Raw genomic sequence first — 71,197 nt, 5'->3', positions numbered from 1 at the left:
TGTGATTGAGTGTCTGCTCCTGAGAAAGAACAAGAGTTCCGATTAATTTCTCACAGGAGATGAATAAGCAAACAGCTTGAAGATGCTTGACAGCAGAGATGTCGCCTGTCCTTTGCATACTGACAGCACTGGCACTTGCATGTACTAGGGGTCGCCTCCTCAGAGACAGGTCAGGGGTGTTCAGGAGCTCCCAGATGAAGCCACAGTATGGCCTTCACTACCATCCACAGTCTGCTCCCCAACATTTGGGGTCGTTTTACTGTTCAATTGCTAAGTCGTGTCCAACTCTTTACGACCCCATGGACTGCAGCACTACAGGCTTCCCTGTTCTTCACTATGTCCCGGAATTTGTTCAGATTAATGTCCATTGAGTCCGTGATGCCATCCAGCCATTTCATCCTCTGTTGGCCCCTACTCTCCTCTTGCCACCAGTCTTTCCCAGCATCAGGGTCTACTGCATCTGATCTGAGACTATGTGCCACACACGTCCTACCTTCCTGGTTTTGCTCATGCTGCTCTCCCAGCTAGATAAGACCTGTCTCTACCCTTGTGTTTCCATCTATCCAATATGCCCAGAGACCAGTCTTTTCTCCCTGTAGCTTTCCCTGATAACCTGACCCCCACCTCATATTTCTAACATAAGGTCAAGGTATGCAGCATTATAAACCAGCGTCTTGTGTACATTGCAAAGCGATCACCGCCAAAGCTACAGTTAACATACAGGTGGTCCCCTTCACTCTTTTCACCTCCCTTCCAACCTTCCCCTCCAGTAACCACCTGTCTTGCTCTCTGTATCCGTGAGTTTGTTTTTAAGTATAGCTGACTTATATTAAGTGCACAGCATAGTGTTTCAATACTTATAAAGATTATACTCCATTAAAAGTTATTCAAGGGACTTCCCTGGCTGTCCCATTGGTTAAGACCCTGTGCTTCCACTGCAGGGGGTGTAGGTTTGATCCCTGATCAGGGAACTAGATCCCACATGCCTCTCAGGGTGGCCAAAAAGTTAAAAAAAAAATTTTTTTTTTACCCATTTCACAGGATTAAGATTAAGGGAGAATTAAGATAATTGAAAATTCTTTTGTAAACTCAAGAATAATATATAAATGATAATTGGGTAATTATTTTAATTAACTTCACAAAGGGGATGTCTGTGAAGGCAGGTGAGAGTGTCTTACACATTATTGTCCTCTCAGTAAATGTTTGATAATAGAAAGCTGTTCTCTGTGTTCTGTACCAGCGCTTAGCAGCTTTGCTGAGAGTAGATTTTCAATCATTTGACTGCTGAACTGAAATAAAGTAGGGAGTGGGTAGAGAACAGAGCCTAATTTTTATACTGGGGAATTTAGGATACACAGGAAAGGTAGCTGACATTGAGTGATGGTGCTGGAAGAGATGTTCTTGAAGTCCAGGAGGATCCCTGGCAAAGTTTTGTCTAGGGCTGGAAATCAAACTCCTTCCTGTGGTTGGTGAAGGTTAATAGAGTCCGGAGCCTGCTATTTGCGTAGTACCAAATCTACTCTTCACACTTCTAAACACCCACAGATCTGTATATTCATATCTGCGCCTACACACTTCTATTATCTTTTTAAAACCACTTCAGCATGCCTGTGATATGTTGCTTGCACAGCCATATTACATAACTCTGGATACAAAGAAATTCAAATGAAATAGAAGACAAGCACCTACAGTTTAGGCAAGGCTATTTATAATTCTACCGTTCAGGTACACACCTGCATTGAAAGGTCATGGGTGATCTTGTGTGTTTGCAAATGCAAAGAGCTTTCCAAGGAGAATGGAGGAGTAACGTTTCGAGCTCTCTGAGCAAAGGTGCAGTGTAAGTACAGACAGAACATAACGCCACCGGGCAGAGAACAGTTTTAGGGATCTTCCCTATGGGGTGACCTTAACCTACAATGATCGTATATACGTGAGAACGTAAGAAAGTCAGGTGAGGAGACACGCCCACGATTCAGCCAAGAAAGGGCTCTCTTGCCCCTTGTAAATACTACGTTTTAGCCTCAGGAGAGTGAGGGTGTGTGGACAGAGCCCATGACTGCTGCTCAGCACGCGTCCCCTCTTCCACCACTGGGCTCCTAGCATAGTAGTGGTGTGTGTCACCTCCAGGAGGAGCTGACTCGAGCTCGTCCTGGTCTTTTCTGCTGGGCATTGGAAACACTTGTTCCCAGCTTCTCAGTTCTGGCCACTGGGACGTAAGAGAGCCTGCTGGGTTCTGAGAGTTACTTTATTTCATAATAAAAAGAGACAGAGGGTTCCCTCCTTCCCTTCTGGCTTGGATGAGTACTTGATGTTTGGTGAAGCAGGAGCCATTCTGTGCTCAAGAAGCAGAGGCCAAGAGAAACCTGAAAGGCAGAAGCCCAGGTCCCTGTCACTGAACCTGGTGATTTCAAGGTGGTTCTGTAAGTCACCACCATCTCTGTGGGATTTTTCCCCGGTCAGGGAAGGAGGGTCTGGGCTTCACGTCTCTCCGGTCAGACTGAGGCTGCACAGAAAGGGACTGCTTGTGCAAAGCCAAAAGCCAGTTCAGCTGACATAAGGCGATCCCTCTCAGGGTGTTTCTTGGAACACTTTCTCCTGAGAGCAAGTTAATCTCAAAACCAGGGTTTGGGGAACGAGGTTACACATGTGACTTCTGTCTTCTCCAGTTTACACAGTGAAGACCCCATTCATTCAGAAAGTCAGTCAGTGAACTCACATTTATTAACAGCCTCCTAAGATACCACTATGTGCTGGGCATCCAAGACCAAGCTAGAGGCCCTGCATTCCGGGAGACAGACATGAAATAAACACTCTACTAGGCAGTAATGACAGCTGGGGGTCAGTGCTGCCAAGGGTGCCCTGAGAGTGCATCACTGGGTACAAGGCTGAGGATGACAGAGATCAGAGGAAGCGACCCCGGGGGAGGGGGAAGGAAACCAGTCCACTCCCAGATTCTTCAGGCAAGAAGCCAGGCGAGCAGGAGGGAGGGAGCCGAGGAGACCCCAGGAGACTGAGGCAGAAGAAATGAGGGAACTTGGCGATTAACCCATGTGGATGTGAGAGGGGTCAGAGTCAAGGCCTTTAAGGGCGAGAACTGAGAGCCAGGCTGTTTAGCCTGGCCACTGTGAGCTCGGAAACTCAAGACAGGCGCCCTTTTGCTTTTGTGTCCTCTTCCTCCCCCTTCCACGCCCACCCTAAACTCCACTTTACACCTAGAAGTAAGCACTTGTATAACGAAGCAAACGAGTGACTCAGGTCCTAGGACGGGATCTGATGGAGAATTAGTCCGGAGGCAGAGCTCTCAGTGGATGGGATGCTGATTAAGTGTCGCTAAAGAGTCAATTCAGCCGGCGTCAGCAGCCAGGCTGGGTCTGGAGGCTGAGCTGTGAACGACCGCTTCCCCAAGGGGCCTTCACAAATCTGGAGCGAGGTCACACTGACCGCGCCTCCCTTCCACTAACAGTCAGGGCACTTCTCCTTAATAATGCCGCCCCTCAGCATCTTTCAACGATACAAATGGCAACATTGGACAGGAGTTTATCCATCCCATTGATGCGGAAACATCTGGCCGATCGCCTTTTTCCTCTTCCTTTCGTCCCCCAGCTCGTAACTCTGATCTCAGATTCACCCACTGGTCTAGTGACCCAGGGCTCGCCTCTGAGGGATGCAGGGGCCGCCCGGGCAATGCTGGCGCAGTGGAGGCGGGGTCTCCAGGGCCCGGGGGCTGGCGTGGAGCGTCAGGCAGCGACGCTGTGGTGACGGTCGCCCGGGCCCTCCGGCTCCGCCCCCTGCCCGCCGCTGCGGGAAGGGGCGGGAAGAGGAGGCGGCCGCAGCGCCCCCAGCGCGCCCAGCCCTTTAAAAGCCGCGGGCCTGGCCAGCCGCGCCGGCCGCCGTGGTCCCCGCGCACCAGTGTCCCCGCGCTCCGGAGTGCGCTCCGTGCGGCCGCCCACCATGTCCGGGCACTTTCTCCTCGCCCCCATCCCCGAGTCCTCCTCCGACTACCTCTTGCCCAAGGACATCAAACTGGCCGTGCTGGGCGCCGGCCGCGTGGGCAAGAGCGGTGAGTGCTCCGGGGACAAGGCGGGCTCTCCGCGGAGCGGGGGAGGGCAGGGGAGACCCACTCGTGTCCGCGCGCTTGCTGGCCTGCCGCCTGCCCCGCTCACCTGGCTTCCCGCGGCTTCCCCCGGAGCATCCATGCCCGGGCCCTAGCCAGTGGGCACCTGTGTGGTGCCAGGTGCGGCCCACGGCCGCACCCGCCTCAAAACTTGCGGAGGCCACGGCCGCGCCCTGGGCTCTGCGGAGCCTTGAGGATGCGCGCGGTACCAGCGGCTCCGCGGCCGGTCACGCCCTCTTTCCTGAGCCGGTCGGCTTTGGCAGTCTCGTCCTAGTCCTGCAGCTGAATTTTCCTCTTTTCTTTTCAGCGATGATCGTGCGCTTCCTGACCAAGAGATTCATCGGCGATTATGAGCCGAATACAGGTTAGATTCCTCTCGCCCTGTTGGGGCTGCGTGCTCGGATATTTGTTTCTTTTTTTTTTTCTGATGAGAGTATGAGAATTTAAAACCCAAGTCTCCTTAATCCTCCAGGCAAGTTGTACTCGCGGCTTGTGTACGTGGAGGGAGACCAGGTCTCCCTGCAGATCCAGGACACCCCCGGGGGCATCCAGGTAAGGACTGAAGGGAGCCGGCGGCCCACGCGCTTGCGGACGCCGGAGCCAGGTTATGCACTGAGATGCAGGGGCCTTCCCAGGTGGCGCTAGTGGTAAAGAATCCGCCTGCCATGGCAGGAGATGGAGGGGGTGGGCCGTCCCAGGTAGGGCCCAGTCGTTGGAGTGTTAGAAACCGGCCACGATAGGAGGAGGGGACGGGGAGAGGAGGTCGTTAGAGGCCGCCCCCTCCTGTCAGCCACCTCGGAAACTGGGAGTCAGGCTTACCTTCTCTCTGCAGCAGCAGCCCGGGCATCACTGGTTACAGGGATCCCAGGAATTCTGTAAGAGCTCAGCCTTGGAGCCTGAACAAAACTATGGGGTGGGACTCCGGAGAGGGTCTTCTCTCCAGGAAGACCCCCGAAGCGCTCCCGTTTCTAGCTGTTTCTGCAGTACCTGCATTCAGATAACCCCTGGGCAAGCTGTCAGGAATGTAACTTGATTAACAAGTTACTAATTGCTCTCTGTTCTAGGGAGGGAAGATCTGAAAGAAGGAATTTGTTTCTGTAACATTCTCAAGAAGGACATGCTAAAAATATTTTTATGGGTTTGGGAATAGATATTTATCTTGGCTTATGCTCAAAGGTTTGTTTGTTCGAAGTTAGTTCCCTAAAAATTGCGCCATCCTGAGTTGAAAGTTCTCACTGAAGTCCTTCTTCAGTCAGTCCTCCAGGGCTCATCACAGACAACCTGCCAAGCTTAAAAGTGATGCATGGGTAACAGCTCAGAAATAACCCAGGCCGGGACCCTGCCTGAGAATCGGGTCTTTCCATGTTAAAAGCCTCCTGCAGAAGCCGGGTAGCATCTGAAAACTATATTTAGTGATTTCTCTTTCTAACGTTTTTTTCCAAGGGTGGCTTTGATATTCTCTTGGTGCCTTCCCACCGAGGCCTTCCTAGATCCGGGCTCTTTTCGCTCTTTTCAGGTCCAGGACAGCCTCGTGCAGGCGGGTGACCCCTTGTCCAAGTGCGTGCAGTGGGCAGAGGGCTTCCTGTTGGTCTATTCCATCACGGACTACGACAGCTACCTGGCCATCCGCCCCCTGCACCAGCACATCCGAAAGGTCCACCCTGACTCCAGAGCCCCCATCGTCATCGTGGGCAACAAGGGGGACCTGCTGCATGCCCGGCAGGTGCAGACCCGAGAGGGCGTCCAGCTGGCCAACGAGCTGGGCAGCCTGTTCCTGGAAGTTTCCACCAGCGAGAACTACGAAGATGTGTGTGATGCGTTCCGGCATCTGTGCAGAGAAGTAAGCAAGCTGCACAACCTGGGGTCAGAGAGGAGGAGAGCGTCCGTCGTCCCGCGGCCGCGCTCTCCCAACATGCAGGATCTCAAGAGGCGCTTCAAGCAGGCTCTGTCCTCCAAGGCCAAGGCCCCCTCTGCCCCCGCCCTGGGGTAGACACAGCACCACGGCTGCTTGACTCATCTCCTTTTAACCCATGCATTCGTGCTACTGAGAAGACTGCGGGGGGTGGGTCCCCCTTTTTAATCAGACACTCAGAGTTTATTTTTATACAGACTGTTGGTTTTCAAGTGTATATGTATTTCTGAAAATTCAAACGGTGATTGTCTAGAAGTTGTATAAAGATTGTTGTTTTTTTTTTAAATAAAAGGTTTTTAAAAAACTAACGGCTAGCCACTTTTCCATTAAAGGCAAATGGTAACCTTGCTCCTTGTTTTTAAATGTCTTTTTATAGAAATCATACTTGCACCAGAGCCCAGAACTGCTCTGAGCTTGCCCTGGGTCTGAACTCTGATTGGTGGCTTCCGCAGTGAGGGGTTGGTTTAGAAGGAATTTGTGGGAGAAACAAGAGTCTGTGGAGGAGGAATGGGATTTGGATAGCTGCAGGATGGCTCATCTGGGAAAGAACCTGCCTGCCAATGCAGGAGATGCAAAAGACTCGAGTTCAATTCCTGGATCAGGAAGATTCCCTGGAGAAGGAAATGGCATCCCACTCCAGTATTCTTGCCTAGAGAATCCCATGGACAGAGGGGCCTGGAGGGCTGCAGTCCATGGGTTCGAAAAGAGTCGAACTTGACTGAGCCTGCGCTCCCACATGCATCTTTAATTAGGGCACTTTCCCCAGGCATGAAATTGACACCAGGTAATTTTCTAGGGGAGAAGTTCCTTGCACATAGATGCTAAAAAATTATAACATGAATAACATTATCATTTATTGATTCAAATGGAAGTTTATCCTCTCCTTCATATTAGAGAAGCAATCTCCCTTTGAGTATTGCTATTGTCAGTAAGTGCACCCTCCCTGGAGTTGCTTGAAAATTCTCCACCCCTCTCTGTCTCCCTTACCCTCACCAGTGGGGCACTTGGTCTGTCTGTTCTCCTATTTTTCTCTAAAGCATCCCTTTGTCTTAATGTAGGCCTTTGCAGCTCTTGCCTGGATTGGCAGGCAAGCATGTGGACAAGACTCTGGTTTCTTGGCAGAATGGTTTCTTTCTTTGCACCCAAACTTACTAAAAGCAAACCTGATCATCTTATTTCTGTGATTGAAAAAACAGCTAGTTTTCCCCTATCTACTGGATAAAATATTAATGAGGCATAGAATCAGGATTATTTACCACCTCTCAAGATTCATTACTCCCTCCTCCCAAAACCCTTGCCCCCACTACACACACACACACACACACACACACACACAGAGCTGACAATCTATTCCAACAGAACACTCTGCCTTTCTCACTCTTCACCAGGTTCTTTCATGCCTCCCTGCCTTGGCACAAATTACTGCCTTGAATGTTTTGTCCTATTCTCCACCTAAAAGGTCTTTCAAGTCCCATGCTATATTCAACTCCCGGGGCGCTCTCTCGGAGTCTTCCTGTAGCATTTGTGTTATAACCCAACCTGCTTGAGGGCAGTCACGGCGTTTTATGACTTTGCACTCCAGTGCTGCTAGCCCAGTGCTTTCATATAGGCTGGCGGGGGGCGCAGGGTTGCAGTAAATATTTGATGAATGAATGAGTGACGACATTATTTCTGGTGCCCAGGACAATCAAGGCAGATGATGATGAAACAACTTGTCACTTCTGCAGAATGAGGGCAGGAGGTTCAGAGTAGTTGAAGGTTCTTTATTAGCGGTGGCAGGAAATATTGCTGACGATGGTAGAACTCCTGAAACGTTTGGCAGAATGTTGAAAACTTGGGTGGCTGAGGACAGGACAGTCTATGCACATTCGTAAGATTTGCCTTACCTCCAAAGTGTCATCATCAGTCTGGGGGGGCCACCTCCATCCTCACGAGGGAGGAGGAACTAAGCATCCTTGGTCCTTCTTCACCCCTCCCATCATCACTCTGTCTTGAAATTCCTGGCTCTTTCTCTATCCACTAATCATCCTCCTTCTGGTCAAGCTTCAACTTTAATTCTGCCCTTAAACTGCAGAATGATTTAATTAACATGCCTATCAGTGAGGTTCTGGAGGACTGGACAGGGTCCAAATGGCTAAGTGGTACATCCTGCAAACATTCTGTACTTGACATGCGACCTACGAAAAAAGCAAACTTGAAAGATGGGAAGATAAATCAATTAGAACAGAAGAAAATAAATTTGTTTTGCTCGTATTGAGATGAAGAGCACCACAGAAGTTCTGGAGTTTATTAATATCCTTTTCAAGAAAATGGATTAAAGTAAATAGCCATGGAAGGCGGCACTGAACAAAAGAGCAAGTAGGAGAGACCAGATGACTGTTTAGTCAAAAATGTGGGGCTTGAGTAGCTTTTTTCCCTTGTATGTGTTGTAATTTTAACTGCTCATGATGCAAAGTTACCAATTAAAATTTACAATGTGAAGATACTTTGTGTGGTTAATAGTTTATCCTTACCATTCGATCTGTCTCCAAAAGAAGACTTGGAAAGACTTGGCTGAAATTTGTCTCAAGCTACTGTGAAAGATGTGATCTAGGGGGAAAATCCCCAATGATTTTTCAAACACCATTAAGTTAGCTAGGGCTCAAGGCGAGTGAACGGACGAAAGTGATGACTGGGTTGTGAGAGCAGACATTTCAGCAGAGTAGAAATTTGCCGGTCCCAAATGAAACGTAGTCATCTCCTGTTTGAATGAGATGCCTCCACCCCAGTAGAAAATCAGGTGCCTCCACCCCAGTAGAAAATCAGCTTTCTCAGGACTGGACGGGTCATCATCATTGAATTCAGCCCCACAGCACCTATAAGGGTCTCCCGTGCATAACAGCACCGCCCCCCCCAAAAGATATTTTGGGCACCCTCCATCAAACTGTCAGACGTGGCTCTTCTCCTGGTGAATTGGAAAGAAAATGTTCTCCAGAGCAGGTCTGCTGCTAAGTCACTTCAGTCGTGTCCAACTCTGTGCGACCCCATAGACGGCAGCCCACCAGGCTCCCCCGTCCCCAGGATTCTCCAGGCAAGAACACTGGAGTGGGTTGCCATTTCCTTCCAGAGCAGGTCTACTTGGACAAAATAGGTATCATCCCTTTAAAAAAAAGTTTTACTTTTTTTAATTGAAGTATAGTGGATTTACATTGTGTGCTAAGGCTCTTCGGTTGTGTCTGACTCTGTGCAATCCTATGGACTGTAGCCTGCCAGCCTCTTCCGTCCATGGGATTCTCCAGGCAAGAAAACTGGAGTGGGTCTCCATACCCTCCTCCAGGGGATCTTCCTGAGCAAGGAACTGAACCCAGGGCTCCTGCGTTGCAGGCAGATTCTTTACTATCTGAGCCACTAGGGAAGTGTTGTGTTGATTTTTGCTGTACAACAAAGTTATTCTGTTACACACATACATACATTCTTTTTCATGTTCTTTTCCACTATGGTTTATCACAGGATTTATTTTTTTTAAAGATTTCTTTTGATGTGGACCATTTTTAAAGTCTTTTATTGACTTTGTTACAATATTGCTTCTGTTTTTTTGTAGTTTGCTGTTTTGGTCCAGAGGGTGAGGCATGTGGAATCTTTGATCCCTGATTAGGGATCGAACCTGAGGCCCCGGCACTGAAAGACCAAGTCTTACGCACTGGACCACCAGGGAAGTCCCATTATCACAAGATACTGAATATACAGTAGGACCTTGTTGTTCATCTACCCTATATATTGGGTTGGGCAAAAAGTTCATTCAAAAATTCAACTGGCTCCAGTTTTCTTGCCTAGAGAATTCAGTGGACAGAGCAGCCTGGTGGGCTAAAGTCCATGGGGTCACAAAGAGTCGCACACGACTGAGTGACTAACACTTTCATCTTCTATGAGCATCATTTCATGTTCCATGAAGATTAATGCGTAAAGTTGTAAAAACACTTGCTACCATTTCTTACCAGCACTCTCTATTTACATTAGAAGAACGGTGGTAAAAACAGCAGAGATTACTTTGCCTGGGAACACTCACATGGATTTTTAACTCCGGAAAAGTTGGGAAGATTCAGGAGCTCCTGCCAAAGAACAGTTACCAAGCTGCTTAAGGAGGCCGCACAGGTGGGCTCCTGAGTGAGACCAACTTCACACCCTGCCTTGTCGTCAATCCCCTGTGAACTTGGGCAAAGTGAAAAAAAGAAGAGTTTCCTTATCTTAAAATGAAGCTAACACTACCCGTCAAGCAGAATTGTTGTCAGAGTCTGACACACACGAGGTACTCAGTTGTGGTTGTTGTTGTGTTGTTGTTGTTTTAATTTTTAAAAAACATTTATTTTATTTATTTATTTGACCGTGTGGCATGCAGGATCTTTGTTGCATCCTGCCTGATCTTTCATGGCAGCAGTGCTTGGACTCTCTCGAGCTGTGGTCCTCAGGCTCACGCGTTGTGCAGGCTTGGTTGCTCTGTGGCAGGTGGAATCTTAGTTTCCAGACTGGAGATTGAACCTGCATCCTCTGCATTGCAAGATGGATTCTTTTTCTTTTTAAATTTTAATTAATTCAATTTTTCAATTGAAGGATAATTGCTTTACAGAATTTTGTTGCTTTCTGTCAAACCTTCAAAAAGGAGGGGATATATGTATACCTATGGCTGATTCATGTTGAGGTTTGCAAGGTGGATTCTTAACCAGGGCACCACCAGGGAAGTCCCCTGCCACTACTAATATTTTGAAGTTGTTTTAGGAAAGGGCATACTTGAACACTCTACAAGGTACAAGTAGTTGCTTTGAATGATGTGATTTTTCCCACTTCACATCTGGGAAAAAGAAGGTTTGCTGAGGGGCAGTTATTCAATCAATAATAATACCTAACAATTCTTGATCTTTTACCATATGCTAGCACCTTAATTTTCTCCACAATCCTCTGGGTACCGTTACGATCATTCCCATCTTTCAGAAGAGGAAACTGAGGCTCAGAGAAGTCACACAGTGGCCTCAGTTCATTTAAGCCAGGAACCAGGAAGCCTGGCTCCAGGAAGAAGAAAGGATTTCGGAAGCTGCTTCCCTGGCCTTCCGTAGGGCCTGCCATCACCTCTGAGGGAATCCCTGGGACCCTGTTGCTAGTATTTGAGCCCTGGAGGAGGAATCTGCATTTTCACGAGCACCCTGAAGTCCTGAGGCTGTCTCCTGTTTGAAAGCTCTGAATAAGATCCCAGTCCGGACTCCTGGACTCCACCCCAGGCTTCCTGTTTAACCAGGGAAGTCAGACTTGTAGGGGGGAAGGCAGGGGTGTCACACGAGCAAGGGGCCTGGAGTGGCCTGGTGCTGTGGCTGGTGAGGCAGGTGAGGCTGGTGCTGCATCCAGGTGGCTGGGCTGCCCTTCCCTGAGAGCTCCTGCCTTTGAAGGCTATGGGGGTGGGGGTGGGGGTTCGGGCCGTGGGTGGGAGCTGGGGTGATGGGCATGGCCAACATGTGCGGGCCCCAGGGCTGTGTGTTCTCCCCAGACTCTTCTCTGATGGGCACCTGGAGGAGATACCTCCACAGCAGCCCTGGTGATTCATGTGCTTTCTTTTCTCCAGGAGGCGGGAGGTTAGCACCTTGCAGGGGAGGAGGGGGCGAGCTGCAGGTCAGCTTCCAGAGGCTGTGGCAGTGAGCAGGTCACTGCAGAGTGGTTTACTGCTGGAGCAGAGCTTCACAGAGCACAGTGGGGGCTAAGAGTGCCTCCCCGCCCCAGCTCAGGGTGAGTGTACTTGCTGGGGTCAGGGGCAAGAGAGAGGGAAAAGAAAAAGGTTTAAAAAGAAAGGCCAATGAATTTCTCCAGATGGAGAAAATATGAGGCTTCTGCCCCAATGTTTGAGAGGCCATTGGTGATCTGTGTGCTGGTTATATCTTTGTAGCATGATAATAAGATAATAAACAACAATTACCTACCATAACTACTGAATATGCACTGTGTTCCATGTATTACGGTATTAGAGTTCTCCAGAAAAACAGAACCAAGATAAAGATGTATTTGTATTTATTATCATTACTTTAAATATTTATTTATTTGGGTCTTAGTTATGGCACAGGATCTTTATCTGTGGCATGCAAGCTCTGAGTTGCAGCATGTGAGATCTAGTTCCCTGACCAGGGATCCAGCCCAGGCCCCCTGTACCGGAGGCATGGCGTCTTAGCCACTGGACCACCAGGGAAGTCCCTCTTATGACTATTATTACAAGGAACTGACTCATGTAATCACGGAGACTGAGAAGTTCTGCCATCAGCGAGTTGGGACCCCAGCAGTGCTGACGGTGTGTTTCCAGTCTGAAGCAGCCAGTCTCAAGATCCAAGAGCAAGTGTTTCAGTCTGAGTTCAGAGGCAGGAAAAGATGAACGTCCCAGCTCCAGGCAGTCAGGCTGGAAGGAGTTCCCTCTTACTTAAGGAAGGGTCAGCCTTTCTAGTCTATTTAGGCCTTGACTAATTGGATGAGGCCCACCCACACCAGGGAGGGCAATCTGCTTTCCTGAATCACATGTTAATCTCATGTAGGAACACCCTCCCAGACACGCCCAGTATAACGTTGGAGCAAATATTTGGATACCCCATGGCCTGGTCAAGTTGACACATGAGTAATTTAGCCAATCACATATAGTAATTTAGGTGCACTCACTCATTTAATCCTCCCAATGATTCTATTAGAGTAACTCATTGTTTTCATCCCCATTTGACAAATGAGGAAAATGAGGCTCAGAGAGGTTCATTAACTTTCTCATAAGCCTCTCAGCAGGTAGAGTGGCACAGTTGAGAGTCAAGTCCAAGTCTTTCTGATATGAAAACCACTGTACTGTACTTCTTTCCAAGCCAATCATCCCCCTGCAGGCACCCCTGGAAGCTGCTACCATTCTCCTGATGAAGCATTTGACCTTGACTATTGCATGGTACACCTGTCAAGGTTTTCATTTACAAACAATAGAAAAGGCTCTGGCTGATTGAAAAAAACAAAGGTGGCAGGGGTTTATTAAAAGGCTTTTAAGTAAGCCACAGAATCACTGGGTGAGCTAGAGAACAACCGTGGGGGCTGCACAGTTAGACAGAGGCCAAGAAAATATCTGGCATTTTCAGCATCTGCTTTGGCAGGTGGTCCCTGCCTCCCACCCAGAACTTTGAGGTGAAGGCTCACTCCAAACGTTGGTAGGGGTTCTGACACCAAGGTGGCAAAAGCCACTGCACCCACTGAATGGTGACTGAGTGGTGCAGAGGGTTGTTTCCCACCCTAAAGGTAAATGTGACGATGGCCAAGGCCATATTTATTTATTTATTTGGCTGTGCCAGGTCTTACTTGCGGCATGTAGGATCTAGTTGCAGCGTGTGGAATCTAGTTCCTAGACCAGGGATTGAACCCAGGTCCCCTGCATTGGGAGTATGGTGTGTTAGCCATTGGACTGCTAGGAAAGTTCCAGAAATGACTGTCTTAATCCATACTTTCTCTTGCACGTGCCTGCATGGTTGCGGTGACGTCTGCCTTCAAAGCTGCCAGCTTGCCTCCAGAGGAGCCACCTATGGTTAGTGGGACCCTCGCTGACCATGCAGAGTACACTGTGGGAGAGAGGGCACATGAGCTTGTGAGAGCCGATCAGGAGGGTGCAGTTCTGGAGAAGGTCCCCAGGAAGATTTGACTTCTGCTTTGACCTGACAGCTGGCCCCGGGCAACTGGAGGTCCTTCACCCTGCCCCCTGTCCTTGGAATGTGCCCTTTGCTTGTCCTCCCTGCTCCCAGAAGTTGCAGGGAACTTAGCCTTGAGACAGTGATGTGTCCAGACCATCTGGACTGTGCATCTGACTGCACCCAGCTGAGGCCTCTGGGTAAACTTTCAAGATTCTCGAGGGTGGGGCGGAGATCTTGTTGTCTTGCAGCCGCTCCAGATGCCACGTGAGTTCCCTTGCTTATTAAACCTGCTGCCTACCAGTCTGAGGTGTCTGTCTCTTTCTTCCGATTTCACCCAGGAAGCTCCCGAGGAGGCGTGTGAACCGACAGGGCAGAGGCCTCTCACTGCGATACTGACAAGGATGCAGTTAGCGTCCAGTCATGTTCTTTACAGCGTCTTTTCCCTGTGGCAGGAGATCCAGTCGCATCATGTTATTCAGCTGTCATGTCTTGCCCGTCTCCTTTAACCCAGCTCTAATATTTTTAGGTTCTTTTGTCCAAAGCCCAACCTTTATTGGCAAAGTCACTTTTAGAAAATAACATACTTCATTCGCATTTCAGACTCTCAACATGACCACCTGAACAGCATCATTGAATCTTTCTGAAGGCGTGGTTCCTTTGGCACAAAGCAGGCCACTTTTTTTTTTTTTAATTTCATGCTTCAGAAGGTTAAAAAAAATGAACATTTTACAAGATTCCCTTTTCTCTTTCTTGGGTGCGCTGAAAACCCTGAGTGCCACGAACAAGCAAGAAGGAGGCACCTGACCAACGATTTTGGGGTTGCTTGAATGACCGGCTGTATCAGATGATTAGGACCGAGGACAGTTTAACTCATGAGTCTTCATGACACCCCATGGGGTGCAGTCCGGGAGCACCCCTTCCTCAGTCCCCCTCTTCATTGTCCCCATTCCCCAGTGCACTTTAAGAAGCCAGCATGCTCACCTGTGATTGCATTTTAGGAGGAGGAGCCTGTAACAGACGCTCAGGTCTCAGAGGCCCATTACTGGCCCCAGAGTCAGCTTCTCTCTTCTCCCAGCCATCCAGGTATTTGAAAGGAGTATCTGTATGAGTAATATCAATACTCATTCCATGAAGGGATTCCAAGTGAAGTCACTCAACTGCTGACAGATTTAGATGCTCGAAAACAGGCATTCACGTCACTTCCCTCACACTGACACGCACATCCGAACGCCCACTGGAAGGATGGTCAGGATCCGGAGCCATGGAAGACTCCAAGTGGGGGAAAACTTGTGCAGACGGTCGGAGCAGCCCATCAGCATTGTTTTTCCCCCTCGTCCTTCCACCCTCTCCTCTGGAAGGAAGGCCGCTGCGCCTCCCTGCTTGATCTCTGCAGGTCGAATTCAAGCCTGTTGGAGGCGGTGGGGTCCTCCCTTGTCAGTCATGGTCGAGTCTTACCTGCCCGTCTAGAGTGGCAGTATGCGTTTCCCGACACACTCTTCTCTTGGTTCCTACCAGACCTCGTGTATTCATCGACCCTAAACACGGTTTGTCTCTTCTGTCTCCAGGCCCACATTCGTGTACTCCTTCCACATGGAACTCCTGCCCGCCAAGCTCCTAGCCTGCCTGCAAGAGCAGATGCACATTCTCCTTCCTCCATGGAGCCTCCTCTGACCCCTTCATGCCTCTTCCCTGGGCCCCAAGCACATAGTAGGTGCTTGGTTGTTACTCTGAAGTGAGTTAAGTAAATGAAGGGGAAAACCCCGAACTGCTCATTGCCTCTATTACTCTTAATAACGCTGATTAGAGTCACAGAAATTATAGCACAAGTGGGCTAAGGGACTATCCAGGTCACAGGAGAGTGGATGGTTGCCAAGGGTCGGATTCAATTAATTTGAATTTTATGTGTTCTTATTCTGTTTGTGCTGGGAGGCTGGACATAGAGATGAGTGCACGAGGCCACTTGGCCCTGACAAGAATGTGATCTTGCTGATGCTGAGTTTGTCCGGGAACCAGAAGTCTGATGTTTGTAAATATTCCTTTAAATGCAAGCATTAAGGGTAGAGGTTGTTTGTTTAAGTTCTTCCGGAAGAGGGTTGACAATCCCAGTGTTACATGCTTGTGGCAGAGGCCAAACTGACCTGCTCAGATCCCATGAGGCTCTACCTTGCAGGGTCCATGTCACTGGGTCCATGTCACTGGGGCCACTCCACCTCCCACCACTCCCCTACCCCCGCAGCTGGTTGAACGTTCTGTGCCATCCGTGGTCTTGTTTCATCCCTCCTTGCTGACCACGGGGCAGGAGAGGAGGGGAGCAGGAGCCTCAAGACTGACGGAGCTGGGCTCCCGTGTCATTGACCCGCTGCCCACGTGGCAGCTCCTTAGAAGCAAAGGAATTTCTGTTAGTAACTGACCTTTGCTTTGGTGTAGCTTTCTGGAGCCTGCACACATTTTTCATGGCTGCTGCCTCATTCAGCCATCGAGGGAGCCTGTAAATTAGGCAGTGAAGCTATTATTTCCACTTTTCAGAGGAAAGACTACCAGCTTTGACCACATAACTAGAGTGTGGCAGCACGGGAATCAGAGCCTTGTTTTAATGACTGCTCCCACGCGCTCTCCACTCTACACACCACCTCGTGCAAACATTAAGAGTTTTGTGCCGTCCGATGTTCAGTCATTGGCGTTAAGCTGGTTATTGGGTGATATAATGTAATGATAGCGGTGTATCATGCATCTGCATGCTAAATTGCTTCAGGCATGTCTGACTCTTTGCGACCCTATGGGCTGTAATCTGCCAGGCTCCTCTGTCCACGGGATTCTCCAGGAAAGAACACTGGAATGGGTTGCCAGTTCCTCCTCCCGGGGATCTTCCCAACCAGATTGAACCCGTGTCTCTTATGTCTCCTGCATTGGCAAGTGGATTCTTTACCACTATCACTGCATCTGTGTAGATGGCCAGAGTCAAATATACCTGGTGGAGCAGAATTTTCCAGTTTTATTTTTTTGAAACAGGTGTATTATGTAGTTCAGAAAAATGTAAAACTATAAAAAGGCGTAAAGTGGAAATCTGGAAATCTTCACTTCGTTCTGTCCCTATCCACCCCGTTTCACCCACACACCCAAAGGTAGCTCACCACTTGTGCTACTTCACAAGCTGTTTCGAATGTTTTCCTCAGACCAAGGTTGATTTGAGTCTTTTCTCTTCTGGAAGATGGACTCATTGGACAATGTGGAGTCGTTTATTCAGGTGTCTTTGTTTGTGTGGCTGGGTCAGGTCTTAGCTGCAGCAGGCGAGTTCTGGTCCCCTGACCAGGGACTGACACTGGGCCCCTGCGCTGGGAGCACACGGTGTTAGCCACTGGAGCACCGGGGACATCCCAGTGTCACGTGGCTTAGCGCGAAAAACTTACCTATCGAGTCCAGAATCTGACTTTGAGTTCAAACCAAAGGTCTTTAAAAAAAATAACTTTATTTATTTAGTTTTGGTTGTGCTGGGTCTTTGTCGCTGCCCACGGGCTTTCTCTAGCCGCAGTGAGTGGGCTGCTCACCGCAGTGGCTTCTCTTGCTGTGAAGCACGAGCTCCAGGGCGCACGGGCTTCAGCAGTTGCAGCTCCCGGCTCAGTGGTTGGGCACGCGGGCTTAGTTACCCCACGGCATGTGGGATCTTCCTGGATTAGGGATCAAACCTATGTCTCCTGCATTGGCAGGTGGATCCTTTACCACTGAAACCAAAGATCTTATGGTAAACCCAGGAGTAGTATTTGTGTATAGTTACAGAATTGGGTTCTTCTTTTTTACTCAGTTAATTCCAAAATATTCAAGTGTTGGCAGTGTTCAAACAGCCTTTTGAACAAGCTGAATTCACCCAAGAAATAGCCATGCCTTCTGGCTCAGTCCTTTGAGGACTCTGACCCAGTAGACATCTTCCTGTTGTATTGCCAAGGGGTGTTTAGCGGGTCCACATTAGGATTCAGTAAAGTGCATGAAATGTGATGTGGTGTTCAAGTTCCCAGCTGGTTTGAGTCAGGGCGTCACTGTTCTGGTGCAAACTGACAAGGACTATGGTGAAACCAGGGACCCGTGGGCAAAACATCTTCTACAGTCCCAGATCAATGCCTGTAACAGGAGCATCTCAAGTAATTTAATTCTGGCTATTTAGTTTCCCAAAAGAGGAATTTCAATAGTGCTGAAAGTGACTGGGGAGATATCAGCAAACATGTCACATGAAGGAAAGGAATAGCACCCACAATGTACCAAAAACATAGCTAACAATGGGTTATAACCAGTGCTGAGACCTCTTCCTCGCTGTAATGTCCAGCGGAGGGTGTGGGTTGCAGTGGAGTTGAGAACCGTGTGGAGGGGCAGCAGAAGCAGCTGATGGACCCCAAGGCATCAGCATAGCACAGAAGCAGGATCCTCAAAGTGTGTGCACACACGTGCACATGTGTGTGCATGCATATGTGTGCACATGTGCATGCGTGTGCTGCCACCTCCCACTGCAGATGGCAGGGATATGAACAGTCCTCACCCTGGAAGCTGAGGAGCTGACCCTCTGCAGGCTGACATGAGAGAGGGTCAAGGCGGAGAGGGCGTCTGGTCTGTGTCTTTTTAGTATCTTGGAAAGCCCTCCCCCCACCTCTGTTTTGTTCTAGGATAAACAGGATTAGAGGTGACTCCTCGGCCCTCAGTCTGCAATTATGTATAAGTCCTTTGTAGCTAGCTCCTCTCAGTCTGCATGAATGACCAATGGGGGCTGACTGGGGTGCCCCTCACAAAGGAGAAAGCACATATCACATAAAATCCCACTGAGAAGGCAAGGGGAGAGATGGCACAGTCAGAGAAGTCAGTGGAAATGAAGCCTTCAGGACGGAATCACAAGGGGTGGGAAACATTTGTCCTTTTTCAATCATGGAAGCCAGAATGGGTGGGCAGGCAATAGTTAGGAGCAGAGGGACCCTGAAAGTTGGGGGGCCCTGTGCCATCACGTCCTGAACATCATCTGGATGGTTTGACCACTCTGAATCAGGAGGACAGCTGTCTACATTTTCACTGGGGTCTGTAGAAATAGCAATTTGAAATTTTCATTACTGGCAGGTTCCAGAAATTCTCAACTTGGATCCATGGACCCCCAACACCAGACATTCTCATTCATTAGATGTGCTCTTTTTTTTAAGTTAAAAAAGTATTAATTTTAGTTTTTGGCTACGCTGGGTCTGCTGCTGCATGTGGTCTTTCTCTAGTTGGGGTGCACTAGCTTCTCACTGCAGTGGCTCCTATTGCTGAGGAGCACGGATTCCAGAGCACAGGCTCAGGAGTTGTGACACAGGCTTAGTTGCATGTGGGACCCTCCTGGACCAGGGATCAAACCCTTGTTTTTTGCATTGGCAGGCAGATTCTTATCCACTGTGCTCCCAGGGAAGCGCCATTTGATGTGCTTTTGGAGAATCCCATGGACAGAGGAGCCTGGCAGGCTACAGTTGATGGGATCACAAGAGTCGGACATGACTTAGCTATCTTTCTTTTCCTTTCCTTAACAAGCATCCCAGTTGTCTCCTCTGTAGACAGTCTCTGGATACTTGGAGCACAGAGTCGATCAGAGTGAGACTGAGCCAGGAAAGTCCCTGAGTTCCGTGGGCCTCTTGCTGGTTTCAGTCACTCAGCAACTAGCCCACATTCGTATTAGATAAATCTGGGCTGGAATTCCCACTCCACTACTTTATAACTTGATCAAAGAACCCAGCCTCTCCACCCTCAGTTCACGCAATTTGTGTGAGGGGTAAGGGAAGTGATGTGTAAATGCACAGGCATCTGGCACAAAATAGGCGCCCAGGAAATTTGCATTTTTATTGTTGTTGAGATTAACTCTTAAATAATTCCTGTTTCTCTTCATATCTATCATTTATGCTCTACTGTGTTTTACCCCTTGGCTGTCGTGTAGAGCTTAATCAAATAGAATAGGACATTGATAAATGATGGTGAATCCCTTCCAAGAGTGCCTGCTCTCATTTGGCACCCTTTTCCCTCCTTGCTGGGAAAAGTCTTGCAGAGACGTGCCAGTGTTATTTTCCCAAATATTTTACCTGTTGCTCTTCCTTGCCTTGTATAGACACACTGTTGGTTCCAGGATGATATAGGACAATGGTCTGAGGTTCAGGAGGGTTGGGCAGCCAGCATGGAAGCTGGTTGGAGAGGAAAGTGGCCCCAGTTCATGCTGGACTCAACAAGCCAACCTCTGAGATTAAACAGAGGTTGAGATCCAGAGTGTGGCCTGAATCGGTGCAGTCAGGTGTGACAGGTGAGACGAGGACAGGAGGTGGGGCCAGGTAAGCCAGTGGAAGCGAGGCCAGGAGTAAACACTCAAGGGGAGATGGTACCAGTCAGAGCTGGAGAGGTGCCCAGGGTCTGAAGGGTTGGAGGTTATGAGCTGGAGAAGAAATGAGAAGCAACAGCACCTAGAAGTCAGGGAGGTCATCCCTCGGCCAGGTAAGAAGCCAAGGACTCCTCCCTGAACGACAGGAACCATTAGACACAACTGGGCTGGAGCCAAGAAGGAGAAGAAACAGGAAGACCTGCCTATCTGGCAAGTGACCTGCCAGAGGGCGAGCAGGTGCTCCAGGAAAACACTATTCAGTGCCTTGCACAGGTGAGGATTACAGCAGAAGAAACGTGCCCACCCAACCCACAACTGTGCAAGGCATGTGGTAGGTGAGGGGCAGACACTGGCTAGATTAGTTCTCGACCAGTTAGGAAAATACATTTCAGGGCTCCTTTTCACTTGACTTCTTCCCTGAGGTGAGGAATCCAGGTTTGGAGAAAGCAAGTCATCTTTTTTTGTCCTGGTTATGATTTAGTGAAGTTTTTGGTGGCTCAGATGGTAAAGAATCTGCCTGCCTGAGTCGGGAAAATCCCCTGGAGGAGAGTGTGGCAACCCACTCCAGTAGTCTTGCCTGGAGAAGCCCATGGACAGAGGAGCCTGGCGGGCTACAGTCCATGGGGTCACAAAGAGTCAGACGCAACTGAGTGACTCACACTTCACTTTTGCCCCAGGAGGGTAAGCAGGACTTGTTGTTTCATCACGGGATTCCTTTGAAGTCCCCTCCGCACAAACCTCCCTCCCCACAAGTTTCTGCTGAACTGGGATTCTAAGATTAGCCGTTTCCTCCCTCCTCCCCCAGGCAGAGTTGGGGCCTAGAGACACTGTGCGCAGGGGGACGGCCTGGCTGGTAGGGGCTGCACAGGTTTAGCTGGAACTTGGTTGAGTCTTTCTTAAAATGGAAGCATGTCAGTTAGGACTACTACTTTTGGCTACAATAGAAACTCCAAGATGACAGTGGCTTCAATAAACAGGAAGTTTCTTCTCATATTTAAAAAGTCCCTTAGAAGCAATCTGGCTTCTTTTATGAGATGAATGGATAAACTGTGGTTCATCCAGGCTGCTGCTGCTGCTGCTAAGTCGCTTCAGTCGTGTCCAACCCTGTGTGACCCCATAGACGGCAGCCCACCAGGCTCCCCCGTCCCTGGGATTCTCCAGGCAAGAACACTGGAGTGGGTTGCCATTTCCTTCTCCAATGCATGAAAGTGAAAAGTGAAAGTGAAGTCGCTCAGTCGTGTCCGACTCTTAGCGACCCCATGGACTGCAGCCTACCAGGCTCCTCCATCCATGGGATTCTCCAGGCAAGAGTAGTGGAGTGGGGTGCCATCATCTAGGCTACGGAATACTAATTCAGCAATAAAGAGAAGTGAGCTTTCAAGCCACAAAAAGGCATGGAGGAGACTTATGCACATACTGCTAAGTGAAAGAGGCCAGTCTGAAAAGGCTACGTATTATCTAAGCATATTCTGGAAAAGGCAAAACTATGGAAACAGTAAAAAGATCAGTGGTTGTCTGGAATTCCAAGGGAGGGAGGGATGAGCAGATGGAGCATAGGGGGTTTTCAGGACAGTGAAACTATTCTATATGATACTGGGATGGTGGATCCCTGTCATTTTCATTTGTCAAAACCTACAGTATGTACAACATAAAAAGTGAACCTGATGTAAACTATGGACTTTAGTTTATAATAACGTATCAATATTACTTCACTGAGGGTAACAGATGTACCACTTTCAAGCAAAATTCTGATTTAAGCAAGAAAACCGTGGGTAGGAGGAATTCTCTGAATTTTCTGCTCAATTTTTTTCTGTAAACCTGCTGCTGCTGCTACGTCACTTCAGTCGTGTCCAACTCTGTGTGACCCCAGAGATGGCAGCCCACCAGTCTCCCCCGTCCCTGGGATTCTCCAGGCAAGAACACTGGAGTGGGTTGCCATTTCCTTCTCTCTGTAAACCTAACACTGTTCAAAAATGAAGCCAAAGAATTAAAACAAAAAAAGTCCAGTGTAGAATAACTCGGGCTGGAGTGGTAGTTCTATTGCTAATCTGAGATTGAAGAAACAGTCATCTTTCTGCCCTTCTAGCTAGCGTGTACCTCTCACCCTCAGGGTCTTCCTCATGGTCCAGGATGGGTGTGGAGCACCAGCTATCTAAGTTCCAGGCAGCAGGAAGGAGGATCCCACTTGACCTAACTTTCATTTATGAATCTTCCCAGAGTCCTACACAATACTTGCATTTGTATCTCCTTAGTCACACACAGTTTCAAGAGAAGCTGGGAAATGTAGACTTTTCTCTGGGTGTCTTTGCACCCCTAGTGATACTGTAGTTCTGTCACTAAGGAAAAATAGAAGGGGCAAGACTCTTTAGAGTCCCTTGGACTGCGTGGAGATCAAACCAGTCAATCCTAAAGGAAATCAACCCTGAATATTCATTGGAAGGACTGATGCTGAGGCTGAAGATCTAATACTTTGGCCACCTGATGCGAAGAGCCAACTCATTGGAAAAGACCCTGATGCTGGGAAAGATTGAGGGCAGGAGGAGAATGGGGCGGCCATGGATGAGATGGTTGGATGGCATCACCAATTCAATGGCCATGAGTTTGAGCAAACTCCAGGACTTGGTGAAGGACAGGGAAGGCTGGCAGGCTGCAGTCCACAGCATCACAAAGAGTCAGACATGACTGAGCGACTGAACAACAGTTGGCTAGCAACTAGGTCTCTCTACCTCATTTGTTTTTTTTGGCTGCACCATGCAGCTTGTAGGATCTGAGTTTCCTGACTGGTGATCGAACTCACGTCCCCTGCAGTGGAAGCATGAAGTCTTTATCATTGGATCACCAGGAAAGTACCAGGGAGGCACAACTCTTCTTAGGAGCGTAGGGTTTGGCCTTTTCAAGAAGCTTTGTAGTTTCTCAGTGACCCTGCTTGGGGGACAACACTGCTGGGTCTTGCTTCAGCCTGGAGGAATTTCAGAAGGAATCTGTGACTGAGGAGGAGTGTGGGGACTGCTGGACTGGACAGGCGCTATTAGGAACACTTTCCACCCCCTGGCCCCTTCCAACAAAAGCTCCCAGGGCTGCAGGCAGACACCACTTTTCTACCCTCATATTGGAGGGAGAAGCGGAATGGAGCGAAGGATGACTGGGGTAGTAACAGGAGTGCAGTGGCAGCGCCCTGGGCCTCCTCCTCTGGGGGAGGGAAGGCCTGCCTGTGTGCCAGGCGGGGGCTGGGGGCTGGGGCAGCAGGGCACGGCCCCTGTTTTCTGTGCAGTGTGAAGTGGAACAAACACACCAACTCCCAGTTCCTTTAGCCAGGCTGGGTGCCCTCCCTCATGAATCACAACCCTCCCAGCAGAGCAGAGCTGCTGGCAGTTGACGGGGCTTCTGTCTGACAACGCTCCCCGTGATCTTCCCGGTGCATCAGATGCCCTGTTAATTGCTCTGAATGACGGCACAGCACTGGAGGGCAGAGCAGTGGGTGAGGCTGTGACAGGGGAAGAGAGCAGGGATTCATCCAAGGAGACACTGGATCTGAGCAGACAGACCCGTGATGTATGCGTTCTGTCAGCCTGTTAGGTGGTGAAACCTCCTAACTCCCCACTGACAGCTGTCGGTGTTGGAGCCAAGGGTGGGGGAACCTCTGAAACTCCAGCCACGTGTTGGACTCGAGGGTTGAGGGTGTTTTCTCTGCCCCTCCCCTCTCTGCTTCCTAGACCCTGGGGACTGACAGAGCCCAGATAATTAAGGTTCAATATCTTTTTTTTTTTTTTTTCCTGTGTGAAGAAAACACTTTGTTTTAAAAACCATTATGTGTTGTGCTGGGCTTAGTCACTCAGTCGTATCCGACTCTTTGGGACCCCATGGACTGTAGCCTGCCAGGCTCCTCTGTCCATGGAGATTTTCCAGGCAAGCATGCTGGAGTGGGTTGCCATTTCCTCCTCCAGGGGATCTTCTCAACCCAGGGTTCAAACCCAGGTCTCCCACATTGCAGTCAGATTAACATCTGAGCCACCAGGGAAGCCCATGAATACTGGAGTGAGTAGCCTACTCTTCTCCAGGGATCTTCCTAACCCAGGGTCTCCTGCATTGCAGGTGGATTCTTTACCAGCTGAGCTACCATATGTCTGCTTAAATATAAAGTTAGCTAACAGTGGCCATCAGGTATGGAGTAACATGTTACCTGACAATTATCTGGACTTATTTAGCAGTTATTCAAAGGGCCAGCTTGGGGAAATGCCAGGGAAGTGAGCAGTAGATTTAAACCTCAGATCTATATGCTGCTGGCCAGCGTGAGGCCCCCCTCTCTGTGTTTTCTTTCTCTGGTAACTTCAGGCATGTTGATGCTTATCCTTGGAGTGCTCCAAATCTGGGCTTAGTTCCTGAATGGTGTTTGTCTTTCCAGAGACAACAAAGACAGACACAGATGATTGTGGGATGAATCGCAAAGAGACACAGGTGTCATTCTGCTTGAATTACTTAAAAGACTCTTTCTTGCTATTGAAACACTTTTAAATATCCTGCAGAGAGAGATAGACAGAGGAAAAGAAATTTAGAAATGAATGAGAACTAAATTGCAAAATCACATAGCAATTGTCCTAGCTGTCAGATCTGTCGCTCCACCCAAAATCTTCCTCAACAAAATGATTTCCCTTTTTATCACTCCACATTATCATTTTTTATCATTCATTGTTCATCTTAAACATGGACTGGGCAGAAAGTTCTGCCTTTTCCCATTTATCACTCACAAAAAGCTTGTTTCTATGGTGTCTTTTTGAAGGTTTATATGAGGATATTTGCGCTTAGTTGTTCAGTCATGTCTGACTCTTTGCAACCCCGTGGACTGCAGCCTGCCAGGCTCCTCTGTCCATGGGCATTCTCCAGGTAAGAATAGTGGAGTGGATTGCCATGCCCTCCTCCAAGGGATCTTCCCAACCCAGGATCTCCTGGGATCGAACCAGGTCTCCTGCATTGCAGGAAGATTCTTTACTGTCTGAGTCACCAGGGAAGCCCCTTATACGAGGATGCCGCTGCTGCTGCTGCTAAGTCAATTGAGTCGTGTCCGACTTTGTGCGACCCCGTAGACGGCAGCCCACCAGACTCCCCTGTCCCTGGGATTCTCCAGGCAAGAACACTGGAGTGGGTTGCCATTTTAACAGAATGCAATTTACTAATTCTGGCAAAAAGCTCCCCAAAGTATATGCTATTCCCTAGAGAATCCCATGGACAGAGGAGCCTGGTGGGCTACAGTCCATTGGGTCCCTAAGAGTTGGACATGACTGAGCAACTAACACACACACACACACACACACACACACACGAGTGCTTATTCATTTTAATCAGTTGCAAATTGTGTAGATACAGCATCAAGATAGAAAATGCAACGTTTCTTGGTTTGCTACTCACAGAGAATAAAGTGGGTCCTGAAAGATTTGGGCTCAAGCATGTAACATTTTATAGAAAAAAGATTTTCTTAAATTTTCCAATCAGAAAAGACTTCTTCACATTTCAGACAATATTTTTCTACAGGATATAAGAACATGATTATAAAAATGAGAAAATAATCCTTCTTTGAAATTAACTTTTTCAGATCATTGCAGCAAAGTCATAGCATTAAAATGAAAATAAAATTATAAGTGAGATAAAATGACTTTATAATACAAAAAAGCAATCAGCATGCTTGCTTGAGAAATCCCATGGACAAAAGAGTCTGGCAGGCTACAGTCCATGGGGTCACAAAGGAATCAGACACAACTGAAGTGATTAAAACAACAACAAAAACAGTGAGAATAACACTAATTTAAGGAAATTTTCCAAGTCAGTCTTGAGAGAAGGATAAATCATTGTAGATGATTTAAACAAATGAATTTTACAGGCTCATGGACTTGAGCGGTTTTTTTTTTTTTTTTTTGCCAAACCCATGGCACATGGACTATTAGTTTCCGACCTGGGATCCAGCCTGTACCCCCCTCATTGGAAGGCAGATTCTTAACCACCGGGCCACCAGGGAAGTCCCTGGCTGTGCCATTTGCATTTTCATCAGCAGTGAGTGACAGTTCCTGTTGCTTCACATCCTTACCAGCATTTGGGGTGATCAGTAGCTGGGATTTTAGGCATTCTAATAGTGTGCAGTGATATCTTATTGTTGTTTTAATTTGCAAGTCCCTAATGACTATGATGTTGATCATATTTTCATATATTTATTTGCCATTTGTATTAATATGTCTTCTTTGATGAGGTGTCCTTTCAGATCTTTCACTCAATTTTTTTTTTCTTTTTTTTCTGGCTACACTGAGTGGCTTGTGGGACAATTTCTCAATCAGGATGGAACCCAAACTCCCAGCAGTGACAGCACTGAGTCCTAATCACTGGACTGCCAGGCAATTCCCTTTTGCACAACTGAAATTCATTTTTGTTTTCTTAGTTTTAAGAGTTCTTTGCATACTGTAGATATCAGTTCTTTATTAGATATGTGTTTTGCAAAATTTTCCTCCAAGTTTATGGCTTATGTTCTCATTCTCATGACAGTGTCTTTCAGAGCAGAAGTTTTAAATTTTAATGAAGTTTTATAGTTGCCAGGAGAGAAGGATAGGGGAAAGAGATAGTTAGGGAGTTTGGGACCGACATGTACACACTGCTATATGTAAAATGAATAACCACCAAAGACCTGCTATATAGCACAGGGAACTCTGATCAGTGTTATGTGGCAGCCTGATGGGAGGGGATCTGAAGGGAGAATGGATACATGGATATATATGGCTGAGTCCCTTCACTGTTCATCTGAAACTATCACAGTAATGTTAACTGGCTGGACCCTAATAGGAAACAAAAAGTTTAAATTATTTTTAAAATTTTAATCAACTTCAACTCACCCTTCTTTCTTCCATGGATTATGCCTTTGGTGTTGAATCTATAAGTCATTGCCAAACCCAAGGTCATCTAGATTTTCTCCTATGCTATCTTCTAGGAGTTTTATAGTTTTGCATTTTACATTTAGGTATACGATCCACTGTGAGGCAGTTTTGTGAAGGGTGTAAGGTCTGGGTTTAGATTCTTCGTTTGTTTGTGTTACCTGTGGATGTCCCGCTGATCAGCGTTGCTTCAAAAGACTGTCTTTTCGCAATTGAATTGCCTTCGCTCCCTTTCCAAAGGTCAGGTGACTATATTTGTGTGGGTCTCTTTATGGGCTCTCCGTTTTGTTCTATCGATCTATTTGTCTATCTTTTCACCAAGCGCACACTATTTGATTACTGTAGCTTTATAATAAGCCTTAAGCTAGGTGGTGTCGGTCCTCCAAGTCTGTTGTTCTCCTTAAACCTCACGTTGGTTCTTCTAAGTCTTTTGCCTCTCCATATAAACTTTAGAATTGATTTGCTGATATCTACAAAATAACCTTCTGGTGCTTTGATTGAGATGGTGTTGAATGTAATCATTATATACATTTTTGGTGGGTCTCTACCTATCTCTACCTAGCAGTAGAATTGTTGAATTGTGGAGAAAGCATATGTTAAGCTTTCATTCAATTTATGTTCAGTTTTCCAAAACTTGTTTTGCAAATTCACATACCAACCAGAAGTAGGTGGGAGTTTAAGTTGCTCTGTATCCTTGCAGTATCCAGTGTTTTCCCCTTTAGCTGTTTTGGTAGGTGTATAATGATATCACATTAAAATTATAGTTTGCATTTCCCTGGTGACTAATGAAGTTGAGAACTTTTCAGATATTTATTGGATATCCTCTTTTGTTGAGTTTCTGTTCAAGTCTTTTGTTCATTATTTCTATGAAATATTCTTTTCCTTATCGATTTGAAGGGTTTTTTTTCCTATTCACAATGTGAGTCCTTTGTTGAGCATGTATTGCAAATGCTTCTTCCAATGTGTAGGTTCTATTTTTAATCTGCTAATAATGTCTCTTCAATGAATAGGAGTCTTCATTTTAATATTTTCCAACTGAAGTCATTTTTTTCTATTATTACCAAAGTTTTTGTGTCTTGTTTAGGAAATCTTTGCCTCCTTCAAAAACTGAGGGAGAGCAAAATTTAGTCATCAGAATGGGGCTGTGTGTAATAATAAATTTACTTATTCATATACCTATTTGTGCCATAAATATTTATTTCCTGGTATATTTATATAATGGAATACCATACAGTAGTTTAAGTGAACTACAGCTGCATGTATTAACAAGAATGTGTCTCAAAAGCATTATGCTGAATGAAAAGAGTCACAGAAGCATGGAGAATATATAGTATACTATATATAGTATATTACTATACTATAGTAATATAGAGTAGAGTAATAGTTGAAATTTTTAAAAAATTTAGTTTTATTTATTTATTTAGCTGAGTCGTGGCATGCAGGAACTTTGATCTTTGTTTTGACATTCAAACTCTTAGCTGTGGCTTGTGGGTTCTAGCTCCCTGACCAGGAATCGAACCCAGACCCCCCAGCATTGGGAGCACAGTCTGAGCCACTGAACCACCAGGGAAGCCCAGACTAATAGGCAAAATTAAACAACGTGTTGTGTAGAAACTCATACGATTGTGGTATATCCTTCAAGAAAAACGAGGGAATTGTTGATGTAAAAGTCAGGTGTACAAATACCTCTTAGAGGATGCAGAGGGGTGTGGTCAGGGAAAGCACACGGGGACTTCTGATATTCTGATAAAGCTCTGTCTCCTAAGTTGGTTGGTGGCTCCAGGTGTTTATTTCACTATTTTGTACCTGTACAGTCCACGCACTCTTTTGAATGTAGGATATAGTCACAGTAATAAAAGGGAAAACAAAAGATGAGCATGTAGATTGAAGGGACACACCCAGTCTTATGCAGAATAGATACAAATATGTCCTCACACAGACACAGCAGGGAAACCACAGAATCTCAGCAGCCTAGCATCACCAGAAAGACAGGTACCTAAAAACAAGGATACTTTGACTGACTGGGCTTAGCAGATGCCAGCAGCTACCTAATGACATCTCCAGACTGCTGAAGGAAAAGAATTCCTTACCCACAGGTTATTCCCAAGATCTAAGGTGCAATAAAAGCAGCTTTTGGCTCCGTCTCTTCATTCTTTCTAGGGATATTTCTGCACTGTTCTACAATAGCATATTGGGCACCTACCAACCTGGGGAGTTCATCTTTCATTGTCCTATCTTTCTGCCTTTTCATACTGTTCATGGAGTTCTCAAGGCAAGAATACTGAAGTGGTTTGTCATTCCCTTCTCCAGTGGACCACATTTTGTCAAAACTCTCCACCATGACCTGTCCATCTTGGGTGGCCCCACACAGCATGGCTCATAGATTCATTGAGTTAGACAAGCTGTGGTCCATGTAATCAGATGGGTTAGTTTTCTGTGGTTGTGGTTTTCAGTCTGTCTGCCCTATGATGGAGAAAGATAAGAGGCTTATGGAAGCTTCCTGAAGGGAGAGACTGACTGAGGGAGAGACTGGGTCTTGTTCTGATGGGTGGGGCCATGCTCAGTAAATCTTTAATCCAATTTTCTGTTGATGGGTGGAGCTTTGTTCCCTCTCTGCTATTTCAGTTAAGTTCAGCTCAGTCGTGATCAACTCCTTGCGACCCCATGAATCGCAGCATGCCAGGCCTCCCTGTCCATCGCCAACTCCCGGAGTTCATTCAAACTCATGTCCATCATGTCGGTGATGCCATTCAGCCATCTCATCCTCTGTTGTCCCCTTTTCCTCCTGCCCCCAATCCCTCCCAGCATCAGTCTTTTCCAACGAGTCAACTCTTTGCATGAGGTGGCCAAAGTATTGGAGTTTCAGCTTCAGCATCAGTCCTTCCAATGAAAACCCAGGACTGATCTCTTTTAGAATAGACTGGTTGGACCTCCTTGCAGTCCAAGGGACTCTCAAGAGTCTTCTCCAACACCACAGTTCAAAAGCATCAATTCTTCGGCACTCAGTTTTCTTCACAGTCCAACTCTCACATCCATACATGACCACAGGAAAAACCATAGCCTTGACTAGATGGACTTTTGTTGGCAAAGTAATATCTCTGCTTTTGAATATGCTATCTAGGTTGGTCATTAACTTTCCTTCCAAGGAGTAAGCGTCTTTTAATTTCATGGCTGCAATAACCATCTGTAGTGATTTTGGAGCCCCCCGCCCAAAAGTCTGACACTGTTTCCACTGTTTCCCCATCTATTTGCCATGAAGTGATGGGACCAGATGCCATGATCTTAGTTTTCTGAATGCTGTGCTTTAAACCAACTTTTTCACTCTCCTCTTCACTTTTATCAAGAGGCTTTTTAGTTCCTCTTCACTTTCTGTCATAAAGGTGGTGTCATCTGCATATCTGAGGTTATTGAGATTTCTCCCAGCAATCTTGATTCCAGCTTGTGCTTCTTCCAGCCCAGCCTTTCTCATGATGTACTCTGCATATAAGTTAAATAAGCAGGGTGACATACTTGACGTACTCCTTTTCCTATTTGGAACCAGTCTGTTGTTCCATGTCCAGTTCTAACTATTGCTTCCTGACCTGCATACAGGTTTCTCAAGAGGCAGGTCAGGTGGTCTGGTATTCCCATCTCTTTCAGAATTTTCCACAGTTTATTGTGATCCACACAGTCAAAGGCTTTGGCATAGTCAAGAAAGCAGAAATAGATGTTTTTTTGGAACTCTCTTGCTTTTTCTATGATCCAGCAGATGTTGGCAATTTGATCTCTGATTCCTCTGCCTTTTCTAAAACCAGCTTGAACATCAGGAAGTTCACAGTTCACATATTGCTGAAGCCTGGGTTGGAGAATTTTAAGCATTACTTTGCTAGCATGTGAGATGAGTGCAATTGTGTGGTAGTTTGAGCATTCTTTGGCATTGCCTTTCTTTGGGATTGGAATGAAAACTGACCTTTTCCAGTACTGTGGCCATTGCTGAGTTTTCCAAATTTGCTGGCATATTGAGTGCAGCACTTTCACAGCATCATCTTCCATGATTTGAAATAGCTCAACTGGAATTCCATCACCTCCACTAGCTTTGTTCGTAGTGATGTTTCCTAAGGCCCCACTTGATTTCACATTCCAAGATGTCTGGCTCTAGGTGAGTGATCACACCATCGTGATTATCTGGGTCGTGAAGATCTTTTTTTGTTCAGTTCTTCTGTGTATTCTTGCCACCTCTTCTTAATATCTTCTGCTTCTGTTAGGTCCATATCATTTCTGTCCTTTATTGAGTCCATCTTTGCATGAAATGTTCCCTTGGTATCTCTAATTTTCTTGAAGAGATCTCTAGTCTTTCCCATTCTGTTGTTTTCCTCTATTTCTTTGCATTGATTGCTGAGGAAGGCTTTCTTATCTCTCCTTGCTATTCTTTGGAACTCTGCATTCAGATACTTATATCTTTCCTTTTCTCCTTTGCTTTTCGCTTCTCTTCTTTTCACAGCTATTTGTAAGGCCTCCTCAGACAGCCATTTTGCTTTTTTGCATTTCTTTTCCATGGGGATGGCCAAGGTAAGAGAAACAAAGTAAAATGGTAGGTGTTGCAAGAGGGCATCAGAGGGCAGACACACTGAAACCATAATCACAGAAAACTAGCCAATCTGATCACATGGACCACAGCCTTGTCTAACTCAATGAAACTAAGCCATGCCATGTAGGGCCATCCAAGATGGGCAGGTCATGGTGGAGAGGTCTGACAGAATGTGGTCCACTGGAGAAGGGAATGGCAAACCACTTCAGTATTCTTGCCTTGAGAACTCCATGAATAGTATGAAAAGGCAAAATGATAGGACACTGAAAGAGGGACTACCCAGGTTGGTAGGTGCCCAATATGCTACTGGAGATCAGTGGAGAAATAACTCCAGAAAGCATGAAGGGATAGAGCCAAAGCAAAAACAATACCCAGTTGCAGATGTGACTGGTGATAGAAGCAAGGTCTGATGCTGTAAAGAGCAATATTGCATAGGAACCTGGAATGTCAGGTCCATGAATCAAGGCAAATTGGAAGTGGTCAAACAGGAGATGGCAAGAGTGAATGTCGACATTCTAGGAATCAGCAAACTAAAATGGACTGGAATGGGTGAATTTAACTCAGATGACCATTATATCTACTACTGTGGGCAGGAATCCCTTAGAAGAAATAGAGTAGCCATCATGGTCAACAAAAGAGTCTGAAATGCAGTACTTGGATGCAGTCACAAAAACGACAGAATGATCTCTGTTTGTTTCCAAGGCAAACCATTCAATACCATGGTAATCCAAGCCTATGCCCCAACCAGTAATGCTGAAGAAGCTGAAGTTGAACAGTTCTATGAAGACCTACAAGACCTTTTAGAACTAACACCCAAAAAAGATGTCCTTTTCATTATAGGGGACTGGAATGCAAAAGTAGGAAGTCAAGAAACACCTGGAGTAACAGGTAAATTTGGCCTTGGAGTATGGAATGAAGCAGGGCAAAGGCTAATAGAGTTTTGCCAAGAGAATGCACTGGTCATAGCAAACACCCTGCTATTTACCTGGGGCCAAACTGTGGTGAAGGTAATGAAGATGATGGTGACCTCCCTCAAAAGATCCCATGCATGTGCAGTTACACTCAGTGCTCCCAACCCTGCAGCAGGCCACCACCATCCCACGCCTCCACCGGAGACTCTGGTTCACCCACAGGCAAGTCCGGGACAGTCTCCTGTGGTGTAACTGCTCCTTTCTCCTGGGTTCTGGTGCACAAGGTTCTGTTGTGCCCTCCAAGAGTCTATTTCCCAGTCCTGTGTAAGTTCTGGAAACGAAGAAAGGAAGCTTCAAAGAGAAGGCTGAATATGACGAAGGAGGCACTCTTTGACCAGAGAACAAGTAGCAAGGGTACTTCAGGCAGAAAGTATCACTGCTTCTGTAAAGGCATACAGATGGATAATAACTTTAAAAACTCAGAAATGAAAGTCACCCAATAGCTTTAGAAAATAAGGTCAACAAACGAACAGGAGTGTGACATTAAAATGAAACCAGTTTTGGACTTCCCTTGTGGTGTGGTGGACAGGAGTCTGCCTGTCAACGCAGGGGACACAGGTTTGATCCCTGGGCCCGGAAGATCCCACGTGCTGTGGAGCAACTAAGCACCTGTGCCACAACTCCTGAGCCCGCACTCTAGAGCCCTCGCTCTGCAACAGGAGAAACCACTGCAGTGAGAAGCCCGTGCACCGCGACGAAGTGGAGCCCCCGCTGGTTGCAACTAGAGAAAACCCACGTGCAGCAACGAAGACCCAGCACAGCTGAGAATAAATAAATAAAATTATTTTTAAAAAATTATTAAATGGAGCCAATTTTATGATTTTGCACCGGGCTTGAGTAAGATACTAAGCAAAATCCGTAAGTTTGCTCATTAAAGTAAGTTCATGGGTCTTCCCTAGTGGTCCAGTGGTTAAAAAACTCCACACTCCAATGCAGGGAGCATGGGTTTGATCCCTGACCAATCTAGACAGCATATTAAAAAGCAGAGACATTACTTTGCTCATTCATGCAAAGATGGGCTCAATAAAGGACAAAAATGATATGAACCTAACAGAAGTAGAAGATATTAAGAAGAGGTGGCAAGAATACACAGGAGAACTGTACAAAAAAGATCTTCACATCCCAGATAATCACGATGGTGTGATCACTCACCTAGAGCCAGACATCTTGGAATGTGAAATCAAGTGGGGCCTTAGGAAACATCACTACGAACAAAGCTAGTGGAGGTGATGGAATTCCAGTTGAGCTATTTCAAATCATGGAAGATGATGCTGTGAAAGTGCTGCATTCAATATGCCAGCAAATTTGGAAAACTCAACAGTGGCCACAGTACTGGAAAAGGTCAGTTTTCATTCCAATCCCAAAGAAAGACAATGCCAAAGAATGCTCAAACTACCGCACAATTGCACTCATCTCACACGCTAGCAAAATAATGCTCAAAATTCTCCAAGCCAGGTTTCAACAGTATGTGAACCGTGAACTTCTAGATGTTCAAGCTGGATTTAGAAAAGGCAGAGGAACTAGAGGTCAAACTGCCAACATCCGTTGGATCATAGAAAAAGCAAGAGAATTCCAGAAAAACATCTACTTTTGCTTTATTGACTATGCCAAAGCCTTTGACTGTGTGGATCACAACAAACTGTGGAAAGTTCTTAAAGAGATGGAAATACCAGACCACCTGATCTGCCTCCTGATACATCTGTATGCAGGTCAAGAAGCAACAGTTAGAACTGGACATGAACAACAGACTGGTTCCAAATTGGGAAAGGAGCACATCAAGACTGTATATTGTCACCCAGCTTATTTAACTTATATGCAGAGTACATCATGTGAAATGCTAGGCTGGATGAAGTATAAGCAGGAATCAAGATTGCTGGGAGAAATATCAATAATCTCAGTTACTCAAATGACACCACCCTTATGGCAGAAAGCCAAGAAGAACTACAAAGCCTCTTGATTAAAGTGAAAGAGGAGAGTGAGAAAGTTGGCTTAAAGCTTAACATTCAGAAAACTAAGATCACAGCATCTGGTCCCATCACTTCATGGCAAATAGATGGGGAAACAATGGAAACCTTATTTCTATTGTGAGTGACTTTATTTTTTTGGGCTCCAAAATCATTGCAGATGGTGATTGCAGCCATGAAATTAAAAGATGCTTACTCCTTGGAAGAAAAATTATGACCAACCTAGACAGCATATTAAAAACCAGAGACATTACTTTGCCAACAAAGGTCCATCTAGTCATGGCTGTGGTTTTTCCAGTAGTCATGTATGGATGTGAGATTTGAACCATAAATAAAGCTGAGTGCCAAAGAATTGATGCTTTTGAACTGCGGTGTCGGAGAAGACTCTTGAGAGATGCCATGAACGCTTTGAGAACATGAACGTCACATTTTACAACCAGTGATGTGTTTCACTGGTTGTAAAACACAAAAAAAGCCAATTCAGGGCACTTTCACGACAAGTTGGACTCAATACTTTAGCATGACTGTTGATGTATAGCATGAAAGGATTCTGAGAGCATCACTTTGTTCTCTGGGAAGAGTAGTATCCTAACTTCAGACTTTTCTTAAGTACACATGGTTAAAAGTATACTTAACAACAGAAACACAATGTAGGACTTCCTTGGTGGCTCAGTGGTTAAGAATCCACCTGCCAAAGCAGGGGACACGGGTTTGATCCCTGGGCCAGGAAGATTCCACATGCCGTAGAGCAGCTAAGGCCATGCGCTACACCTACTGAGCCCATGTGCCCAGAGCCCACGCCCCACAACAAGAGAAGCCACGGCAATGAGAAGCCCACGCCCCACAATGAAAAGTGGCCCCACTCACTGCAGCTCGAGAAAGCCCGTGTGCAGCAATGAATACCCAGGGCAACCAAAAATAAAATCAAATAAAAAGAAATAAAATATATAATTTTCAAACTAAAAGAAGAAACTAAGAGAATAAAAAAATATCGCAGGTAGGAAATGAGCAAAATGAAGCATGAAAAACGCATGATAAATAGAAAACCAAGAATTATCTGGTAGAGACAAGTCTCCGTAACAAGCCATCATGATAAACTCGGGCAGTTAAATCATATATTGAATTATATACTAATGAGCAGAGTAACCAATTAATACTTATGAGAAATTAACAAAATCTGGCTCTGTGCTATTCTCAAAGAAGAAAGGTCGAAAGTGAAAAGGATGTTCAGGCAAAACACAAAGTGGGCATAGCAGAGGTTGCATTGAGGTGGAAATAACTCAGGCTGAAGGCCTCTAGAGAGGAGTGGGGTGGTTGGGTGGTGGAGGGGCTAGTGAGGAAGTGATGTGAGACAAGGGTGAGAGGTCATGTGCAGATCTTTAGGAAGAACATTCCAAGGGTCCTCAGGGAGGAAGAAATTTAACATGTTCGAGGAGCAGAAAGGCCAGGGAACTGCTGGGAGAGTGGTGCAAGAAATAGATCAGGAAGGACCTGGGAGAATATTTGCATTTTATTTTTAGTGCAGTGGGGGTCAATTGAAGAGTTTCCAGTAGGAGAGTCATATGATATTTTTAAAAAATATTTACTTCTATCTATTTCTATTTATTTATTTCCCTGTGCTGGGTCTTGGTTGTAGCATGCGGGATCTTTACTCTTTGTTGGGGTGAATGGGATCGAGTTCCCTGATCAGGGATCACAGAGTGCAGAGTTTTAAACACTGGACCACCAGGGAAGTCCCCTCTCCTAAATATTTCGGTAATCATCTTCTAATAATAAGAATATTGTCTTACACAACCATAAGAAATTTTCAAAAGTCTTCAATATGATCTAATATCCAGTCCATGTTTAAATTCTCCTAGTTATTCCCAAAGCGCCTTTCTTAGTTGTTCATTTTTTTTCAAGCCCACATTTACCAAGTTTCTCTCATCACATCTGGTTATAAAGGCTCTTTAGTCTGTTTAAATGTGGACCATTTGTCTCAGTTCTTGACACTGATATTTTGTTTTTGTTTTTAAAATCAACTGTATTGGGTATACTTTAGATTTTGTAAATTGCAGTCATTTCACATGTACTGTTCATACCTTTGACAGATGCAAGCATCAGTTAATAATCATCATGCCAATCAAGATACAAATCTCTGTCATCCTAAAAAGCTCCTCTGTGCCCCTCTGCAGTCATTCTTCCTCTCTGCTCCTGGGCCCAGGCAACCATTGATCTGCTTTCCAGTCTCATATTGATTTTCTGAAGAGGCAAGGCCAGTTTGTCTTGTAGAATGTCCCATGTGTCTAATTACATCCTTGTCGTGTTATTATCTTGATGTCCTAGCTATCGAATTTTCTGTGCATTGAAGGTAGGACTAAAGGCTTAATTGTGCTTAGTCGCTAAGTCGTGTCCGACTCTTTGAGAGCCCAGGGACCGTGGCCCTCCAGGCTCCTCTGTCCATGGGATTCTCCAGGCAAGAGTACTGGAGTGGGGTGCCATGCCCTCCTTCAGGGGATCTTCCCCACCCAGGGATCAAACCAACATCTCTTACGTCTACTGCACTGGCAGGCAGATTCCTCACCACTAGTGCCACCTGGGGAGCCCCAAAGCCTTCATTTAGGGGCAGGTTAAATACTCCATAGGTGGAAGAAATGCTTCACAGGCGAAATGGGGTGCTCCCTGTGGCATCACCTCAAGAGGCCCAGTGCCACGTGCTCCACTGTTAGGGATGCCAAGCTTGCTCCCTTGGTTGAGCTGTGGCCTCGGCTCCTGAGTGATACTAATCTGCATTCAAGGTTGGGAGTTGTTGCAATAAAGGAAAGATAGAGCCTCCGAAAGTCCATCAACTAAAGAGGAGGAACAGTTTCCAGCCTCCGGGAGTGATCATACTACTATACGGACGCTGCAGTGGCGGTGGAACAAAGTTTGAAGTTACTGTTGTCTTTTATACACATGCATCCTTCCTCATGCATGTATGTGTGTGCGTGTACACATATATATATTACACACGTGAGATACTCTTCCTGTAAGAGATCCAGTGACACAACAGGAATCAAAGAAGCATACCTCGGGACTTCCCTATCGGTCCAGGGGCTAAGACTGCACTTCCAATGCAGGGGATGTGGGTGCTGTCCTGGCCAGGGAGCTGAGATTCCTCACGCCACATGGCCAAGAAAAGAGAAAGAAAGAAACGCACCTCCTCCTTATTCTCACTCCCACACCAGTTCCGTAACACCGTGCCCCCCCACTGTAAGGGCTCCCTTGCAATTCCTCAGGCTCCTTTCTGTGCACTTTGAGCACCTTCATGCACACCTATACTTTTGTTCCTGCAAAAATGAGATCACGTTACCTAATTTGATCTTTTTAAAAAATTTAACAATTTTCATGGCTAATGCTTCTTTTTAACAGCTATTCACTGTACTTGGATGTTTGTTATGGCTCATTCTCTGGTTTACTTAGCTTTTCCCCTATATAGACATGCTTTCTGGTGACTTTTGTTTGAACTGATGTAAAAACTCTTAGAGCAGTAACCCCCAAACACAAAGTTAGATGAGCATAATTAAAACTATGACTCAGAATCACATTCAAACTTAGTGAAGAACTTTAGTCACTGATGTCTTATAAAAGTCACAAACCTTTGTTTATCAATCTGGAAGCACTTCAGCTTTAGGGTAAAAAAAAGAATAGAAGAAATATTATTCTGGAAAATAAGTGTGTTTTCTACTGAAAACTATGAAAGGAACAGGAGTGTGATCATTCTTGAGTGGGAGGAAAAGAATTAACAACAGCTCATTAGACTGAAGAGAAAGGAGCCAGGAGGGGCGTGGTGGCAAGCAGACACCCCCTCACTCCTTTTCTGACTCCCTTCCTTGCTTTATTTTGAGACAAGAGTGGTTATGCATGTGTACATCACTCGGGGTGACTAAGCTGAAGGTGGCGTAGAAGGCGACAGTGTCTCTCCTCCGTCACTGGTCTTATGAGCCAGCAATGTTGAAGGGGAAATCAAGCCAGAAGCTGCAATTTCATGAAATCGCCACCGCTATTGTGGAAGTGTCAACCGCTTCTGAGAACTCCCAGTTGGTGGTGAAACCAGCAGGTAGATTTTCCAGGCTGGAATGCCATTGTGTAAGGGTTCAATTAGATGCTCGTTCCATCTGAAATAAAAATGAAACCGTGTTCTAGCTCACACTTCACCAGCTGCCTCGAGCAGGGCATGGAAATGATCGATTGGTTCAGAGCCTAATGGAAATGCTGAGTTACCCAAAGGTAACAGCTGATGTCTGGATTCAAGAGGTCCTGAGAGAATCCTCTGATGCTCGAGCCTGGCACTTTACCCGAGCCTAGCTAGTCAGAGTTAATATTAATAGTATAGTTTACCAGGCTTATTATACCGAACATGCTTGTTTAGAAACATGGCTGCCTGGGGTTCACTGGTGGATTATTTCTCCTAAGAAGTAGATGAGAAGAAAGAAAAACAATCAGCCATTTGTAGTCAGGCAGTTCAATTTTCCCAGAATTTTTTTCTTTTCTAGTAAATAATTAGAGGGACATTGTAGGAGATATGTCTGGGAAAACACTCAACATATGTCATGTGCTAATCCTAACGGAGCCAGGACTTCCTGTGGCTTCTGTCTGGGTGCTGCTCTGCTCTGCTCAGTGCTACCGTCACACAGTGGGCTATGGCCAAAGGCTGCAGGGAAACTCAGCTGGGAAAATGCAGATGTGGGCATTAAGAGGCCATTCCAATCGCTGCAGGCAAGTTTTTTTTTTTCTTTTTAACTTTTTTTTCTATGTTGAAGTACAGTTGATTTCCGGGAGAAATATCAACAACCTCAGATATGCAGATGATATCTCTCCAATGGCAGAAAGAGAAGAGGAACTAAAGTGCCTTTTGATGAAGATGAAAGAGGAGAGTGACAAAGTTGGCTTAAAACTCAACATTCAGAAAACTAAGATCACAGCATCTAGTCCCATCACTTCATGGCAAATAGACGGGGAAATAATGGAAACAGTGAGAGACTTTATTTTCCTGGGCTCCAGAATCACTGCAAATGGTGACTACAACCATGAAATTAAAGATGCTTGCTCCTTGGAAGAAAAGTTATGACCAACCTAGACAGCATATTAAAAATCAGAGACATCACTTTGCCAACAAAGGTCCATATAGTCAAAGCTATGGTTTTTCCAGTAGTCATGTATGGATGTGAGAGTTGGACCATAAAGAAGGTTGAGCGCCGATGAACTAATGCTTTTGAATTGTGTTGGAGAAGACTCTTGAGAGTCCCTTGGACTGCAAGGAGATCAAACCAGTCAATCCTAAAGGAAATCAACCCTGAATATTCATTGGAAGGACTGATGCTGAAGCTGAAGCTCTAATACTTTGGCCACCTGATGGGAAGAGCTGACTCATTGGAAAGACCCTGATGCTGGGAAAGATTGAAGGTGGGAGGAGAAGCGGATGACAGAGGATGAGATGGTTGGATGGCATCACTGACTCAATGGACATGAATTTGAGCAATTTCCAGGAGATAGTGAGGGATAGGGAAGCCTGGTGTGCTGCAGTCCATGGGGTCACAAAGAGTCTGACACGACTGAGCAACTGAACCACAACAGTCAATTAACATGTTGTATTAGTTGCAGGTATATAGCAAAGTGATTTTGTTATTCATACACATGTATCTATTTTCTTTTTAAAAAACGTTTTATTTTGTATTGGGATATAGGCGATTAATGGACTTCCCTAGTGGCTCAGTTGGTAAAAAATCCACCTGCAATGCAGTAGGTAGACCTGAGTTTGATCCCTGGGTTGGGGAGATCCCCTGGAGGAGGGCATGGCAATCCACTGCAATATTCTTTCCTGGAGAATCCTCATGGACAGAGGAGCCTGGTGGGCTATTGTCCACTGGGTCGCAGAGTCAGACATGACTGAGTGACTGAGCACAGCACAGTAGCTGATTAACAATGTGATAGTCTCAGGTGAGCAGTGAAGGGACTCAGCCACATGTATCCATTCTGCCCCAAGCTCTCCTCCCATCCAGGCTTCCGTGTAACACTTAGGCAAGTTTCATGCCTGATCTTTTTCTAAACACTTCATAGAGGGTCTATGCTGCTGCTGCTGCTGCTAAATCGTTTCAGTCATGTCCAACTCTGTGCGACCCCATAGACGGCAGCCCACCAGGCTCCCCTGTCTCTGGGATTCTCCAGGCAAGAACACTGGAGTGGGTTGCCATTTCCTTCTCCAGTGCATGAAAGTGAAAAGTGAAAGTGAAGTCTCTCAGTCGTGTCCGACTTTTAGCGACCCCACGGACTGTAGCCTACCAGGCTCCTCCGCCCATGGGATTTTCCAGGCAAGAGTAAGAGGGCCCATGGATAGTTAAAATTTCTTCTTCCTGCATTCTAGAGAACAGGTTGAGGTGGTTAGGAGGGAGGGCTGGTTACGAGGCACAACGCCTCTGTGGGTGTCCTGTGAGTGGCCTGCCTCTGGAAGATCACTGCCTTGTTTCATTCCATGTTGTGTGCTTAACTCTTACCCCGTCTCTGCCGGATAGCACCAAGCCGTGGGGTCGGAGTGATAGCACGATGGGTCTGATCTCCCAATCCTAGTGGCTGGAGTCCGGCTGGCTACGGCTTGGTCCTGCGCCAGAAAGTGCAGTCCTATTACCAAGGTTCCTTATCACTCATGTTCCTGGTAACAGGGGCTTCCTCCAGCTGTGCTATTTCATTAAGTCTGGGGATTAACTGTGACTCATCATGGAGGGCAAGTGAGCGAGGACCTGGCTACTTTAATAGCAGTCTAGTGGATTTTCCTTTGTCAGTTATGTCTGTTTTAAAACAGGCCAGTCTTGAAGTGAGCAATCCCTCTGGCCCAGAAGTGGCTCAGCATCCACGCAGCACCACTGACCCCTCTGGGACCCTCTGGACCACGTACCTTCCCAACATCACCTCGCAGGTAGAACACAGGACTGTCTCACAATGACATGAGATCACACGCACATTTAGAAGGCCCTGAGAGTAGACAGCAGGGAGACAGGCTCAGGAACAGGAGAATCTGCTCCCTGTAGACTGGACCTTCCTGCAGGACAGGGACAAGGCAGATTGTGCTCACAGCTAGTCCTTGACCCTGAGCACACGGTAACTGCTCTGTGAATGTTTGGGGAATGAACAAAGAGATGAGAGAAGAACCAGGAAGCATCTGGCCAGCAAGGTGAACAGTGTGCACACACGTGCTCAGTTGTGTCCAGCTCTGCGACCCCATGGACTGTAGCCTTGGGCTTCCCAAGTGCCTCAGTGGGAAAGAACCCACCTTCCAGGGCAGGAGATGCAGGTTTGATCCCTGGGTCAGAAAGATCCTTTGGAGAAGGAAATGGCGACCCACTCCAGTATTCTTGCCTGGAGAATCTGATGGACAGAGGAGCCTAGAGGGCTATAGTCCACGGAATTGCAGAGAGTCAGACACAACTGGGCGACCAAGCACAAGTGACTGGGTTCTTTACCAGCTGAGCCACTGGGAAAGCCCAAGATGAATAGGAACGACAGCCAAACAGTCCCACAAAACAAATGCTACAGTACAGTACCGCTCAAAATTTCCATCAGAGCTCGCTCCCTAGAGAAGTTTAGAGGGGATGCTCATCTTGGGGTGGGTGTGGGGGGTCCGGAGTGTAGCCCGGGGGACCAGAAAGCACACTCAGCCATGTGTGACTGGCAGTGTCACAGCTGTCACATGCTCGCCCCGAGGTCCTTCCGTGGATGACAGTTGGTCCAGCTCCTGCACTTCCTCCGTGACACGGAAGCCTTTCTTAACTCCTGTGCTCTGGGAGTCCTCTGAGCGCCTGCGGGTCCTGAGGGACTGTGGCCCCAACAGCCAGATTTGCTTCTGTCCTCCCATATTTTCTTTCCTGGCGGAGATCTTTGGATTTTGTCTTTTCTCTGGAGACGTTGACTTCTTGCCTCGGAGGCATGGCCCTCTCCTGGGGTAGTGACAGGAAGATCATCATAGGTCAGCATCGTGAGGACCAGGACTGCTAAGGAGGCAGACGGGGCTTGTGCAAGGGGTGCAGGTTGTGTGAATTAGGACAGCAAGGCGGGGGGATTTCTTAACAAGCTGTTGACCATCAAAATCAACTGACAAGGGGACTTCCCTGGGGGTCCAGTGGCTAAGACTCTGCACTCCCTGTGCAGGGGGCCTGGATTTGATCCCTGGTCAGGGAACTAGACCCCACATGCTGCAGCTAAGAGTTCGCACGCAACAACTGAAGATGCCTCTTGCTGCAGCTAAGACCTGGCACAGCCGTATAAATAAATATGAAAAAAACAGTCAACTGACAATAGTGTGAAATCTGCTTAGAAGGACTCTAAGATGAGAAAAACCCCGCATCCGTGCAGACTCCATGAGCAGGTGCCTGTCTGAAGGCAGAGGACAAGCTGGGTGATCTGTCAGGCTCCCAGGACACCACAGTTCCCCAGCCCCTGGCTCGTCCAGCACCTCTCGCCGTGTTGTGGTGGCCCAGTTTCAAACAAATCATTTGATCTTATTTTTGAGGCCGGGAAATCTAGATCACGGCATGTCGGACCATTTTGCCCAAAGTGAAACCTTTGTCAGCTGTCTGCTGTCCTCAGAGGAGAGGGCAAAATTGGCAAAGTTCTGGTTTCCGGCTTATAATTAGCCCCCAGAAAATGATGACAGATCACCCTGCTATGCTGAGGCCAGTCCTCTTTTCCCAGGGACCCGACACAAAGTCCCTGCACCAGCTGCGCCAGCCCTGTTTATGGTTCTCTTGCTGCCAGAGCCCCGGGGCTGCAGGAAGAGCTGACTGGGCTCCTCCTGAAGCTGCTCCCCAAGCAGGGGTTCCCACGGGGGTGGGGAGGGCCCTCATCCGGCTGAAGCCCATGGGCTCAGCTCTGGGAGGTCACTGAACCCTGGCTTGCGTCCCTGGGTCCTGGTGGAGCTCAGAGGTCACAGGGGTTAGCTCCTGGCTGCAGGTGTCTTAGAAATCCAGGGACATGGGTCCAGTTAGGGGCTTCTGATGACTTCTCTGTACGTCATGGCTGCTCTTGCTCATATCTGAGTATTTCAGGCCATCTGGTTGACCCTGGATTTTCTGGTGTGACCCTTGGATTGGGAGGGATGTGCTCTCAACACAGATGTGTTTTCAATGGAAAGAAATGCCCTTGCTTGGGGCAGCAGGTTTCTCTGCTGGAAGTTGGTCCGTGGCCTGTTGCTTTTCTGCTGTCAGGCCTCGTCTTCCCACCTCTCCGCCTGGTTTCTGTTCTTTCAGCAGCAGCGGTGTGGGCTCCGGGGCCCCACCTCCTGCAGACAGGCCCTCTGAGGGTTCAGCCCTGCCTCCCAGCTGGTGGGGGTGGGGGTCCAGCTCCTGCTACTGCTGGTTCTGGCCACCCCGCGGCCCTTTGCTTGGTCTGTCGGCTTATCCTTCCCCTGTGTTGAGTTCCTGCTCTGAATCATGGGGAGGGCACTCTGCTATCACAGTTGGACAATAAATCGTGTGCCTAGAGATTCCTACCCACTTGGGTGTCTGGTGAAGACGCAGATTGGGCCAAATAGTCTCACTAAAAAGGGAAACAGAAGGAAGAGATGGAGAGACAGGTAGCTTTTGGAGAAGCGGCTCCCGGGGAAGCTGGATAGCAAGATGCGGAGGAGGCGAGCAAGGGTGTGATCGCCAGAATCTAGCAGAGCCTGGTCAGTCCCTCCCATGAGGACTCTGGGTGCCAGGTTCCCTCAGAACCAGCTGGAATGAAGCTCCACCCAGCAATCACTTCACCAGAAGCTGGGTGGGCAGGGGTGAGTTCCCCGCTCCCTCAGTGGCTCTGTGATCTGGGACCTACTGTGGAGAGGAAGAGCCAGACACGGAAAGGACACCAGAGGGACAGGGAAGAAGGGACCCCAGGAGTGGATCCAGGGGAAAGAGTAGGGAAGCTGTGGGCACTTGCTGTGCTCAGAGGAGAAACCCCTGTAGTCTGGCAAAGAATAAGTAATTCTAGCTTCCACCGGGCTGGAAGGAGACCCCCAAGAGCAGGGCTGGTCCCCCAGGACCCAGCTCAGTGCAGACCCAGAGAGGGGTTCAGAGAACCCTGCCTCGCCTGGGTGATCACTTCCCCTACAGGGCTGCCCCTCACCAGGGCAGGGGTGTCTAACCCCCAGAAACACAACCATGCTCCTTCTCAGGATGTTTGAACTCAGAACCCGAAACCGTTGTGTGAACGCCTGTCCACAAAGGAACACACTTTTGGTGATGCTGTTCAAAAGCTTTGTAGTAGGTTCTGCAGATAAGTTAGGGGTTTCTGGATCCAAGATCAACCTAAAACCAACTGCCTTTTGGTAAAACAGCAGCAAACAACTTGGGGGAAAATAACCAAATATTTACCAGACTTCAGTACAGATCTGTATTGAGCATGAAAGGAGGACAGACATAGTGTACATGGACTGAAGACTCCATGCTTTAAAGATGTCAGCCCTCCCCTAATAACCTAGAGAATCCATACAGTCTCAGCTGGGTCTGTCGCGTGGGACTCCAGGATCTGACTCTGGATTGTGTGTAGAAACGTGAAAGCCCTCTCAGGGTCAAGGTCATGGTTCCCTCCTGGGGAGAAGCAGGAGGATGCATGGGCTGGGGGCTGCACGGCTCCTCTAAGGAAACGGCAGCCTTCTCTCTTCTCTCTCTCTTCATCTGGGCACTGGTGACTCTAGTGTTTGTTTCCTAACCTGTAGATGAGATATTAAAAATCATGAAAAATAAAAGCAGCAGGAGAAAGGGTTGTCTGCAGAGGAACTAGACTAAAGAGGACAAGGAGTGAGGACGCTACTCTGTGATCCAGGTGAGAAGTGCTGAGGGTCAGAATGCTGGCCGGAGAGTAGAGCACCAGGGGGGCATCATGGAGTCCCGAGTGGTGGCCCCCAGGGTTAGACCCCAGGGTTGGACCCCAGAGTAGACTCTAGGGTTACACCCCAGGGTGGTAGATTCCAGTGTTACACCCCAGGGTGGCAGACCCCAGGGTTAGACCCCGGGGTTGGACCCCAGAGTAGACTCCAGATTTAGATCCCAGGGTGGTGGACCCCACGGTTAAACCTCAAGGTTAGACCGCAGGGCATCTGCAACTGATGCTGCACTTAATGAGGGCCAGGGTACTGTCTAGAATATCCAGTGACTCCTAGGTTTCCAGCCAGGGGACTGGATGGCCCATGGTGGGTGGGTAGCAGGGGAGTGGGTTGGAAGGGATGATACATTATGTTTGGGGCAAGTTGAATTTGGGGTACTTGTGCAAATACCCGAGCGGATAGTCTAGTAGTCAGTAAGGATTATAGCTCCGTGGAGGAGGAGCCAGCAGTCTCTGAGAAACGTCCAGCTGCTAAAGATTATTACAAGTGTTTACTTCCTCTCTCTACTTGTCAGGAGGGACCCGAAGCTCCCCCAGGCGCTGGTAATTTTGCAGACTGAGTCAGTGGATGGCCCTTCTCTTGTGGTTCATCTTTCTTTACCTAAGAAGAGAGTTTAATGATTTTTCAGGCTCCTTTTCCCTCAGTTACAATATGAAACTGCTCAGCCTGGTACTTAAGAAACTCATTTCCTACACAAACCTTATTAGAATCTAATTCCTTCACTCACTATAAAACGGCAATGCAATAACCTCAGTTTCCCTGGCTAAGTGGAGGAGAGTGGCTCTGACAGCCGCAAGCAAACAGGAAAGGCGGAGGGAATGAAGGAAAACATAATCCTTACTCCGGGCCCTGGGGAGCTTGGTGAGGGGCATCCCATCTGCTCTGTGAGGACACATCTGGGACTCACAGTAAGCCTGGGGCAGGAGGACATGGGATAGCTGGGAGCGAAGGGACCATCCATCACCGGTCCAGCCCAGGGAGGTGGAGTGACTTGCTAAGGGGACCTGGCAGGAGGGACATTCAGGGCTGGGGCTGGGGAAAGAGAGGTGCTGAGGCCCCCCGTTTAAGAAGCACTTGTGGCCCTAGGAGTGACCGTCTCCTTAAAAACAAGAAGAGTAAAAGCAGGGGACTTCCCTGATGGTCCAGTTGTTTAGACTTTGCCTTCCAATGCATGGGATTCAGGTTCCATCCCTGGCTGGGGAACTAAGATCTCACGTGTCTCAGGACAATGAAGCCTGCACACTCCGGAGCCTGTGGGCAGCAACTAGGACTTGATGCAGCCAAAAATAAAAAAATATTTAAAAAAAACCAAGAATATAAAAGGAACAGTAATAAACCCTTCACCCAGATTCACATACTGTTAACATTTTAACTCATCTGCTCTATTGCTCTATCATTCTCTCTCTCCCTCTCCCCACATCTCAATTTTTTGAACCATTTGGGAGTAAGTTACATCCACTGAGAACCTTTATTCCTAAATACTTCAGTGTGTATTTTCTAAGAACAGGGATATTCTTTTACATAACCAAAGTCATCAAGTGCATGAATTTTCATAGACCTGTAATTTTAACTTAAGCCACTGTTCATTTTCAAATTGTTTGTTGACCAAGAGTGAGCTTTCTAGCATTTCTCTCACTCCAGGACAGAAGCTTGCATTTAGTTATGTCTGTTTTGCTTCTTTAATCTAGAAGTTTCTTCTTTGCAATGCCACGCACACATGACCTTGGAGATCTTCACATCCTGCATGGACAGATTTGACTTGCAGAGGACAGAGTCCTCTCGATGAGTTTCATCAGACAGGGATTTGGCAAAGGGTATTAAATTGCCTATAGAATCATGGCAACATTTAAGGTAACAGGTTATAAATGGAAGTCTCCTGCTTCACAATCATCTGTCTAGGTCCTGAATCACACGAGAGCATCAAAACTGCTGCCTGGCACCCTGCCTCTGGACATCCATGGGCTAGTGAACAGACACGGGAAGGGGCAGCCTTTGCTCATTCTGATGCAGAAAAGCCAATTGCCTGGGTGGGTGTGCTCACAGACAGACTTGGCGGGCAGCAGCAATGCAGCCCGCGCCTCATGCTCCCCACATGGCCCACATCCACAGTCTTGTCTGCAAGGATTCTGGGAACGGTGGTCTCTCATATACCCTCCTCCATCACATCCACCTGCCTTCCTTGGCTTCTTCAGTTGACCAAACAGCAACCCTCTAAGAATTCAGGTGCGCTCCTGGCCCACACCCTCCTCCTCATCTCAAACAAATCCAAGAGCCCCCTCCATTTTGTAATGAAATTTCCAGCAATCAGAGGGAAGCTGGCTTTGAGACCATCCCTTACAGCTCAGACCTGGGATTCTGCACTTCTCTCCAAAGTCCTGGTTTGAGGAGAGGAGAGCTAATAGGAAAAGCACTGATCAGGGTCAGCAGATGAGAGCATCTCTTGAGGGCATCATGGCCATGCACAGCCTGGCAGGTGGGATTGAGCAGTTACAGTGCGAAGGAAGGCAGAGCCGAGGAGGCTGGAAGCACTTGGCTCAGCATCCAAGGCTGGGCTGGGTCAATGTTGCAGAGGCATTGCTGGGGCTCTGAGGCAGACCGCTCCTTAGTACAAGGGGCAGTGGGGACCAGGGGGTGAGGAGGAGTGGGCACTGAGGCCATGCCAACAGAATATTCAGGGCAAGCCACTCTTTTTTTAATTTAGTACTATTTATTTGGCTGCATCGGGCCTTAGTTGTAGCATGCAGTATCTTCCATTGAAGTGTAGGGGCGTCTCTCTAGTGGTGCTCTGACTTAGCTGCCTTGTGGCGTGTGGGATCTTAGTTCCCCGACCAGGGATCAAACCCATGTCTCTTGCATTAGAAGGTGGATTCTTAACCACGGGACCATCAGAGAAGTCCCAGCCACTCTTGTTTTGGAATTCTGCATCCGCTTCTCCTCCTGGCTCCCTCATCTTCCTGCTCCACCTTTCCGGAGTCCAGAGAGTCCCTCTGCGCCACCCACCTGCACGTAGAAAGCTGGGAGCTGCTTCCAGGGAGGGGAGTTCTATTCTTGGCTTTGCCACTTGATCAAGTCACTAAACTTCACAATCTGTAAATGTGTGTGAAGCCAAATCATAAACTACTGATGACAAATATGAGGGATTATTGTCATTATTGACTTTGAACTTTTAGAGCTCCACTTTAACACCAAATATACTATAGTGATCTTCGGGATCACAGAGTCAGACACAACTGTGCCACTACCTTTACTTTCACTCTTCATACTGTAGTGAAACTGTTGGTCAATCACTCGTGTCCAACTCTTTGCAACTCCATGAACTGTAGCCTGCCAGGCTCCTCTGTCCATGAAATTCTCCAGGCAGGAATACTGGAGTGGGTTGCCATTTCCTCCTCCAGGGGATCTTCCCAACCCAGGGATTGAACCCGGGTCTCCTGCATTGCAGACAGATTCTTTACCATCTAAGCCACCAGAGAAGCCCCACATATACTCTGAGCAGGTCATAAATATTAAATATAAAAACAATAATGACACGACTACATGCTGACGAAGGAGCACTGCTCTGTGCGCCCACTGCCCCTCCTGTTGTAGGGACTAGGCCACGGTCAGGACAGCTCCATCAAAGTTCACCCACCCTGAAGATTCTGGAGGAGAAAGTTCAGTCACTGCCGACAGCCCGGCCACTTCCAGTTCTCATCTAGGGAAAATGACTCACGCAGCAATTATTTTCGAGATGGGGAAGAGAGAAAGGAAATGAATAATTAGGAGCAACTGAAGAGATGCAAATTTCCCTTTGCTCAGAGCTGGTAGATTAAGATGCCTCTTTTCATTCCATTTAATTTCAAGTGAACAAGGAGAGGGGGTTGGAGGACAGGAAAAGCGAGACAGGAATAAGAGAAATAAGAGGAAAAGAAAAACAAACTTCCTGCCACAGGAAAGGCAACCATTGCTATTCTATCGTAAAAGTAAAACTGCAAGAAATGACCGTGGGCAAGGAAGGATCCTAATCCTTTATCAGAATCCCGGTGTCCACAAGGGGAGCGTGCCCGCTATCTCTGGGTCCCTGTCATGTGGCTCCTTTAGCTCCACCCTTGTCTCCCCTGAACTCCCAGCTCCCCAGCGTGGACTGTGGGATGGTAAGCAAGTGCCCACAGCCTCAGCATGCAGCCCGTTATTTTCTGATCAAAGTCCTTTAGTGAAAACAGTTTCACTTTGGTGACTTGCTCTGGGGCAGGCACCATGTTGGGCACCTTGTGGGTGTTCAGCTTCTCCAGGTGGAGCCTCCACAGGGGGCCCAGACGGAGGGCTGTTGGCTTGCCTGCAAGACCCCACAGTCTCTTTGCAGGGGTAGGGGCAGGCTTTGGGGAGAGGCACCCTCAAGGTTCAAGGGCTGCTGCTCAAGTTTGGGGCCAAGGCAGAGAGCTTCTGGGAAGCTTTCCCTGATTCCAGGGGTGCCCAGCACCCTAAGATAGAGTGTCGTATGCTCCCTGTCAGGACACCGTGTTGTTGTTCAGTGACTAAGTCATGTCCGACTCTGTGATCACATGGACTGCAGCACACCAGTCTCCTCTGTCCACTATCTCCCAGAGTTTGCTCAAGATCGTGTCCCTTGAATCGGTGATGATATCCAACCATCTCATCCTCTGTTGCCCCCTTTCCTTTTTGCCCTCAATCTTTCCCAGCATTAGGGTCTTTTCTAATGAGTCGGCTCTTCCCATCAGGTGGCCAAAGTATTGGAGCTTCAGCCTAAGCATCAATCCTTCCAGTGAATATTCAGGGTTGATTTCCTTTAGGATTGACTGGTTTGATCTCCTTGCAGTCCAAGGGACTCTCAAGAGTCCTCCAACACCACAATTGAAAAGCATTAGTTTATCGGTGCTTAGCCTTCTTTGTGGTCCAACTCACATCCGTACATGACTACTGGAAAAACTAAAGCTTTGAATATACGGACCTTTGTTGGCAAAAGGACATCTCTGCATTTTAATATGCTGTCTAAGTTTGTCATAACTTTTCTTCCAAGGAGCAAATGTCTTAATTTCATGGCTGTAGTCACCATCTGCAGTGATTTCAGAGCCCAAGAAAATAAAGTTTGTCACTGTTTCCATTGTTTCCCCATCTATTTTTCATGAAGTGATGAGACTGGATGCCACGATCTTAGTTTTTTGAATGTTGAGTTTTAAGCCAACTTTCTCTTTCACTTTCATCAAGAGGCTCTTTAGTTCCTCTTCACTTTCTGCCATAAGGGTGGTGTCATCAGCATATCTGAGGTTGTTGCTGCTTCTCCTGACAATCTTGAGTCCAGCTTGTGCTTCACCCAGATCAGGGCGCCACGCTGGGTGACAACTGTCCCCCACTAGCCTGGGAACCCAGAGGTTCACTAGCACTGCCTTTCTTTAGTTCACCCTCAGTGTGAACAAATGCGGAGCACTCGTGTGCCCAGTGCACGGCACAGGGTGAGCAGGAAGTGTCCATGAGGCCGACGTTGCCAGCTGCCCTGTTGTGTGTCTTGGGGGCACAGTCTCAGTCAGAGGAAAGATCTTTGCAGCCAGGAAGGCAAGATAAGGAATCAGTCTCACGTGCCAAGGAAGGAGCATGCCAGGCTCCTCCCTTGCATGGAAATGGGGAATGAAGGAAGAATTTTAGTAATGAGTGCACAGCTTCAGGTATTGCACCCAGAGGTGGTAAAATAGTTGCCTGGGTGAATTGTCAGGTGGCAAAGATGTCAAAGGGCTTCCCAGGTGGCTCGGTGGTAAAGAATCCACTTGCCATTGCAGGAGTCACTGGAGATACGGGTTGGACCCCTTGGGTTGGGAAGATCCCTGGAAGAGGGTATGGCAGCCCACTCCAGTGTTCTGGCCCAGGAAATCCCATGGACAGAGGAGCCTGGCGGGCTGCAGTCCATGGTGTCCCAAAGAGTCAGACACGACTGAGCAACTAAACAACAACAACAAAAAAGAAGCCAAAACCCAACTCAGGCTATTCTGCCAGATGGAATAAGTCCAAAGTCACGGGGTTGCTAGCATTACCCACCCCAAAAGGAAACCATAACCCATCTTGGTTAAAAAGTACACAGATGATAAACACAAGCTGACTTACTGGCTGGGGAATTCGTGAATTTTTTCCCAGAGAGGGCCACAGTGAAGGGCTGTGCCTTCAGTGTAACACGCTCAGTAAAGATTTACCGCGTCCTTGGGTTCTCACGTTCCCCACGCTCAGCGCCGTGACACCACATGGCCAGCTGGCATCCTGTCTCATCTTCACGTTGTTCTGCCTGAAACCCCAAACAAGGTCATTGGGGTTTAGAAGGATAGACGTGTCTCTGGCAAGACGCGGATTTGGGAGGCACGACTCCGGCCTTTTAAGGACAACATCACGGAGAGGTCTCTCGTGCCCCGGCAGAGCCTGGGAGGTCAGAGGAAGGCTGGAGTCGCTGCAGGATTGTCCCAGACATGGTGATTCATGCTGGATCGTATCTGAGAAACCACTTAGCAGATTTGCAGAGAACCTCCTTGTGTCCCACTTGAGAGGCTGAGTGGAGGGAGACCTGGTCACACATAGTTCTGTTCAGTCCTTATTCTGCGGCAACCAGAAGGGCCTCTCCCTGGCTGTGGACCAAGCTCCCCAGGCAGGGCTGGAGAGGCGGGCTTAGAAGGAGGTTAACAGCTCCTGGAGTGGTGCTTTGCCCACACTGTCTCTGTGCAGGTGTGACCCTGACGTGGCCTGACAGAAGGGCACGCTGAGGCTCAGAGAGGTCAAGTGAGCTACCCAAGGTGACAGTCAACGATGAGCAGGGCTGGGGGTAGGGCTTGACCACTCTGCTATCTGACCCCTCCCGAACCAGGAGGCTTTCAAGCTGGCCAACCAGAGAAACAGCCATGTGCTTGCGCTTATTAGGAACACCTCCAGTTGTGAGCTTTCTCCTTTGGGGTGTTCTGCTTCTTCCCAGAGAAGGAAAGCATGCATATGTGGACTGCATTTTCCAGGGCTCAGGGAGTGTCCACTGAGCAAAGCACAGGTACTAGCCGATGCAGACTGATGTCACTGGGTGGAGAACGGTCAGACGTGTGACAAGTCAGTAACATAAAAGTGACAAGGGGTCTAAAGGAGGGTTTACATAAGAAGCACGTTTGATACAACGTGAAAACGGTGATTTATATCTGTCTACCTCTAGTCACCTTCCGCGGTGGCTCAGAGGTAAAGAATCTGCAATGCAGGAGATGTGGATTCCATCGCTATTTTGGAGAAGAAAATGGCAACCCATTTCATTTGCCTGGGAAATCCTAGACTGAGGAGCCTTGCGGGCTATAGGCCATGTGGTCTCAAAGAGTAGGCCGCAACCGAGTAAAGAGCAGCGACAATGAAGTCCAGAGGTCGAAAACTCACATGGCCTGTGGCACAAAGGTGATACAGAAGAGACACATCAAGACGGACCCACAGCCCTGGGTCCTGAGGAAAGCATGGCCTCCAGGGCAGCTGAAAGCCCTGGGTGGGTTTGGCATTCTGAGATGGAGCGGGACCCTACAGTCCTTGCCCTGAAACCATGACCTCTGCATGCCTTTTGTCTATCTTTAGTCAGAGAATAAGTTTCATCAGAGAAGTGAGAACTGTGGAAACAAAGGAAAACAGTCAAAGAAGACTAAATAATAATAACGTAGTCATTAAGAATAGTCAAGGACCTTTAGTTCTTTCTCAAAGGCTATAGATAATATTCTGAGCCATATCCTGTGAGCTGTCTTATACATACTAAAAGCCCAGGTGAAGTTAACTACTTGATGACCAGACTGTACCCATGATAAGAGCTGCCACAATTCCAAGAATTGGCCGCAAAGAAATCAGAACAAATGGACCCCGGAACTGAAGATTAACTGTACCTGAAACAACCAAGGTGATGCTGGACAGACCACTGATGAGCGATGGAAGATGACTGTCAGAGCTGGCTGTGCCTGTTTCTGCATGTAGCCCCCACCCCAACACCACGTCTATAAAAGCTCTTACCTTCTGCTTGGTGGTGGTGGGGAGAGTCAGTCTTTGGACAGATGTCTACTCCCCGCCGGGCCCCCCAGTTGCTGACATCTGAAATAAAGCAAACTTTCTTTTCCACCAGGCTGGCCTGTTTATTGGCTTTTGGGCAGCAAGCAGCCAGACACACACACTCTCTCTCTTAACAATTCTACCCACTCCCCACTGCAGCGTTCCTGCCCACGAGACCCGTCCACACGGAGAGGTGCTCCACCAAGATTGGGAGGATGGTCAGAAGGGGAAGAGGGCGCCCTGTACACGCCCGAGTCCTCACCCAAACGTCCTGGGTCACTCTGCCGGGGCTTGTCTCCAAGGAGCGCGTTCATCCCTTCAATCACCCAGCTGCTCCCTGTTCATCCCTCATCATTCTTTTAGCGTCACAGTTTATCACAAGCAGAGCTGAGTGCTGGTTATAAAAATGGAGAAAACACCCCCCCTGTCTTCAAACTGTTACCATTCTACAAACCGCTGTTATACAAGCTCAGTTCTATGGGTTTTGCTTGGAGATGCCATGCCTGGGAGCTGGGGGTGGGGAGGTTTCCAGAGAGAAGAGCCTTAGCCGGATTGTTGGAATGAAGGGGCATGTCCCCAGGTAGGGGGCAGTGGGAGGGCGGGGCAGGAAGGGACATCCCAGTCTGAGGGAGCTGCAAACAGGAAATCACAAGCGATCAACTCGTCCCATAATCTTTCTGGCCACCCAGCTTCCAGTCTGTGGATCAATCCTAAATCTGCCCCTGGATTATTTTTCTGAAAACCCATGTTATTCCCCTGTACCAGCCCTTTCATGGCTTAGGATGAAAACCCCAGTGCCTCTCTTTGTTTTAATGAAGTATAGTTGATTTGGGCTTCTCTGATGGCTCAGCTGGTAAAGAATCCACCATGCAGGAAACGCAGGAGACCCAGTTTCGATCCCTGGGTGGGAAGAAGCCCTGGAGAAGGAAATGGCAGCTCACTCCAGTATTCTTGCCTGGAGAATCCCATGGACAGAGGAGCCTGGCGGGCTACAGTCCATGAGGTTGTAAAGAGTCAGACACAACTGAAGAGACTGAGCACACACACACACACATACACACAGTTGATTTATAATATTGTGTTACTTTCAGGTGTAGAGCAAAGTGAATCAGTTTTGTATGTAAATGTATATTAGATTATTTTCCATTATAGGTTATTATAAGAAATTGAATATATTTCCCTGTTTTATACACTAAATCCTTATTGCTTATTTATTTTATTTTTTATTACTTAAAAAATATTTATTTATTTGACTGTGCCAAGTCTTAGTTGCAGCATATAGGATCTTCTTTTAGTTGCCCCATGTGGGATCTAGTTCCCTGACCAGGGATCAAACCCAGGCCCCCTGCATTGGGAGTTCGGAATCTAAGCATCTGGACCACCACAAAAGTCCCTGCTTATCTATTTTATGTAGAGTAGTCTGTATCTGTTAATCCCACACTTCTGATTTATTCACTCACCCCTTTCCCCTTTGGTACCTGTGAGTCTGTTTCTGAAGCCCCAGTGTCTTGATTGGTGTCCAAGGCCATCTACTGTCTGAAACCCACCCACTGCTGGGCAGAATTCCTGCCCTCTTTGCCCAGCTAGCTTCTCCTTTAACCACAGCAGGTCTCTGTAATGCCAGTCCAGGTGGAAAACTCAAAGCCTCAGAGGCCACAGATCCCAAAACAGCAGGACATGACAGAGCAGATGACTGCAGGACGCCTGTGGCAGAAGATTGCTGGCTATTGGCATTTCCCTGGGTGTCCTGCTCGCTGTGCTGGGGAGGGCCTTGCGGAGCTGTCCCATGTCCAGTCCTGCATCCAGGCCCTGGTCCAGGCTGGGCCTCCCTCCTGCCTGCCCCGCCCCATCCGTCTCCTATCCTTTCTTCAACACTTAACCTCTTGTGAAACTTCCTAAAACACTCCAGGGAATAAAAGCTTGCCTCCTGCCAAACCAAACCCAAATTTGTCTGGAACCAGATTCATCTTCCTTTTCCAAACTAGAGGAAAGCAGCAGCTGACTTAACAGCATCCTCACTTGTGCTCACCTGGAAGGCGCCGTTGGCCCTTGACTTCACAGCAAGCAAATCTTCTGGCTGTGCATTTAGTGCCAGGAGCCAGTCTGTGCCTTGGATGACCGACTTGAGCCTCAGGCTCCTTGTCTACATTGGGGCCAGGAGCAGGCCGTCCTCTTGGAGTCCGTGATGTTGGCTCAGCTGGCACTGCCCCGGGCTTGTTAAGGACTCAGACAACCCCTGCTTCTCCTCCATCTCCTAAGTTATCCCTGTTATTGTTTTGTCACTCAGCTATGTCTGACTTTGCGATCCCATGGATGCCAGCCTTCTCTGTCCACCATCTCCCAGAGCTTGCTCCAACTCATGTCCATTGAGTCGGTGATGCCATCCAACCATCTCATCCTCTGTCGTCCCCTTCTCCTCCTGCCTTGAATCTTTCCCAGCATCAGGGTCTTTTCCAGTGAGTCAGTTCTTCACATAAGGTGTCCAATGTGGAGCTTCAGCTTCAGTATCGGTCCTTCCAGTATTTGAATAAGTGATCCCTAGAGAACTATGTCTCCATCATGGAGTTTGTGCCCCAGCCTCACACCTCAGACATGCAGGCTCTGGTTAGGAGCACCACCAGGGCTGAACTCCCTGAACTTGCGGTCCTTCCCCTCCTCCCCACAGGGACATGCTGGCCCAGTGACCAAATGCTGGGGTGTAGGAGATCCCGGCACACAAGATAATATGAAAGGGGGAGGAAAGAGCACAGGTTCTGCGAAAAGAAAGCAAAGCAAACATCTGTTGTGCCTTTTGAGAAGGAAGGCAGCTCACCTCCCTCTGGGAAAGATGGGCCCAGGTTCCCGGCCGCCGGCTGGACCAGTCCCCACTTCTGAGTCCATAGCCCCACCTGGCGGTGCAGTCAGCATGTTGTGATCACCTATCTTGGTGAAGCCAGATTGTCCCTCTCCTCTTACTAATAAAAATCTGCCTGTGATTTGAAAACCAAACACAGTATCTAAATTACTTCCTCTACAGTAAGCCATTGCCCCTGGGAAAGCTATATTCATTTCTGTTTTTCATTTTGGGCAAAACATTCTTTTCTGAAGAGGAAATGCCACTTCGGCAACATGACTCTGATACACCTGTTCTCTCCTGGACTGTAGGGAAGTGCCCCCTTCTGTAGGATAAAATGTCGCTGTCCATGACGACACCTGCACAGGTAGCCTTCTGGCCTGGATGGACCCTCCCTCCTCCCGCACCCCCTCGGTCCCCTCACAGGGCTGTGGCCCTGCCGGCCCCTGCCGGGAACGGTCCTCCCCTTCCTGGCTGGCTCCTCAGGGGCACTCTCATGAATGCATCCACATGCCACCAGTCTAAGGGGTCCTTCACACTGCACCCTCGACGTAAAAGCGTCACTAAGGTGTCACCTCCTTCATGACTTCAGGAAGCACCTTTGTCCCTTATTTCTTGTCGGTCTCTCTCCCATCTGCAACATGGGCAACCTTCATATTTCACGTTTGCATTACTGATCGTGTTCTCTGCTTTTCTCGCAGCGTATGGTGCCCGGACTGTAGACACACTCCGTGACTATTTCCTGAATGAACCCATGAATTCATCTTTCACAGCTGGGCTCCTCTGCCAGCTCTGCAGCCTGCCCCGGCCTGCCCTGAGGCAAGGAGCAGGGAGGAGAGGATTCACAAAGACACCTGAGCCCTTCTTTAACCGGTGAGCTGGGAAGCAGTGAGGTCTCTGCATGTGTGGATTGACCCATGTCTGAAGAGACCCATGTCTGATGCCCTCATTAACTCACCAAGCAGGTGGCCTGGGCCTGTGTCTGGGTCTTGGCTCTGCTGGGAAGAGATTCATTCTATTTTTTTGCGGGGGGCCCACACCACTCGGTATGTGGGATCTCAGTTCCCTGACCCGGAATCGAACCCTCGCCCCCTGCAGTGGGAGCTCAGAGTCTTAACCACTGGACCACCAGGGAAGTTCCTTATATCCCTTTTCGACAACCTTTCCAGGCCCCATCACTGTGCCTTTCTTGTCTCTAACATCAAGTTGCGTGTGTGTGCGCGCTCACAAGCCCAGACTCTCCCACCCTCAGTGCAGGGTGAAGGGGGAAGGATACTTTGACATGGACACTCCTTAAGATATGTTTGCTGCTTAGGAGACTGAAAGTGCCCCCCAGAGGGTGGAGCAGGGTATAGTCTCTGTCATGCTCACACTGACACCACTCTCACACAGAGCTTTCACATAAGGAGGAAAGAGGCCATTTAATTTCCGAGCACTGGCGCCTAGTAACCATGACGGCCAGCAAGTGTCGCTGTTCCCCAAGAAGTGAAGTGCAGGGACCAGGCCTGTCAACCTGGGTTGCGGGGGAGGAGAACTGGATGAGGTTGCCCCTAAAGCCAGGGATGGTCAGGGGCCTCGGAGTCATTCATATGCTGGTTCACGGTGGGAAAGTAGCTCATGTCTGGCCTGCTGACCTCCCGAGTGAGTCAGGAGGAACATTTTAGTTCAGATAGCCGTTTTATTTTGAGGGGATGTGTTGGCCACTTTTTTTTTTTTTAATTAATTAATTAACTTCGTTTTTGACTGCACTTGGTCTTTGTTGCTGCTCTTACACTTTCTCTAGTGGGGGCAAGCAGACGCTACTCCCTAGGTGCAGTGTGTGGGCTTCTCATCGCGGTGGCTTCTAGTTGCAGAGTCCGGGCTCTAGGTGTGCCGGGTTCACACGGACTTAGCTGCTCCCCTGCTCCGGGGATCTTCCCGGACCAGGGATTGATCCCGTATCCCCTGCACTGGAGGTGAACTCTTACTCACTGCACTACCAGGAACGACCCGTCCCTTGTTTTCGTTGCTGCAGCCCTGCCCTGCTGGACGCCGGGACTTTCTGGAGCTGCGTGGTCACTGGCCCTCTTGGCCCGCCCACCTGTCTTCGAGCTTGTAGGTTAGACTCTCCCCTGCCCCCGACACTGCTGCTGTTTGGGGGTGTGGATGCCCCGCTGCAGACACGGGGGCTCTTGTCTCAGTCCCGTGTGACGTCGTCCTCCAGGAATCGCCTCCTGCCTCCAGGCAGTTGTTCCTTCCTCCAGGCAGGAATCTCAGGAATCTCAGGGACGCTGATGCGGAAGAGTGAGGCCTTGCTCCTGTCCTGACCAAGGCCTCCAGATTCCCATGGTCCATAATTTGTCCTTCGTGTTTAACAATTTCTGGAATATGCACGTCACTGATAAGATGTCCCAGGGAGACCCATCCTGGGTGCTGGTGATGCAGCCCATCGCAAGCACCACCCTCAGGAGGGGTGGGGAGCAGGGCTGCCCCAATAATCCCTGGGTTAAATCATAAGCTCCCCGCCCCTCCCCAGGGCTTCGATCCCTGGGTCAGGATGATCACCTGGAGAAGGAAATGGCAGTCCACTATTCTTGCCTGGAGAATCCCATGAACAGAGGAGCCTGATGGGCTACAGTCCATGAGGTTGAAAAGAATCAGACGCAACTGAGCGAGTAACACTTTCACTTTTAACCCCTCTCCCCAGTCTATCCTGGCTGCCCACCCACCCCTGCCATCCTGAGCTGACGTCTGCTTCTGGTTCCATCTTCAGGGCTGGCCGGTCCCTCCTGGGCCAGTGGAGGCGCCCTTGCAGGTAGCTCTCTGGGGGCTGAGATTTCTGGGTCTCGACTCTTGCCTGGTCCTGGGATGTCAGGTTTCCAGTCCCCTAATAAAGTGCACACAGGGAGGGAGGCTATTGCATTTAGCCACGTCATTCTGCCCCAGGGTCAGTGGCACCAGGGTGGCCTCACCCCAGTGGCATCAGTGCAGGCATTGGGCCAGGTATGCCAGGGAGGTGGCCAAAGGACAGCCCAGCTCTCTAACCCTCTCCACCTCTGCTATCCGTGATGTGGGTGGAAGCAGACCCAAGAAAAACTGCCTGCCACACCCCCATACACCCAGGAAGCACTTCCTGGAAGGCATGTACTAGAATCTGGTTCGTGAGTTCCCATTTCTAGCTTGTAATGCCTCTGGGTTAACTTTAACACAAAACAATACACTGTGATTGTCTACAACTCTCAAAGGCAGGGCAATGCAAGTTTAAGACACCACTACGTTTTCTCTGGATCATAGAATTATCAATGTTTAAGAATGGACCAGATTTCTTACGCCTCCTGATAGAGCATGGCACAGCTGAGCCTGGAGTAAAGTGATCATTCCTGGCCCTATCTCCTTTAAGATGATCTCTCAGGGGAGACTTTGAGAAGGCCCTTAAAGGATGGGATGGTAGAATTACTAACTAATCCTGTGAATAAGCATCCTTGTGGGACAACCCAGCAGATGTGTTCTTCGTTTGCAATTCGGTTTTCCCCATGACTTCCTCTCACGCCCATTCTAGCCCTTTGCCCACTGCATCCACAGATCCAGATGTATGGATGGCTTGAGGGCCCCTTGAGGTCACAGCAAGGGCCCAGACACCGTCTGGAAGATGTTTAGAGAGAAAACCCCTGTGTTCCTGACTCACTGGCAATGCGTGTCCCTAAACTGGAGTTTGCTAGCATTTTCAGCATTACTCCAAGTCTCTATCTACTTTACCCACGAAGCTGAAACATGTTCCCTAGGAACTCTCTTCTTTGTAATTTTTTTGCAGCATAAAACCACAAGATATATTAAAGCCATGCTCTTTCTGGCTAATTGACATCACTTTTATGAATTGTTGGGGCAACTGCCAGTGGGTTTGGGCTCAACTGGACCAAGCTGGAGCAGATGACTGACACCGGCCCGGGGCTTCCTCGACACCCCCCTTGCCTGCTCCCACCCCGTGGCCATGATTTTTTTTAAATAGCATTTTGAGCTGATCAAGAAGTATGTGTGTGTGCATGGTCAATCGTGTCTGACTCTGTGGCCCCACGGACTATAGCCCACCAGGTTCCTTTGTCCATGGGATTCTCCAGGCAAGAATACTGGAGTGGGGTGCCATTTCCTTCTCCACGGGGTCTTCCTAACCCAGGGACTACACCTGTGCCTCTTGCATCTCCTGCAGTGGCAGATGGATTCTTTACCACTAGTGCCACCTGGGAAGCCCAATCCAGAAGTATGGAAGTATTAAAGTTATTGAGAGGAAAAAGTCTAGGTTGCCAGCCCATGCAACACTTTTCAGTTTGCAACTTGGTTTTCAAAGTGAATCCGATTTGGTAAAGAGCCAGATGTGATTGCTCTCCCAAGGTAAAGCCATTCAAAGCAGAAACGGTTAAAATGGTTACTAGGCACAGATTTTCCCACACTATCCTGAGTGTTCTGTCTTCCATTTAAAAGGTTTTTTCACCCCATAATGTCCTGCTGCTGCTGCTACTGCTAAGTCGCTTCAGTCGTGTCCGACTCTGTGCAACCCCATAGACAGCAGCCCACCAGGCTCCTCTGTCCATGCAATTCTCCAGGCAAGAACATTGGAGTGGGTTGCCATTTCCTTCTCCAATGCATGAAAGTGAAAAGTCAAAGTGAAGTCGCTCAGTCCTGTCCGACTCCTAGCGACCCCATGGACTGCAGCCCACCAGGCTCCTCCGTCCATGGGATTTTCCAGGCAAGAGTACTGGAGTGGGGTGCCATTGCCTTCTCCACATAATGTCCTAGGTAGATTCAAAGATGCATGAAACACCAGGGTTTATTTTTGAAAATAAAATACTAAGTAGAATAGCACAACTAAGAAAAAAAAAGTTATATTTTTGTTTTGTTTTTTTCAACTTTAACATGAGTGTTAAAACATGTACTTCTTTTAGAGTTCTGAGTTGTTCCATCACCATGTGTTTTAAACTGACTAGTTTTAAATTCACTTATTATTTCTTTACATGTTGCTTTCATTAAAAATAACTTTCCTGGGAATTCCTTGGCTGTCTAGTGGTTAGGACTCTGTGCTCTCACTGTTCAGGGAAAGGATTCAATCCCTGGTTGGGGAACTAAGATCTTGCAAGCCACACGGTGTGGCCAAAAAAAAAAAAGGTTAACTTTTCTTCCTATAGGCCATCCATGAAGCTCTTCCGTCTACATGGGCGACCCCTCATGTCAGTCTGTATAGGAGCTGTTCACCTGCAAATGACTTTGTTCTGTTTATTTTTAAAATTTATTTTATTGAAGTATAGTTGATTTACAATGTTGTGTTAATTTCTACTGGGCAGTAAAGTGATTAAGTTGTACATACATCCATTCTTGTTCATGTTTTTTTCCATTATGGTTTATCATAGGACATTGAATGTAATTCCCTGTGTTATACGGTAGGACCTTGTTGTTTATCCATTCTGTACATAATAGTTTGCATCTGCTAACCCCAAACTCCCAATCCTTCCCTCCCCCTTGGCAACCACAAGCCTGATCTCTACGTCTGTGTGTCTGTTTCATGGATACGCTCACTTGTGTCATATTTTAGATTTCATTTTTAAATGATATCATATGGTATTTGTCTTTCTCTGACCTACTTCACTTAGTATGATGATCTCTAGGTCCATCCATGTGGCTGCAAATGGCCTTATTTCATTCTTTTTGTGGCTGAGTAATATTCCACTGTATGTATGGACCACATCTTCTTTATCCATTTCTCTGTTGATGGACATTTAGTTTGTTTCCATGTCTTACTGACTGTGAACAGAGCTGCTATAAACACTGGGGTGCACTATCTTTTTGAATTAGGGTTTTCTCTGGATATATGCCTAGGAATGGGATTGCTGGATTATATGGTAACTATTTTTAGTGTTTAGGGAACCTCCATACATAGTTTACATCCCAAGTGGCTTTGTTCTAAATGTGGGCTTTAACAAACGCACCACAGAAATTATGTCCCTGGAGCCCCAGGAAAGCCCCAGGGGAGGAACGACATGGGCAGAGTGACCTGCAGACAGGAGCAACCTCAGTGAGCCTCCTCCGTGATACTGTGGCCGATGACACTCTTGGACTGTAGACCAGGCAGGCTGTGCCCTGGCGTCTTGACACGTCGAGTATTTGTTTGTGATGCCTCCTCCCCCTCCAGCGCTGCTGCAAAACCTCGGACCCATGCAGATCAGCAAGCTCGTGGCAGCATCACGCTGTTCAACCTCCAGAACCCACTGGATCAGTCCCAGTGGAGGCAAAGAGTTCACGCGCCGGGGCCAACGCCTCCTGGGCTTTCATCTCTGTTCCAAGAAATCTGACATTTTCAGAAATCCAAAATCAATCGGAATGGAGCCGGCTTTGTCCAGCAGATTATTAATGGCCCTGGAGCCGACTGATCATATTTGCACAACCTTTCAATAAACAGCTTCAACAACATCTAGGGTGGAAAAGAAAGCACACACCTCCCATCCAGTCAGGAGAAGTGCGAGGTATTGATTTCACCACCTCCTTCTCCATCCCCCCACTTTCAGAACAAAAGTAGAGTCTTACCCCAGGGCAGTGGATCACGGCCAAGCCCCTGTGTCAGCAGGTCCCGACTGCATTTTGCTGGCACAGTGCAGCCTGCTTTAGCTGGAGTAACTTCCAAGATTTCCTGAGGCTGAGGATATAAACAACTGAATGGGGGGAAAGGCAGACATGAAAGGAATGTCTGACGGGGCCAGGAGCTCCAGGTAGCTTTTCCTGATTGATGATTTCTCAGCTTGATGGAAAGATGCCGCCATAAACCTCAGTGGGAAGGTCTGGTCCTCCCAGAGCCTGTAAACAGAAGTCACTTGTGCCGGGAGGGCAGGGAGCAGCACACAGAGAGCTCTCGGCCGGGAGGAGGTTTCAGAATCTTCATTAGGCTCCTTTCTGTTTTAGACTCTGTCTTGTTAGTGGAAGAGCCTGGCGTGCTGCAGTCCATGGAGCTGCAAAGAATCAGACACGACTTATCGAATGAATGACAACAACAGCCATTTGTGGGAAAGAAGGGGAAGCCACGGGAGAGGTTCCCGAGGACCCTGGTGTTCTGGTCTACACACCGTCCATGCTGCTCTGCTGGCCTGACAGCCTTCTTGGTCCTCCCCGTTGTGATTTTGGCAAGGACAGCTCCAGGACGCAGGTTTTCTCCTGTCTCTTCATTGTGCAAAAATGTGACATCTCAACACAGTTAGCTGTTACTTGTGCAACACCCCTCCCACTCCCTAACCTCCATCGGCTTTAATGATTCGTTAAACTAGTTTTGCTTATTTTTCTCCTTCATCAGGTGTTTTTAGCTCCCATCTGACTGCAATTGTCACCCTGCTGTTTGAGCCTGAGGATAATCTCTAAGGTCTATATGTCACCTTCCAACGAAAGATAATAGATACGGTTGAGGGGCAAGAGTACAGATGTTATGGGTAGATGGATCAAGAGCTGGGTTATTCATTCAAGAGATGCTACACATAGGCGCTAACTACCAGGCCCTGAAGTGAAGTGAAAGCTGCTCAGTCGTGTCCAACTCTTTGCGACCCCATGGACTATATAGTCCATGGAATTCTCCAGGCCAGAAATACTGGAGTGGGTATCCGTTCCCTTCTCCAGGGGATCTTCCCAACCCAGGGATTGAACCCAGGTCTTCAGCGTTGCAGGAGGATTCTTTACCAGCTGAGCCACAAGGGAAGCCCAAGAATACTGGAGTGGGTAGCCTATCCCTTCTCCAGTGGATCTTCCTAACCCAGGAATTGAACCAAGGTCTCCTGCATTGCAGGAAGATTCTTTACCAACTGAGCTATCAGGGAAGCCTTATAATGCAGCCTAAATGTCAGCTGAGTTCTGCACCCAGATTCAGCTGGAGGAGAGGGAATTAGGACTAGTTGTTCAGCCCACAGCTGCCCCACCTGTAACCACACGAATATGATGCCCCTGGGTTTCCATGAGAATTTAGGGGGATGATGGGCAAGGCTGGCATTTGGCAGGCCTCAATAATTATTTGTTTCTTTTTTTTTCATTTGGGCCAAACACAAGGGAGGCAGTTTGGGAGGATAATCTGATCCACAAAAACTTGATTCCTTAGTCAGATGAACCTGCGAAGCCATGGCCACTCTTCCGTACTTATCACTGTGTAAAAACCAAGGCCTCTGACCCTGCTCCATATCTTTAAACAGTTTACTCTACCTGAGCAAACACTCAGTATCAAAGAAACAAATATGAGCAGCACAAAAGTTCAGTTATTCCAGGTGGGAGTTAATTAGACTTAACCATCATCAAGTGGCGTCTTGACTGTCAAGTCTTAGGATAACGCAGTCTTGATGAGGGACCCAGAGGCTGGGTTCTGACCCCAGCCAGGGCCACCGCCTACCTAACGAAAGCATGTGACTTTGGACTTAACCTCTCTGTCCTGGGCCAAATTCCTTATATCTAATAAGGACGGGTGAGGTGCTGGGTGGTCTGGGAGCCAGGCATCCCTCCTCCCTCTGTCCTGGCTTCCTCCCTTATCCCCGGAGCCCCTAGCAATGCTGGGCCAGTGTTGGACAGGCCATCAGAGGACCATCTTGCCCTGCTGGAGCCTCAGGGCCACAGGAAGACAGGGTCCTGTTTCTGTTCTGGTTGGAGTAGAGCTCCCAAATGAAAATGATGTTCTGTGAGCTCAAGCTAGGAACAGTGGTTGGTATTTTTCCTATTGTATTTTCTTATCAAAGCTCGTGGACTCTGGGGGAAGGACTGAACATTCTCTCTTTTTTAAGAACACCCAGGTGGCGTTAGTGGTAAAGAACCCATCTGCCAATGCGGGAGACCTAAGAGACACGGATTCAATCCCTGGGTTGGGAAGATCCCCTGAAGAAGGGAATGGCTACCCACTCTGATATTCTTACCTGGAGAATCCCATGGACAGAGGAGCCTGGTGGGCCACAGTCCATGGGGTCGCAAAGAATCAGACACGACTGAAGCAACTTAGCGTGCACATTTTTCTTACTGCTTTCTGTGTGATTCTAGAAAGGTAGACCAGGAGGAGAGAGGTTTAGCTTGCCAGAAAGGGCTTCGTCGCGGAGATGAATCATCACATTATGTTCTCAGAACTCTCCAGGCCACTGTTGCCAGGAGAGGGAGCCAGCACCTACAGACATGTGGTCCGATTACCTGGTTATCTAGCCATCTGCTTTCTGGTACTAAATGATGCTTTAAAAACTTTGTCTCTGGTAACTTCGTAGTCTTGGGATTCCTAGGTGGCTCAGTGGTAAAGAATACGCCTGCCAGTGCAGGAGACTAGGGTTCAATCCCTGGGTTGGGAAGATCCCCTGGAGAAGGAAATGACAACCCACTCCAGTATTCTTGTCTGGAAAAATCCCATGGACAGAGGAGCCTGGTGGGGTACAGTCCATGGGGTACTGAGAGAGTAGGACATGAGTGAGCGACTAAACAATAGCTTCTTAGTCTTACACCATAAGACACAGCATCGCTCCATGCCCCGAGTTTAGATTAGGCAATAGCTTTACTTCACCTTTTTATTGTAGTAAAACCCACATAGCATAACGTTTACCATTGCAACCACTTTTAAGCGTCCAGCTCAGGGGCGCTGACCACCTTCACACTGTTGTCACCGCCGTCCACATCCAGAACATTCCCATCTTCCCCGCATGAAGTCTGCTTCCATTAAAGGCTCACTCCCCATGCCCCTCCCTACCCCTGACACCCACCCTTCCATTCTCCATTTCCATGTATTTGCCTGCTCCAGGTACCTTCTGTAAGAGAAATCACATCATATTTGCAACAACAGCCTTATTCTTTCTGCTGCAGGTGGGAAGAAGAAAGGCGCAGGTTTCAGACAAAGCTCCTCATGGGGAAGAGCTCAAGAACCTCAGTACGAGAGGTTGCAGTCATCTCCATCATCCTGACAGCAGAGTCCCGAGGGCAGCCTTAGGCGATGCAGGCTGTGTTGCCACGGCAATTCTGCCCAACTCCTGCAGCCCATGGAAAGAAGGCAGTGGGGGTTACTCTGGAGCCCCTTGGTCACTGTCCTCTAGAGGGGCCCCTGCAAACCCTCAGACTCACCACGCCCTCGCTGAGCCTTGAAGGTGACCCTCTCTCTGCCCCAGTGCTCGGCTGATTCCTTTGGGGTCAGGTGCCTCTGTCCCCCGAGAACATTTTCCTGCGTCAGGAACCCATCCTGTGAGCTCTCACACCGTCCCAGCCTTATGGCTGTGGAATCTCTTACTGTAATTGTCCCCTTGCCAGTCACTGTCCCGCCACAGACCATCTCCACGCAAGGACCACATTCTCCCTGCTGGGTCACTGGAGTCTGGCAGCGGCAGAGGCCGAGGTCTGAGACGTGCAAAGGCTGAGGAAGGGCGTGTGCTCAGGGGAAGACGATCCACAGGGAGTGAGGGGGGTCAGGCAGCAGGGACACTGAACAGAAATGTAATGTAGCCTCAGCCTGATCCTGGGAGTGATCTGCAACATGAACAGATCAGCAAAGCTGTCCCACCTGCCACAAGAGGGCCAGGATTTTTTGTACCTAGGCAAGTCAGTAGGCGGCCTTCCCAGGTGGCTCAGTGGTAAAGACTCTGTCTGCAATGCCCAGGACTCAAGTTCAATCCCTGGGTCAGGAAGATCCCCTGGAGGAAGAAATGGCAACCCACTCCACTGTTCTTGCCTGGAGAAACCCCACAGACAGAGGAGTCTGGTGGGCCACAGTCCATGGGGTCACAAAGAGTCGGACATGACTGAGAGACTGAACCAGGAAGTCAGTAGGTATAAACTTCCAGGCATTTTCAGGGCAGGTGGCGTCCTGAGGAGGCCAGCTCTCTGGAGAAAGCGCAGCTGTGCTAGCAGCAATACTCTCACCAGGGGCGCTGGGGTCGTACCACACTGGGTGTTTGTCCAGTGACAATTTTGAAATTAACAACACATCTGCCGTCTAACATCCACAACGTGCCAGGCACTGTGCTCTGCCTTTTACCATCTCGGTCTGTCTCGAAGCAGCCCTCGGAGCACAAGTGGAGAGAGGGAAGATCCAGCGAGGCTAGATGATGCCTCTGGTTGGCCCAGACACCGGGAGGCAGGTAGATCAGCTTACCTGTACCCAGGTGATGCACACACGCAGTAACGTTTGAGATGCAATCAGTGTTCAAGGCACTGTCTCCCTGACTCTTTGATCAACTTTTATTCAGGATGGGAATTATTGTGTTATGTCCTTTCACCAGCTTGCTTTTCTGAGATTGGGCCTGGGCTAACCTGCCGGGTTGCTAAGCTGGTGGGAACATTTAAACATTTTAACCTGATCAGACCCCGAGCCCTTCCACGTAGTCTTCCCTCCGCTTGGCAGCATCCTCGGTGAATTGGAAAGATGTCCACCTTCCAGGTTAATTTCTTTTTCCGTCCTAGCCATTTAGTCTCCTTCCCCTGGGGAGCTTGGGGAAGAGGGGACACCCGTTCCCACTCAGCCCGTGGGAACACTGTGCCAACAACCCTCAACGCTCTGCCCTCCCCAGGCCCCCGGCCACGGCCCTGTTTGTCCAAATTAGAGTCCGTTTACTCTGCAAACTGTGCTTGTGCTTCCGTCCACACTGAGCAGCTGCTGCCCTTGTTTGCACGGCTTGGTCAGCAGGCAGACAGCCACCCCGGACAAGCCCGGTGAGCTTCTGGCCAGAGGGAGCCGCAGGCACCCGGATGGACGACGCCCAGCTTCCCTGGAGCAGACGGTGGCGGCCTGGGCTCCACAATCCAAAATAGTGTGCAATAAATAAAACATTTATACAGAAGAACCCTGGAATATCCTCCAAGGGGCAGCCTCCCAGCCCTGGCTCCACCAGACACTCTCTTAAAAAAAAAAAAAAAAAAGGTCAATTTTAATTGGAGGCTAATTACTTTAAAATATTGTGGTGGTTTTTGCCATACATTGACATGAATTGATGCTTTTGAACTGTGGTGTTGGAGAAGACTCTTGAGAGTCCCTTGGACTGCAAGGAGATCCAACCAGTCCATCCTAAAGGAAATAAGTCCTGAATATTCATTGAAAGGACTGACGCTGAAGCTGAATCTCCAATACTTTGGCTGTCTGATGCAAAGAACTGACTCATTTGAGAAGACTCTGATGCTGGGAAAGATTGAAGGTGGAAGGAGAAGGGGAAGACAGAAGATGAGATGGTTGGATGGCATCACTAACTCAATGGACATGAGTTTGAGTAAACTCCAGGAGTTGGTGATGGACAGGGAGGCCTGGTGTGCTGCAGTGCATGGGGTCACAAAGAGTCGGACACGACTGAGTGAGTGAACTGAGGTGACTCAGCCATGGATGTACATGTGTCCCCCATCCTGAACCCCCCTCTCACCTCCCTCCCCATCCCATCCCTCAGGGTTGTTCCAGAGCATCGGCTTTGAGTGCCCTGTTTCATGCATCGAACTTGCACTGGTCATCTATTTTACGTATGGTAATACACATGCTTCAGTGCTATTCTCTCAAAACATCCCACCCTCATCTTCTCCCACAGAGTCCAAAAGTCTGTTCTTTATATCTGTGTCTCTTTTGCTGTCTCGCATATAGGGTTGTCATTACCATCTTTCTAAATTCCATATATATGCATTAATACACTCTATTGGTGTTTCTCTTCCTGACTTACTTCACTCTGTATAATAGGCTCCGGTTTCACCCACCTCATTAGAACTGATTCAAATGCGTTCTTTTTAATAGCTGAATAATATTCCATTGTGTATATGTACCACATCTTTCTTATCCATTTGTCTGCCGATGGACATCTAGGTTGCTTCCATGTCCTGGCTATTATAAACAGTGCTGAGAGGAACATTGGGGTACATGTGTTTCTTTCAATTCTGGTTTCCTCAGTGTGTATGCCTAGCGGTGGGATTGCTGGGTCGTATGGCAGTTCTATTTCCAGTTTTTTAAGGAATCTCCACACTGTTCTCCATAGTGGCCGTTCTAGTTTGCATTCCTACCAACAGTGTAAGAGGGTTCCCTTTTCTCCACACCCTCTCCTGCATTTACTGTTTGTAGACTTTTGGATAGCAGCTCTTCTGACCAGTGTGAGATGGTACCTCATTGTGGTTTTGATTTGCATTTCTCTGATAATAAGTGATCTTGAGCATCTTTTCATGTGTTTGTTAGCCATCTGTATGTCTTTGGATAAATGTCTGTTTAGTTCTTTGGCTCACTTTTTGATTGAGTCAATTATTTTTCTGGTATTGAGCTGCATGAACTGCTTGTATATTTTTGAGATTAATTCTTTGTCCAGACCCCCTCTTTCTGAGCTTGGCTTGGCTGGTGGTTCCTGAGGCAGTCTATGCAGCAAGATGGCAGGGTTTGTAACCTGGTTCCCTTGAAAGTGGTTTAACTGCTCTGCAGCTCAGCTTGCTCCTGTGTAACATGGGGCTGAAGTCCTGGTGGGAGGATGGTGTGAGCTAATGACAGAAAGTACTCAGAACAGCCTCCCACACGAAGTTGTTGTTGTTCAGTCACTAGGTGGTGTCCGACTCTGTGTGACCCCATGGGCTGTAGCCAGCCAGGCTCCTCTGTCTACGGGATTTCCCAGGCAAGATTACTGGAGTGGGTTACCATTTCCTTCTCCAGGCAATCTTTCTGACCGAGGGATCTAACTCATGTCTCCCATACCGGCAGGTGGATTCTTTACCACTGAATCATCTGGAAAGCCCCCCATATGAAGTATATTCTCAGTATAAAAACCAGCATTTATTTGTCTCTCTACTGGCTAAAAGAGCGCCGAGTGATGAGGAAGTGGTATTGGTAGTGGTGTGTTACTTCCAGCATTAAGGGTCCTTTCAGGCAGGAAACTGTATGGAATGCTTGTCAGAACCTAACCGCAGAGTTTGGTTGGATAATGAACGATGGCAGCTGGAAGCCCAGAGTTCTGGTCCAGGTCCCATTCCTGTTGCATTATCCCTACTGCACATCCGCTCCCGCCCCTGCCCATCCGCACTGCATCCCTGGGACTCCTCTGGACTCTCTTCTGCGTGGACTCACTGTGGGGATGTAACATGTCCTGGTCCGGTAGGATACTGTTTGTCTATCTATCCTGCTGTTCTCACACGGGGTAGCTCCGTGAGATTTTCAAGCGGCTTCCTTACGCATTTGTTTGTTCCATCTTGAAAGTACCGGGATTTAAAATTTAGTTCTGGACTGAGTCTTCTTGGGCCCTCCAAGGTCCATTTCCAGTGGTTTTCCATGTGAACAAAGGGCAAGGCTTCCACAGTTACACAGCTTTGTTGTTCAGTCACCATGTTGTGTCCAACTCTTCGTGACCCCGTGGACTTCAGCACACCAGGCTTCCCTGTCCTTCACCATCTCCCGGAGCTTGCCCAAACTCATGTCCATTGAGCCGGTGATGCCATCCAACCATCTCATCCTCTGTTGCCCCCTTCTCCTCTTGCCTTCAGTCTTTCCCAGCATCAGGGTCTTTTCTAACAAGTCAGCTCTTTACAGCAGGTGCCAAAGTATTGGAGCTTCAGCTTCAACATCAGTCCTTCCTATGACTATTCAGGGTTGATTTCATTTAGGATTCACTGGTTTGATCTCCTTGTAGTTTCAAGGGACTCTCAAGAGTCTTCTCTGGCACCACAATTTGAAGGCATCAGTTCTTCTTAGCTTTAATCAGCAGCAAAATAAAATGAAGTTCCTTCAACGAGGCCCACACGGATGGTGAGTTCCTTCTTAGGCTTTACTGCCTGCCACGCCAACAAGCCTGTGGCTCCCCGAGCACGTCTTTTCCTGGCCATGGAGGTCTCTGTGAGCTGCCACGCCCACCTCGAGGAGTGCCCTGCAAAGTCCTGACTTGACAGTGAGCTCCAGGCAAGGAGGGTGCTTCGGAAAATCCCAGGTGGAAGATGACTCTCTGTGAGCAATAAGCTCATCACACTGCTATGCCCAAGCTGAGCCCTCGACACTCTGGTGCCTGGCAGGGCCATTTCCTGGCAAACGTGAAGAGAGGGTTAGTTTCTGCCTGCCCTTCCTGACT

The 71,197-nt window shown here is 48.0% G+C and overlaps 1 protein-coding gene and 1 long non-coding RNA gene across 3 annotated transcripts; both read left to right on the top strand.

Annotated features, from left to right (window-relative positions):
- The first annotated feature begins 3,885 nt into the window (after positions 1–3,885).
- RASL11A (RAS like family 11 member A) lies at positions 3,886–6,334 on the top strand. Its single transcript, XM_086329648.1, has 4 exons — positions 3,886–4,060; positions 4,422–4,478; positions 4,587–4,666; positions 5,631–6,334. The coding sequence occupies exons 1-4, from the start codon at positions 3,952–3,954 to the stop codon at positions 6,102–6,104; spliced, it is 720 nt and encodes a 239-aa protein (XP_086185774.1). The 5' UTR covers positions 3,886–3,951; the 3' UTR covers positions 6,105–6,334.
- Positions 6,335–11,280: 4,946 nt separating this feature from the next.
- On the top strand, positions 11,281–63,481 carry LOC147361636 (uncharacterized). Of its 2 annotated transcripts, XR_015138167.1 has the most exons (5): positions 11,310–11,377; positions 11,614–11,774; positions 15,247–15,413; positions 56,894–57,065; positions 63,114–63,481. It is a non-coding gene; the product is annotated as an uncharacterized LOC147361636 (long non-coding RNA). The 2 variants fall into 2 exon arrangements; XR_015138166.1 differs by lacking the exons at positions 56,894–57,065; positions 63,114–63,481 and having other exon boundaries at positions 11,281–11,377; positions 15,247–15,451.
- Positions 63,482–71,197: the final 7,716 nt, after the last annotated feature.

The sequence above is a fragment of the Bos grunniens genome, chromosome 12, assembly GCF_055505025.1.
Source record: "Bos grunniens cultivar Pamir isolate PY7600 chromosome 12, Bosgru_T2T1.0, whole genome shotgun sequence".
Lineage (NCBI taxonomy): Eukaryota > Metazoa > Chordata > Mammalia > Artiodactyla > Bovidae > Bos > Bos grunniens.
This window is presented reverse-complemented; position numbering and strand designations above follow the sequence as displayed.

Coding starts and splice junctions, on each gene's coding strand:
- RASL11A (XM_086329648.1), top strand. CDS start 3,952: ATGTCCGGGCACTTTCTCCTCGCCCCCATCCCCGAGTCCTCCTCCGAC. Junction 4,479..4,586: donor CGATTATGAGCCGAATACAG/GTTAGATTCCTC, acceptor TTAATCCTCCAG/GCAAGTTGTACTCGCGGCTT. Junction 4,667..5,630: donor ACACCCCCGGGGGCATCCAG/GTAAGGACTGAA, acceptor CGCTCTTTTCAG/GTCCAGGACAGCCTCGTGCA.